Consider the following 72,089-nt stretch of genomic DNA (forward strand, 5'->3'; position numbering starts at 1 on the left):
AAAGCATCAGGAAACTCCAGCCAGACCAATGCAGCTAAAGAGCAGGTATCTTTCAAATCTCCAGTGTGAACAGAAGAAGAGCAATTTACCTCAAATCTCAAAAGTGTAAGGAAGCCTGAGATGTCAAAGCTAGTTCAGTGCCTATGGTTAAGGATTTCTTATACCTCAGTATGAGAACTTTTTCTGTCTGATGGTCCTGGAATCTGTAGTTCTTGGTGCTTCTAAAACTGGTAAATGGTAGACAGACAGACAATAGAAAAATGGAATAAATAGACATGACACATTGAATATGTCTATATAAACACAAACCAATAAGTATTTAAATTGTTTCCAAGGAATCATTTAAGAATTAAATATAGGCCTGTGAGACAGCTCCACTGGAAGTGGACGTCAGCGGACTTCCATGTCTTGGTTAGTCAGAACTTTTGGCTGCAGCTCTTATCTAACTTACTCTTCAGGTACAAAACTCATTAAAATGGACCCTGTTTACTTGATTAATAACGTTGTAAAAATCAATATGGTACATGGTAACCCTTCCTAAAAGTACTTGACTTTCTTTAGGTGATGATTTAGCTCTTAGGTTAAATTTTCTAAAATTCTGCATAATCTTTTATTCTGTGACTTTGGGCAAACACAACATATGAACCAGAAACACATGCCCTTAGGAAGAGTAACAACAGCAGTGACAAATCCCTTATGAGGGTGTTCTTTGATTGATGCTGTCCACAAGTAGTTGATCAGAAGATATGCAGGGGATATAAGCAATATTTTCTATTTTGGTTTCCTAGTCATGCATTTACGCTCATGGAGTAGGCCTTGAAACCAGAAAGAATGTAGCTGGTTATGTCCATGAGATAAATAATCTTGATTGTCAACTTGACACATCTGGGAAGAAGGAATCTCAATGGAGGATTGTCTTGGTCAGGTCTTCCTATTCTTATGGCTATGAGGCATGTTCTTTTATCTAACTATTTTTTACACTTTAATTACAATAATTATCCCTTCCTTTTTCTTCCCCCAGGCCCTCCTATATTACCCTCCGACTCTCTTTCAAATTCATTGCATTTTCTCTCATTGTTACTGCATGCATGTATATTCCTAAATATAACCTACTCAATCTGTATAATGCAACTTGTCTTGCACACACATAGTCAGGACTGGTGGTCTTGATTTAGATAACCAATCAGTGTGATCCTGTACTCTTCTATGGGGAAGACTATGTCTCATCTCAGCATTACTTAATTGCCTGTAGTTCTTTGTGTAGGGTTGAAGCCTTGTGGGTTTTTTCCCATCCACTTTGACATGTCTGTTTCTGTTGTCCTTGCTCAGCTCATATTTGGGGAGTCACGTTGGTGCAATTTTATGGCATTGTTAAGAAACACAATCTTAGAGCAAATGCTCCAATCTTCTGTTTCTTAAAATTGTTAATTTGTACAGGATGTTCTTAGTGATGCCATCCCCAGACAGATGGGTCTGGGTTGTGAGAAAGGTAACTGAATAGGAACCTGGAATCAAGCCAGTAATGTTGGATTTTGCTCCAAGATTCCTAACTTGGGCTCCTTCTTTGACTTCCTTCTTTGATGGATGTAGCATGAAGTTAAAATAAACTGTTTCTGTTCAAATTGATTTTATTTATGCTGTTATCATAGCGACTGAAAGGAAACTAAGAGAAGATATCTAGGCCCTGTGTTGAGTTACTAACTCAGGATATCTCAGGATGATCTGAGAGCTTTAATTTCTAGAATGTTCCTGAATGATAACCATGTTCTCTGAAACTGTTTTTCAAAAGTAAAATTTTGAATATCAGATTTCATACCCATAGTGTCTTTAAAAAATTGAATGAAAAATTATTTGTGGATATTATTTCTCAAATTCTCTCTTCCATCTCATTTTTTCATAATTGCTTTTACTTCAGTTGCAGAAATGGGGAAAATTTCCAGACTCCTCCACAGATGTGTCGCTCCAGGTTGTGGCCCACTGGGTTATGGCCTCACAAGAGTCCAACTACTGATGCTGAGAAACCGATGACCCTAATGTATTCCTAAATTACTTTTGTGAGTAAGAAATTTTCCAAACTTTGCCTTCGATAAAATGAAGGGCAATCTAATAAAAATTCATCTGGCATATTTCCAAAATTAATTTTGTTGTATAAATCACTCTGTGAATTCAGACAGAAGGAGTGCAAACTCATTTAGTGACATTGACATAAGAAATTTCCTTCCATTTTCCATCATTCCTTTGTCATTAAAATGTGTCAGTCTTATTATATTGCAGAAAGAATTATAATAATATGTCAGGTCCTGAACCCTGTGTCACTCCAACAAAAGGTAGCCATTCTCCGTAAACAAATGAAACAATCTTAGAAGGGGCAAATCATTCCACAGCTATTATTGTTCAATGTGCTTGAAATAGAGCTGTATTTATACTAGTAATACAAACATATTAAAATGCCTAGTGCATTTATACTGCTTTGAACAATGGTTAATGCAAATTGTTTTCAGAATGATGTTCCAAAGTAGAAGAAGTTTTGTTATTACTTAAATTCATTTAGTGGTAACAAAGTTTTAAAAAGTTATATAATCATTTACATATTTAAATTATTTATTGCTGTGGGATAACAGACCGGGAGGGACATAGGAAAACTTCAGCTACAATTTATTCAAAGAATGACCATCAAGCATAAAATGGTCTAATTAGGTTAGAAGACTGTGAAGTAATGGGAGGTCTGCAATACAAGTTCAGGAGAAAAAAGAACTGTGTAATTTTGGAACTTGTTCATTTGTTTTCAAATGGAGGAGAGTCAGTCACGTCCATGTTTGGGAATATAAAAATAAGTGACAATTTCATTGCTGCGTGTATTAAAGTATGTAGCGTCATGACATCACTTCTATTATAGTCCCTTACAGAACTCTGAGAACATTTCAATTGCAAGGAGCAATGGAATTAAAGGCATAATTTCTGCACCAGGAGTCCTTGATCCATCCACAATCACACCAAGAGGAAAAATAAATTTTGAAATATGCCAGAGCATTTGTTATTTTTTTTAACAAAACTTGTACTCAGCAGAAGCTACTTTGCCAGATTGTTCAGACCCAAATCAACCTCAGTACAGTGCAAGCTCAAGTGAAGTCAATTTACCCAAGTTAGGTCTAAGAGGCTGACCTTGGGCAGCACTCAGACCAGAGTCCATAGCTTACTACATGACTGAGACACTTAGTCATCTCATGGAATGCACAGCTTTTCTGTGTGTCTTACTTACAAAAAGTCTGTTTGCAGAAGTTCATTTTCAGCACTACTTTATTTTTGGTTATTCAGGGAAATCGGAAGGCAAATTAAATGGATAATATTACCATCATCACCATCACCACCACCACCATCATCAAATTCATCATCAACAACAACACATTCTTATGTAAAGAGTAAACATTAAAACCAGACTCAGATATAACAGGGTTGCTAACATTATTCCCAGAGGAATTATAACATTATAGTTAATGAGCTGAAAGATCCAGTCAATAAAGATAAAGTAACATGTTAGAAAAAAAACTGAGCATTTTTGTGGAATAATGGAAATTCTAAGAAAGGTAAAAGCAAGCAAACCAATAGTAGCAGCAACAAACTGAAGATCAAAAGCAGAGTAAAAGAAATGAAGAATGGCTTTGATGGGCTCACTAGGAGAACAGAACATAGAAGTAGAAGGAAGAGCTTCCCTTGAGTTTCCCTCAATAGAAGCTTCCAGATTTGAAACACAAAAGGAAAAAGAGAGCACGGGCAACACAGAACAGCCAAGAGCTGCAGGACATCTACTAAGTATGGCGTGTGTTCACTGGGAACACAGAAAGATAGGAAAGACAGGAAGACATGTTTGAAATAATAATATAAAAATTCCACAAGTTATTATTTGGTACTAACTCACCAATCCTGGAAGCTCAAAAAATACAAAATTTTGGGGGCTGAAGAGATGGCTCAATGGTTAAAAGCACTTGTTCTTACAGAGGACCTGTAGACGAATTTCTAAATGGTCTTATTAAATAAACACAGAGCCAAATACAGGGGTAATAGCTGAAGAGATCAGAGAATTATCGAAGATCCACTGACTACTCTTTAGCTTACCACCGAGCTGTAGTTTCCCACATATCCTGTGCTTTTATTACTTTCCTATTCTGCCTTCTCATTGGCTCTAAGCCCAGCCACATGACTTCCTGGTCACTGCCTGTCTATACAGACCTCCAGGTCTCTATGGTTGGTACTAGGATTAAAGGCTCGTGTCACTACGTTTGGCTGTGTTCTTGACCACACAGAGACTCTGCCTGCCATGTAATTGGATTAAGGGTGTGGGCTACCACTGCCTGACTTCTGTTTCTGGCTGGCTATGTCCCCTGATCTCCAGGCAAACTTTATTTATTAACATACACCACAAGGACCCAGTTTCAAATCTTAGAACCCACATGATGGCTCATGACTATCTACAAATCCAGTTCCAGGGCATCTATTGCCATCTTCTAAACTCAAGAGGAAGCAGGAACACATGTAATATATGTACATACATGCAGGCAAAACACTCACTCATACAAATAAAACAAATAAATATTTAAAAAATACTGAGTAAAACAAAACCCTAATATGCTAAGCATATTATATTCAAGCATGAGAATATCAGTAGTAAAAATAAAGGGCTGAGATGACAGTGGGAAAATAAGCTATTACTTCTAGGAGAGAAGGTAATCATTTAAGTTCTCCCTAGGAACTGCACAAGACAAATTGAGTGAAATATTTACTGTTCAGAGAAAAAGGAGTTAAATTTCTATATCCTGTGAAATAATTATTTAAAAGTAAAAGAGAAACATGAATATTCGGAATTAAACCAGAACAGTGAGGCTGTGGGCAGGTCTGTCCTGAAAGAAAATGCTATGAGAACTCCTTCAGAGGCAAACGTCAGAAAATGGGATCTACATAGAAAGATGTCAGAAATGTCAGAAAAGGAATAATAGAACCAGGCTGCAGTGGTGCACACCTTCAATCCCAGCACTCGGGAGGCAGAGCCAGGCAGATCTCGGTGAGTTCGAGGCCAGCCTAGTCTACAGAGTGAGATCCAGGACAGGCACTACACAGGGAAACCCTATCTTGAAAAACCAAAAAAAAAAAAAAATAGAAGAGGAATAAGAGAAAGTAAAATAAAATCATGTATTTTATAGTTCTCAACTGATATAACAATTTATTCAAAATAAAAATAGGCCTGAATTGGAAAGCATATATGTTTACGAATGTATTCTTTTCAGAAAATTATTTCCTTCAGTTTTTGAGATTGTAATATAATTATGTAATTTCTCCCTTTCCTTTCTTCCCTGAAAATGCTCCCATACACTGTCTTTGTTCTATTTCATGCCCATGGCCTCTTTTTTGTTAATTTGTATTGCATGCATATAAGTATACACACACACACACACACACACACACACACACACACACACACACACACATATATTCCTAATACAGAAATGCAACCTGCTCAGTCTGTATAATGTTACTGGCATCTGTGTCCTTGGGGCTGACCATCTGGTATTGGATAACCCATTGCTTTGCTCTTCCTTGGAGAAGACTATTTTCCTGTTATCATTCCTTTGTTGCCTGTAGGTCTTGGTGTAGGATGGAGACCTCCTAGGCTTCTTCTAGTCCTTTGCTCCTGTCAGCTTCATCTTGTTTATTGTTGCTGTCAGTGCATTCTCACCAATAATCAAAATGAATGGCAGTGATGATATAAGGAACAGAAGGCAGGAATTGGAAATATTTGCTGCTTATAAGAGTAGGGCTTGCCACAAGCCAATTTCTTTTCAAGAAGCAATGTGGTATTGATACACTTTGAAGGCGTGGTGTCACCAGGATCTCACTTGATATTTCCCCAAGGCACCAATCCTTGAGAGAGTTTGTCATACAATAAAGTAATGTACACTCTAGAGGTGAGAATGGAAAAATGGTCCAAGGGGGGGCCAATGTATCAATTTTAAGTCTCTAAAAGAAGTCGTTTTCCCCAAAGGCTTTTATTTTGTTTATGTAATTGACAAATCCATTTGGTTTACCTCTTAGAGGTTGGGAAATGGTGTGTTTATTTTATTTTGAACTTCTCAGAAAGAATCCTTCTAGGTAGAAAGCTTATAATGGATAGAACTCTAGAAGCCACATGTAGTTATCTGTTAATGAACTTGTAGAACACTCCTCCCAGGTCCAGATATATGACTCCAGTCCCATTTCTCTGATTAGTAAGTAAAATTCTATGGAAATTGTCTTCAGTTTTATAAATTGTTAACTGAAAGGGAGCAGTCCAGCCCCAGTATCCTCCAAGATTGCAAATATGTAAGTAGGTACCTAACAAAGAGGCATCGTTATTAGTCATATCAATAAAGTAGTAATGTTTATCTCAATAACAGGTTAAATTCATAATATATATACCACAAAATGATGTGGTATATCCTGTGGTATATTTTCTTAATTAATGATTGATGCAGGATGGTCATGCCCATTGTAAGTGGTGCCAGTCCTAGGACGTGGCCATGGGATACATAAGATACCAGGCAAAGCTTTTTCTCAATGGGAAAGTAGTTATCTGTAGATGATGGTAGAGCCTTGATCCAAAATCTCAGAGGTCTCCTCCATGCTTGTACAGCCTGGTTATGATAGTAGAAATTAAGTGATACTTGAATTATATCTCTGATCCTAAGAAGAAGGTTCATACTCCCAATTTACTAGAAGTTCCTTGATAAAAAATAGGAGAGAGAAAACTTTTCCTGATTAAATCTGTTGACAAAAAAAAGATGTGACACTGAATATTAAATCACCAGGAAAGTGTTGTTCAGATAGTGCAAATGCAACTTGCTTCTCTACCCAGCTTTCTACTCTATAATTGAAATTTGGAATAGTAGACTACTCTAAAATTTCCAACATCAATTTTCCTTTCCCTCTACTTCATTTTTTAAACAAAGAATTAACTCATATAACCATGAAAATAAATAATATTGAGACTAGAGGATGGTTTAGTGGAGAAATTTCTGGGTGAACAATTTGGAGGACATGAGTTTGAAACCCCAGAAGTCCTGTGATGTCAGGTGCGGTAGAGCCCATCTGTAATTCCAGCACTCCTATGGAGAGATGCGAGTTAGCAGCTGGGGAATCCCAGAGCTCATAAGCCAACCGTGACATATGCACCTGCAGAAACAGAGATCTTTTTTCAAACAAGGCGGAAAATGAAACATGATACCTGAGAATGTCCTCTGACCTCTACACGTGTGCTGTTTCCCACACGTGAACACCCACACTCATAGACAGGAATGCACACACACACACACACACACACTCACAAAACATACCCCTGCAGATGAATGACAAGTGATAGCTTCTCAAATATCATAGTATGACCACCTAGCATTATGCAGTCTCAAGAAACAAGCACTTTTATAGTTAGAAATTAACGTACTGAGAAATGTCAGTTCCTAAACTTGTGTCCTCCTTACTAGGTGGAAAAATAATCATTTCACTAACTTCACACTCTTATTTTTCATTATTCTCTTAACAAGTTCTTCAAATACCCAGGAAACTACTGTATTGTCTTATTCTGTAGCCGAAAGGTTTCTCTGGTCCTGCCAAGTCCCTGCAGTCCTGTGGCCCACTTATCAAAGAAATGACGCCTACAAGAAGAAAGATTTTGATGTGGCCTTAAACTCACATTGGTCTAGACAGATCCCTGCCTCCCAAATGATAGGATTAAAGATGTGTGCTAACATTGCATGACTTTTGTGTTTACTTATAATACCTGGCTTTTTCCTCTGATCTTCAGGCAAGCTTTATTTATTAGAGCACAAATAAAATATCACCACATTAATCTTTGACACCAATTTAAAAATCCTTTCCTTATACTAGGATTCAAACCCAAGCTAACTACAACGCTCCCCCCCCCCAAAAAAAAAAAACACAGTGTTTAAAAATGTTGCATTTACCTAATGTTCTTAGTACTCACCCATAGTTGACTAGTTCAAACTTTTTTCTTGATTAGCTACTCTGATTACCTTTTGTTTATTATTTTTACTTTTCTTTCTTTGGGTCTATCCTTCATTTATAGGTGTTTTTTTTTTTTATTCAGAGTGTTATCATTTTTATATGTCATTTAGCTATAAGCTACTACCTTTTTATACCAAAATTTTGAGACTTGCTCTTGTGCTGTAGCCCATAAACATCTGGTGATGGGATGGCCAAACACCCTAATAGTTGTGCCATAAACCCCATCTAAGGACTGAGTAATCTGAATGCAGACATCCACGGCTAGGCCCCGGGTGGAGCGCCGGGAGTCCAATTAGTGAGAAAGAGGAGGGTTTATATGAGCAAGAATTGATGAATCCAAGGTTGGATAAAGCACAGGGACAAATAACCAAACGAATGGAAACACATGAACTATGAACCAAAGGCTGAGGAGCCCCCAACTGGATCAGGCCCTCTGAATAGGTGAGACAGTTGATTGACTTGATCTGTTTGGGAGGCATCTAGGCAGTGGTACCAGGTCCTGGGCTCGTTGCATGAGTTAGCTGTTTGAAACTTGGGACTTATGCAGGGACGCTTGGCTCATTCTGGGAGGAGGGGACTGGACCTGCATGGACTGGGTCTATCAGGTCGATCCCAGTCCTCCGGGGAGACCTTGATCTGGAGGAGGTGGAAATGGGGGGTGTGCTGGGGGGAAGGGGAGGGGGCAGGAAGGGAGAGAACAAGGGAATCTGTGGCTATTATGTAGAACTGAATAGTATTGTAAAATAAAATTTTTGAAAAAAAAAAGAGAAAAAGGTCAAGTAACATATAAAGTCAGAAACATAATTACACCCAACTTTTCAATAAAGACTAAAATCCGTAAAGACCTGTACAAATATGTTGTAGACTCTAATGGACCACAGATGCCAGTCCAGACTACTATACCAAACAAAATATCAAATCACTGTAGATGGAGAAAACAAGATATTACAGGACAAATTCAAATTTAAACAGTATCTATCCACAAATAGAGCCCTACAGAAGGTACTAAAAGGGAATCTCTAACCCAAGAAAGTTAACTACACTCATGATAACACAGGCAATAAATAATCTCACACCAGTATAATGCAAAGAAGGAAAACACACACACACACACACACACACACACACACACACAACACCAGCAACAACTGAAACAAAATAACAGGTATGAACAATCATTGATCATTAATATTTCTCAATATCAATGGCCTCAATTCCACAATAATAAGACATAGGCTAACAGAATGGATCTGAAAATATCCATCCTGCTGTTGCATACAAAACACACATCTCAACATCAAATATAGACATTACCTCATAATAAAAGGTTTGAAAAAGATTTCCAAGCAAATGGCCCCAAGAAACAAGCTGGTGTCGCTATTCTAATATCTATCAAAATAGACTTCAAAACAAAATTAATCCAAAGAGATGTGGAAGGATACATCATAACTCATCAAAAGAAAAATCCACCAAGATGATGCCTCAGTTCTCAACATCTATGCTCCAAACACAAAGATACCCACATCTGTAAAGGAAACACTGCTAAACTTTAAATCACATATTGACACTCACATATCCTTCAATAACCTACTCTAATCAATGTACCGATCATCCAGAAAAAAACTAAAAAGAGAAATACTGGAGCTAACAGATGTTATGACTCAAATGGACCTTACAGGTATTTGCATTTTATTTTAGCCAAACACAAAAAAGGATCCACTTTCTTCTCATGGAACATTCTCCAAAATTGACCAGATAGTCACAAAGCAAGTCTTAAAAGATACAAGAAAATGGAAATAACCCTCTACCTCCTATCAGACCACCACGGATTAAAGCTGGATTTCAATGATGACAGAAACAACAAACAAGCCTACAAACTCATGGAAAATGAACAACTCTACACTGAATGATTACTAGGTCAAGGAAGGAATAAAGATAGAAATGAAAGACTTCCTAGAATTCAATGAAGACTAAAGTGCCACATACCCAAAGTGATGGTACATAATGAAAGCTATGGTAAGAGGAAAGTTCATAGCACTGTCTTTATACAGACTTTACAGACATCTAATACTAGCAATTTGACAGCACACCAAAAAGATCTAGCAAAAAAAAAGGGGGGGGAGCAAACACATCCAAGACAAATAGACAGCAGGAAATAATCAAACTGAGGGCTGAAATCAATAAAATAGAAACAAAGAGAACAATATAAAGAATCAATGAAACAAAGAGTTTGTTCTTTGAGAAAATCAACAAGATAGACAAGTCCTTGTCCAAACTAACTAACAGGTAGAGAGAGAATATCCAAAGTAACAAAATCAAAAAGAAAAGAATCTGAAATGGCCAAGAAATACTCAAAGAAATGTCCAACATCCTTAGCCATCAGGGAAATACAAATCAAAATGACACTGAGATTCCATTTTACACATGTCAGAAAGGCTAAGATCAAAAACCACAAGTGACAGCTCATGCTGGAGAGCTTGTGAACAAAGAACCATTGCTGGTGGGAGTGCAAATTTGCACAGCCACTTTGGAAATCAATATGGTGGTTTCTCAGAAAATTAGGAATCAATCTACCTCAAGACCTAGCTATACCACTCTTGTGCATATACCCAAAGGATGCTCCATCATACCACAAGGACACTTGCTAAATTATGTTCATAGCAGTTTTATTTGTAATAGCCAGAACCTGAAAACAATCTAGATATCCCTCAACTGAAGAATGGAAAATGGTACATTTACACAACAGAGAATTACTCCAGCTGTTAAAAGCAATATCATGAAATTTGAAGGCAAATCGATGAAACTAGAAAAAAAAATCATCTTAAGTGAGTTAACCCAGACTCAGAAAGACATACATGGTATGTACTTACTTATAGGTGAATATTAGCTATAAAGTAAATAATCATGCTACAATCCACAGACACAGAGAAGCTAAGTAATATGGAAGACTCAAACAGGGACACTTTGATCTCCCTAGAAAGAGGAAATAGAATATATTTTGTGGATGGACTGGGGATGTGTGGGGTTGGTAACAGGAGGGAACAGGTAGGGTGGTGGAGGAGAAGAGTACTGGAAGAAATGTCTGGAAAAGGGGGACATTTGAGGGTGAGGTAGAAACCTAGTACAATCAGAACTCCCAGGAGTGACTTCTACAAGGGTGACCCTAGCTAAGACTCCCAGCAATAGGGGATATATACCCTGAACTGACCATCTCCTGTAGCCAGGCAAAACTTCCAGTGGAGGGAGTGAGACACCAACCCAGGCACGTAACAACTTTCAACCTACAATTGGTCCTGCCTGCAAGATGTGCTGGGGTAAAAGTGGCACAGAGGTTGTGAGGGTAGCCAATCAATGGCTGGTCCAGCCTGAGACCCACACCATTATAGGTATCTCCACCCCTCATGCTGCCTGGATCAACAGGACCCAAAGGCTGGATAGTGTATAGACCTAAGATAGAAGCAAGCATGATTGGACATAAATAAATAAATAAATAAATAAATAAATAAATAAATAAATAAATAAATTGATGTAATAATGCCTCATGATATTCTGCTGTAGTCATAGATTGGTACATAGCCCAATTATCAGAGAGGCTTCATCAAAAACAGATGCAAAGACCCACAGCCAAACATGAAGTGGAGATAGGGAATTTTGTGGAAGGGGTAGAAGTAGTGTAAGAGCCAGAGGGATCGAGTATGCCATAGAAAACCTATAGGATCAAGTAGCTGAGGCTCAGAGGGGCAAACACAGACCGGACCAACAACTAGGAAGTCTGCATGGGACTGACCTAGGCCCTCTGCATATATGTGACAGTTGTGTAGTTTGGAATTCTTGTGGGGCTCCTAATAATAGGTACAGGAGCTATCTCAGTCGCGCCTGCTTTTGTGACCCTTTTCTTCATACTGTATTGCCTAGTTCAGCCTTCATAAGACGGGAGATGCCTTGGCTTACTACACCTTGACAGGCCACTTGGGGTTGTTACTAATGGGAGGCCTGCCCCTTTCTGAATAGAAACAGAAGAGGAATAGATACAGTGGGAGGGGAGAGGTGGAAGGGAGGCATTTGCGGTGGGGAGGAGGGAGGGAAAACTGCAGTCAGGATGTTAATAATAATGATAATAATAAGAACAACAATAATAAATAATTAACAAGACACCTTTGGAAGTTATGAGTCAAATTCTCAATGAGAAACTGGAGAACACAAGAATATCCCAAGGGCATTTTCCACAAAAGTATTAAAATGGTTCTGATAGAACCATGAATAACAAGAGATAATTCTGGTACCATAAAAGGGGCAGGCAGGTGCTACCACCTCAAGGCTCAGAAGCAATAAAAAGAAGCAGCTGCTAGAACTCTGAGGAGGGAGGACTGCCTGCATGGAGAGGACTCAGTCCTCAGACAGTCAGAGCTGGTTGGCAGAAAAGAGTTGTAATAACTCTCTGACCTCTTTTTCTCTGTCCCTCCAGGCTTGATCTGTGGTTCTCCTTTAGGAATCCAAATGGAAGGCAGAGGGCAGAAAAACTAGGTCTTCAGATGTAAACCAGGTCAGTCTCTTAGGGCAGAGGGCAGAGTGAAAAAGTATAAAAAGTAGATCAAAAAGAGAAGAAACAGTAGAATACAGCGTCTATTTTCAATAAGTGGGACCTCCACCTCCAGTCATCCATTAAAAAAGAGACTAGTGAATGGCTCTCATTCAGTCTAGCAGAGTGTGTGTGTGTGTGTGTGTGTGTGTGTGTGTGTGTGTGTAAAACTTAGGAATGTCTTAATTTACCATAAAGTCTGTGCAAATACATCCATAAATGGACACCCACAGCAGAAAAAAACCACCATTCTTCTCTAAGTGTGCAGCCTCCTAGTATGATTTGGTCTAGAGTCTCTAATGGCTTTTATTTACTGTTTACTTACAGCAAACAACAAAGACATCAATCCATCTACTATATTCTTCTCAAAATTTTCCTAGGAATTATTTAATAGAGAAACTTTCAATGGGTTTCAATGACCAAGTTTGAATGAGAGAATTTCATTTTATGGAATAACCTCCATCCAGAGTTGTCTATGTAGGCTAGAGGAAATACAAACTACACCAGCCCCTCTAAAATGAGTCCTTTAGTTTCTGTATTTGTACACACACACACACACACACACACACACACACACACACACACACACACACACCCAGAGTCTTTGACATGGAAATGTGTATTCCACATAATCATTACCTAGGTCACGTTTGACATCACAGGTTGCTCACATTTCCTACAGCCAGGGAAAGTTCTGATCATCTTCAACCCCAGGGAAAAAACAATCCCAACACAGCAGGCTTCTCCCTGTATGCTCCTATTGTTCTCACTAAGATATTTTACAAACCTTTAAAATTGTAACAAGAAAGAAAGTCCTATGGTATCATAAATGGTTTGGCCTATAAATATGCAAATGAACTCTGTCCAATGTAACCGATTCATTATTATCTGAGAGTATTGACCAATTTTGCATGTGTAAATACAGATCAGCACTTCCTAGTACCTAATGTATGAGTGGTTTTGTGAATTTTTAAAACCGTTTGCAGCATATTTATTTTGTCTCAGTAACTGATGAGTTAGATAATATTTTTAATGTGTATTTATGTGGGGCTTGTATGTCTGTTGTGGTTTTATTTTTTTATTAAATGCCCTACACTGATAGCATTACTAAAGGCAAGGGTCATGATTTACACTGGAGAAGGCATTAGCTTCTCAAGAGGCTTTGAAAGATGGTACCGATTCCCCAGAGGGTGAGAGAAGGATTGCTTGGAAGCAGTTTGAGTAAACATCAATTTAAGCTCCATGGGCTTTATACGTCAAGTTGATAAAAGAAACAACTTAAAAAGACAAATACATACAATGCTTCTTAACCCGATCTGTGATTTTTATGATCAAGTGCTGTACTTACAAAGCCTGCCATGTAGTACTTTGGAAATACTTCAGAGAATGACAGGGTATGATTTCCATGCTTTTTATTGTGGAGAAAAAGTAATTTTATTGTTGTTTGAATATTTTTATACACATCCTTCATGCACGAGCTCCCATCTCCTGAAAATTGTGGGTTTCCTACTGTTCCAGGCTGCTAGCAGGTTAAAGAGAAATGTTTACAATCTCATGCAAGATTAATTAGCTTTCTGCAAGTTTGAAAGAAAGCACCCACTTCCTGAAGGTACAGGGGGAGTTTGGCAGCAGCATCAATCACTCCTCAGCTTGCCAATCAACTAGTTTACACAAATAATCTAAGGCATACTTGCTTTATGCTTAGTTACAGGAAATAGTATTTTCCATGGAGAAACTAACCCACAAGTACTTTTGATAACAGTCCCAAAGTTCAAACTACATGAAGTGCCAACATTAAAATCAAATGTGCACACACACACACACACACACACACACACACACACATGTATACACATATATGCTTATGTATATTCCATATATATGGTATTTGAATTAGAGATTATATGATAACATACATTATACTTGTATGAGATGAACAATTAGAAATAAGATGGCAAATTTACTCAAAGATTTAGTTAATTGGCACTGTGGCTTAAGCAAACACATATAGTATGTGATTTGAATTCAGATTTGAACCCATTTGTATTGAAATGTGTAGGTATTAAGGAAAGTTACATCTATGCATGTTTATGGTTGTCTTAGTTTTTGGTTGTTTTAGTAAGAGTTTCTTTTTCTTTCTTTCTTCTTTTTTTCTTTTTTCTTTCTTTTTCTTTTTTTTTCTTTCTTTCTTTCTTTCTTTCTTTCTTTTTTTTTTTGGTATTTTGAGACAGGGTTCCCACCTTTGCACCTTTCCTGGAACTCATTCTGTAGCCCAGACTAGCCTTGAACTCACAAAGTTCCACCTGTCTGCCTCCCGAGTGCAGGAATTAAAGGTGTGTGCCACTACTGCCTGGCTTGAGTTTCTTTTTTCTGAGAAGAGATACCATGAACATAACAACTCTTACAAAGGAAAATATTTAATTAGGGGAGCTCACTTACAGTTCAAAGGTTCAGTCCATTATCAGCATGGAGGAACATGGAAGCAAGTAAGCAGACAAGGTGTTGGAAATGTAGCTGAGTGTTGTAAACCTTACAAGCAACAAGAAGTGGTCTATCTCACTGGGTGTGGCTTGAACATATATGAGACTTCAAAGCCAGCCTCCACAGTGACAAAGTTCCTCCACCAAGGCCACACCTGCTCTGACAAGGCCACACCTCCTAATAGTGCCACTGGCTTCAGAAGCCATTTTATTTCAAACCACCACATTGGTAAATCTTGGTAAGAGTTTCAAGTGATGTAGACTCTGTGCCTTTATTGCTGAAAACCAGGGTGAGAGTCATTTCTATTAGAAACTGAAGTTCTGGGTTTATACAATGTTAAAATAAACATAATCCCACACATCTCCCTCTTAAATACGTGGTAACTTGTTATATTCCATCAAAAAACAACATCAGCATCAAAATACCAGAGAGGTTGATCCAATTAGTAGTGATCTAGTGTAGGGTCATTCTTACTGTGGATTTCAGTGATTTCCATCTGACCTGTAATGTACAAAAGAATAAGGAGTTAAGAAAGTGATAAACTGAAGTTGAAGAAAAACTAGAGTTGTTGACTTTCAGGCTAGTTTTTCTGCCATTTATTTACATATGTCAGAGTCCTAGATTCTCTCTCCAAGTGAAAGATTATCATTCAAAATGATTCATAGATACAGGGCAGTCCAAACTCATGACTCATAATACTTTCAGGTCAACAGTATGACATTTGTGCATCAGCAGCTGACTGAACTCCAGGCAACAAAAGCTGCTTATATTTGTGATCAGACAGAAAAATTAGTACAAAGGCTAGGGACTGATTTGGTCAAAAGTAGGATTACTTAAAATAATAACAGAATGCTGCAAGTCTATTTTATATTGATATTTTTTCCATTATCTTTTCAGACAGATGACAAAGACTATTTGTTGATTTCTGCCTTCAGGGAAAGTGTATCTTCCTTTATAGATATTTAAGGTGTCTAATTCAAAGATTTGGAGTAAATGGCTGAATAAATTCCAAGCATCAACTATAGATACATTTTAAGTACCTTCTCTTATCATATATAATATCTTGAGTAACACACAAACACACATATACAGATACTAATGCACAAAATAAATTTTACATAGGTGTTCAAACTCCTAAAGTGACAATTCTATGTTTTTTTACTCTTATTTATTTTTCTTTTAAAAAATCACACCCCCTACACACACATACACACACACACACACACACACACACACACACACACACACATTCCATTCTGAATACTGTTAGCCTCACATTGTTTTATTTCCTTCACACCATATTATCCCTTTCTCCCTACAAGTCCATTGCATACATTCATGTCTTTTCATTTTGTCATCCCCTGAATTTAGCTATGACTGTTTGTGTTGCTGTGGATTTGCCATTGTTTATTGGTGGTACACAGCCAAACACAATATCTGCCTATCCCACCCCCATGTGCTGCTGAGTCCATTACTAATCCATAGCTGCACGTGAAAGGATAGGGCAAAGGGAGCCACTCTCTGATCATTGATTGACAGTTGATAGTTCTAGTCTTTGATAGGCCAATTGCTAGAAGCGATTGCTGCTACAAAATCATGATCACATTGACTTTGTCATATCTACAAGGTAGATTTTCACAGATTTTCTCTATGTCTCAGCTCTTACATCGTTCCTACTGCTTCTTTCTCTTTAGTCACTGAGCCTCAGGAGTTCAGTGTCCTGTTTAATGGTGAGCACATAACTATCACTTATTCTCAGTATCATGAGAAGCTATTTGTCTTCTGTGTTGACCATTTTCCATTAAAAAAGAAGTTTTGATGACAAAGACTGAGAAGAACATTTATCCATCTGTATAAACATGTCTTTAGATGTCAGCCTGGCATTCTGTCAATTTAGCTAAAACAACAATAGTTATTTTTTAATGTATTTGATTTTAGTTGCAGTTGTTTAGTTTTTTTTGACATAATATAATTGCATTGTCTGCCCCGGACTTCCCTTCTGGACAAAAGGTGAGTACCTGGGCTCAGCCTAGACCCCATCCCTGGGCACTAGCCACTCCCGGGAAGACCTGCCCAACTTGGCCCCCGGTTCTGGCAATCAGGCAGGATCCCTTCTACCCCCATCCCTACCAGGAAGGCTCCCCTTCTCCAAGACCCTGGCAGACCCTGCAATCTTTTTGCCCTGCCTCCATGCCCATCATCACCCGAGACCCCAGCCACTTACTGAGACTTAGGGACCAGCTCCCAGCACCCATCCTGTCCCAGACTTCCCAACTGGACAAGAGCTCCCATCCTGCCCCAGACTTCTCATCTGGACAAGAGAGCTCCCATCTGGACAAGAGAGAGAAACTTTCTGAATCTGTCAGCTCTGTCTGAACCAAGTGTTCTGATAAGACCAAGAACGAACCACAAGGAGATGGGCAGACGACAAGGTAGAAGTACATACAACAAAATGAAGAGCAATACAGCATCACCAGAAGCTAGCCCTCCTCCAACATCTAGACCTGGACATCAAAAATTGGAAGAAACAGAAGAAAACAGCCTTATGAATAACAGCATGGAGAAAGTAGAGACTTATATAGAGGAAAAGACAAACAAAAAATGGGAAGAATGCTACAAAAAAACTAGACGAAAGGACAAATAAAGTAGAAGAAAACAATAAAGCCCTGAAAGAAAATCATGAACAAGCAATGAAACAGATGAAGGAAACAGTCCAAGACACCATGAAAAGACCAAACCTACGAATAATAGAGATAGAAGAAAGAGAAGAATACCAACTTAAAGTCACAGAAAATATATTCAAGAAGATCATAGAAGAAAACTTTCCCAACTTAAAGAAGGAAATGCCTATGAAGATAAAAAAAAAAGCCTATAGAACACCAAACAGACTAGACCCCCCAAAAAAAAATTCCCCTTGCTACATAATAATTAAACAACAAAACATACAGAATAAAGAAAGAATATTAAGAGCAGCAAAGGAAAAAGGCCAAGTGACTTATAAAGGCAAACCCATCAGAATAATGCCCGATTTCTCAATGGAGACTTTGAGAGCCAGAAGGACCTGGACAGATGTAATGCAGACACTAAGAGACAATGGAAGCCAGCCTAGACCAATATACCCAGTAAAACTTTCAATCATCATAGACAGAGTGAACAAGACATTCCAAGACAAAGCCAGATATAAACAATACTTATCCACAAACCCAGCTCTACAGAAAGTACTAGAAGGAAATTCCAACCTGAGGAAGTCAGATACACCCTCAAAAACACAGGCAATAGATAAAACCACAGCAGTAAACCCCAAAGAAGAGAAGTACACACACACTATTACCAAAAAATAACAGGAATGAACTATCACTGGTCATTAATATCTCTTAATATCAATGAACTTAATTCACCTATAAAAAGACATAGGCTTACAGAATGGATATGAAAGCAGGACCCATCTTTCTGCTGCATACAAGAAACATACCTCAAATTCAAAGATAGACACTACATAAGAATAAAAGGCTGGGAAAAGACTTTCCAATCAAATGGTCTTAAGAAACAATTTGGTGTAGCCATCCTGATATCCAGCAAAATAGACTTCAAACTAAAATCAACCAAAAGAGATCAAGAAGGGCATTACATACTCATAACAGGAAAGATCCACCAAGATGAAGTTTCAATTCTGAACATTTATGCCCCAAGCACAAGTGCACCCACATATGTAAAAGAAACATTACTAAAGCTTAAAACACATATAAAACCCCACACATTAATAGTGGGAGACTTCAACACCCCACTTTCACCACTGGACATGTCTCCCAAATCAAAACTTAACAGAGAAATAAAGGACTTAATTGATGTTATGACTCAAGTGGACTTAATCGATATCTACAGAACATTCCATCCTAACAAAAAAGAATATACCTTCTTCTCAGCACCCCATAGAACCTTCTCTAAAATCAACCACATACGTGACCACAAAGCAAATCTCAACAGATACAATACAATTGGAATAACCTCCTGTGTTCTATCAAACTACCATGCTTTAAAGTTAGATTTCAACAACAACAAAAACTACAGAAAACCTACAATCTCATGGAAACTGAATAATGCTCAACTGAATCACCAATGGGTTAAGGAAGAAATAAAGAAAGAAATTAAAGACTTCCTAGAGATCAACAAAAATGAAGATACCACGTACCCAAACTTATGGGACACTATGAAAGCTATGCTAAGAGGGAAATTCATAGCACTAAATGCTCAGAAAAAAAAAGTTGGAGAAATCTCACACTAGTGACTTAACAGCACACCTGAAAGCTCTAGAACAAGAAGAAGCAAAGTATCCCAGGAAGAATAGACGCCAGGAAATTATCAAAGTGAGAGCTGAAATCAATAAAATAGAAACAAAGAGAACAATACAAAAAAATAATGAAATGAAGAGTTGGTTCTTTGAGAAAGTCAACAAGATAGACAAGAGCCCTTATCCAAACTAACCAAAAGACAGAGAGAGAGCTTCCAAATTAACAAAATCAGAAATGAAAAGGGGGACATAACAACAGACACTGAGGAAATCCAGAGAATCATCAGGTCATACTTCAAAAAACTCTACTCCACAAAGCTGAAAAATCTAAAAGAAATGGATAATTTTCTGGATAGATTCCACATACCTAAGTTAAATCAAGACCAGATAAACTATTTAAATAGTCCAATAACCCCTAAGGAAATAGAAACAGTCATTAAAAGTCTCCTAACTAAAAAAAGCCCAGGACCAGATGGTTACAGCACAGAATTCTACCAGATCTTCAAAGAAGAGTTAATACCAATACTCTCTAAATTGTTCCACACAATAGAAATAGAAGGAACATTACCAAACTCCTTCTATGAGGCTACAATTACCCTGATTCCTAAACCAGACAAGGATATAACAAAGAAAGAGAACTACAGACCAATCTCCCTCATGAACATTGATGCAAAAATACTCATAAAATACTGGCAAACAGACTCCAAGAACACATCAAAACTATTATCCACCATGATCAAGTAGGCTTCATCTCAGGGATGCAAGGGTGGTTCAACACACAAAAGTCTGTCAATGTAATCTACCATACAAACAAACTCAAAGAAAAAAACCACATGATCATCTCACTAGATGCAGAAAAGGCATTTGACAAAATCCAAAACCCTTTCATGATAAAGGTCTTGGAGTGATCAGGAATACAGGGAACATACCTAAACGTAATAAAGGCAATTTACAGCAAGTCAACAGCCAACATCAAATTAAATGGAGAGAAACTCAAGCGATTCCACTAAAATCAGGAACGAGGCAAGGCTATCCACTTTCCCCATACTTATTCAATATAGTACTTGAAGTTCTAGCCAGAACAATAAGACAGCATAAGGAGATTAAGGGGAAACAAATTGGAAAGGAAGAAGTCAAACTTTCCCTATTTGCAGATGACACGATAGTATACTTGGGTAACCCCAAAGATTCCACCAAGGAACAGATACAGCTTATAAACACCTTCAGCAACACAGCAGGATACAAGATCAAGTAAAAAAAATCAGTAGTCCTCCTATATACAATTGACAAAGAGGCTGAAAAGGAAATCAGAGATACATCACCCTTTACAACAGCCACAAATGATATAAAATACCTTGGGGTAACACTAATCAAGCAAGTGAAGGACCTATATGACCTTTAAGAACTTTAAGTCCCTGAAAAAAGAAATTGAAGATGTCAGAAAATGGAAAGATCTCCCATGCTCATGGATAGGCAGGACCAACATAGTAAAAATGTCACTTTTACCAAAGGCAATCTACAGATTCAATGCAATCCCCATCAACATACCAACACAATTCTTCACAGACCTGGAAAGAATAATACTCAACTACTCAACTTCATATGGAAAAACAACAAAAACAACAACAAAAAACCCAGGATAGCCAAAAAAATCCTGTACAATAAAAGAACCTCTGTCGGCATCACAATCCCTGACTTCAAGCTCTACTATAGAGCTACAGTAATAAAAACAGCTTAGTACTGGCATAAAAACCGACATGTGGACCAATGGAATCAAATTGAAGACCCTGGCATTAATCCGCACACCTATGAACATATAATTTTTGACAAAGAAGCCAAAAGTGTACAATGGAAAAAAGAAAGCATCTTCAACAAGTGGTGCTGGCATAACTGGATATCAACATGTAGAAGGATGCAAATAGATCCATATCTATCACGGTGCACAAAACTTAAGTCCAAGTGGATTAAACACCTCAACCTAAATCCAGCTACTCTGAACCTGCTAGAAGAGAAAGTAGGAAGTAGCTTGAACACACTGGCATAGGAGATCACTTCCTAAATATAACACCAGTAGCTCAGACACTCAGACACTGAGAGAAACAATCAATCAATGGGACTTCTTGAAACTGAGAAGCTTTTGTAGAGCAAAGGATATGGTCAACAAGACAAAGCAACAGCCTACAGAATGGGAAAAGGTCTTCAACAACTCCACATCTGACAGAGGACTGATATCCAGAATATATAAGGAACTCAAGAAATTAGACATCAAAACGACCAACAGTCAAATTAAGAAATGGGCTATAGAACTAAACAGAGAATTCTCAACAGGGGAAATTCAAATGGCTGAAAGATATTTAAGGAATTGCTCAACATCCCTAATTATCAGGGAAATGCAAATCAAAACAACTCTGAGATACCACCTTACAGCTGACAGAATGGCTAAGATCAAAAACACTGAAGATACCTTATGCTGGAGAGGATGTGGAGCTAGGGGAACTCTCCTCCACTGCTGGTGGGAATGCAAGCTTGTACAACCACTTTGGAAATCAATATGGCGCTTTCTTAGAAAATTGGGAATTAATCTCCCCCAAGATCCAGCTATACCACTCTTGGGCATATACCCAAGGAATGCTCAATCATACCACAAGGGCACTTGCTCAGCTATGCTCATATCAGCATTGTTTGTAATAGCCAAAACCTGGAAACAACCTAGATGCCCTTCAACTGAAGAATGGTTAAATAAAATGTGGTACATATACACAATGGAATACTACTCAGCAGAGAAAAACAATGACATCATGAGGTTTGCAGGCAAATGGATGGATCTAGAAAAAAATCATCCTGTGTGAGGTAACAAAGACTCAGACAAACATGGTATGTACTCACTCATAGGAGGATACTAGATGTGGAACAAGGATGGCTGGACTGCTACTCATAACACCAGGGAGGCTACCTGGAAATCAGGACCCCAAGAAAAACACGGGGATCACCCAATGACAGAGAAATGGATGAGATCTACATGAACAGCCTGGACGTGAGTGGGGATAGTGAAGGGTGAGGGTCGATGGAAAGAGAACCTGTGGGAGCAGGAGATCCCAGCTGGATCAAGAACAGAGAGGGAGAACGAGGAATAGGAGACCATGGTAAATGAAGACTACATGAGAAAAGGAAGAAGCAAAGTGCTAGAGAGGCCCACAGAAATCCACAAAGATGCCCCCACAATAGACTGCTGGTAATGATTGAGAGACAGCCCGAACTGACCTACTCTGGTGATAGGATGGCCAAACACCCTAATTGTCGTGCTAGAAACCCCATCCAATGACTGAGGGAACTGGATGCATAGATCCACGGCTAGGCCTTGGGTGGAGCTCTGGGAGTCCAGTTGGGGAGAAAGAGTAGGGTTTATATGAGTGAGAATTTTTGAGACCAAGGTTGGATAAAGCACAGGGACAAATAGCCAAACGAATGGAAACACATGAACTATGAACCAATGGCTGAGGGGCCCCAACTGCATCAGGCCCTCTGGATAGTGAGACAGTTGATTAACTTGATCCGTTTGGGAGGCATCCAGGCAGTGGGACCGGGTCCTGTGCTCATTGCATGAGTTGGCTGTTTGAAACTTGGGGCTTATGCAGGGACACTTGGCTCAGTCTGGGAGGAGCAGACTGGATCTGCCTAGACTGAGTCTACCAGGTTGATAGTAATCCTCAGGGGAGTCTTTGTCCTGGAGGAGATGGGAATGGGGGGGGTGCTGGGGGGAAGGGTAGGGGGTGGGAGAGGGGAGAACAAGGGAATCTGTGGCTGATATGTAGAATTAAATTATATTGTAAAATAAAATTAAAAAAGAAAGCAGGCTTGGCAAGCCATGATGAGCAAGCCAGTAAACAGCACCCCTCCGTGGTCTCTGCATCAGCTCCTGCCTCCAGGTTCCTGGCCTGTTTGAGTCTCTGTCCTGACTTCCTTCAGTGATGAACAGTGATGTGGAAGTGTAAGTCAAATAAACCCTTACCTCTCCCTACCCTCCCAAATATATATATAATTGCATCTTTTCCCATTCCCATTCCTCCTTTCAAATCTCCCCACGATTCTCCACATTGCTTTTTTTCTCAAATACATGGTCTCTTTTTCTTTAATTTTTGCTGCATTGTGTGTGTGTGTGTGTGTGTGTGTGTGTGTGTACATTCTTGCATACATAAATACAAAATAATCTCAAGGAATTCTGATGAATAGAGGGAAGAAGAATGTAGGAACCAGAGGGTTCAAGACATCATAAGAAAACCCACAGAACCAACTAATCTGGGCTCATAGAAGCTTATAGAGATGGAATCAACAACCAAGGTGCCTGCATGGGACTGTGGAGGCCCTCTGCATTTATGGGATAGTTAGGTAGAATGGTCTTCTTATGGAACTCCTAACACTGGGGGCAGGGGCTATCTCTGACTCTTTTGGTGGCTTTTTGGACCCTGTTTCTCATACTGAGTTTTCTTGTCCAGCCTTAATAAACTACAACTTGATATGCCACGTTTTGTTGATATTCATAGAAGGCCTGCCCTTACTGCATAGAAATGGAGGAGTGGATAGGGGGCAGGGGGCAGGGAGGTATGGGAAACTACAGTCAGAATGTGAAATGAATAACTAAAAAAATGTATATAATACTTTTATGTATATTTTCAGGGTTGACCATTTGCCATGGGTTAGCCAATTGGTGTGCTCTTTTCTGGGGATGACTTTTTCTTCCCTGCTCCCAACATTCCTAAACTAGTAGTTCTTTTGTGAAGCCTTGTCAGCTTACTCCCATTCGTGATACACAAGTGAGTCCTATTAACCAAAGTTCTTATTTTTTCTTGTGTCAGACTCATTTCTGATTAGGTAGTGGTGTAAGAGATTAATTCCTGGTATTAATATATAAAGCCCCAAATACACTAAGTCTACTGGATTGAATGTAATAAAAAGGTGTTTGTTAGGGAGTTATTAATGTTCAGGTAGACTACTTTCTAAGATGCTTTCCTTTTTGTTCATGAGTTTATCCTCAATGTTCTTCATTATCTTCACACCTGCTAATCATTATAAATACTGTTGTCTCCCGAGCAAATGTGTAACAAAGTAAAAAAAAAAAAAAAGGTTTCATGGATCCCTGCCCACTTACTTTCTCATTCTACCATGTAACTTTTTTGTACCTACAATAGTCTTCTACATTCCTTAGGTAGTTGAGTAATCACTGAAACAGTTAAAGCAAACTGGGGGCCATATTATAACTTCCTACATTTTTATCTCTACTTACTTACTTGATTCTGTTTACACATGCTATTTCTTTCTTTCTTTCTTTCTTTCTTTCTTTCTTTCTTTCTTTCTTTCTTTCTTTCTTTCTTTCTTCTCTTCTTTCTTTCTTTTCTTCTTCTTCTGCTACTTCTTTTTCTCTTCCACCTCCTCTTCCTCTCTTCCTTCTCTTGCTCTTCCTTTTCTTTCTCCTTCTTTTTTCTTGAGACAGAGCTGTGGTTGTCCAGGAATTCACTCCACAGACCAGGCTGGCCTTAAACTCATAGAGATCTGCCTAACTTAGCTTTCTGAGTGCTGGAATTAAAGGCATGAGCCACCACCTCCTGGAACTATATAACTTCTTAATAATATCATTGTCTATTTGAAAGGACACACATATTAGGCCATTTCTCCCAAATCCTCATTTCTCCCACTTTGATACACTGCTTTCAGTCTATTGTATTTTTTTTGTAGCATTAATTTTTCCTCTTCACTGGCTTAGTAAAATGAAGAGGTACTTTGAAGCAGAACTGAATTGTCTCTTGCATTATGCATGAATTAATGGACTATAGAGATGGCTTAGTGGATAAAGTGTATGCCATCCAAGACTGAAGACTTGAGTTCAGATCTGCAAAACCAGGCTTAGTAACACAAAAGTCTGTCTATCATATCAGCAAATACCTACTGGGAGATAGGAGGCAGGAGATTCATGAGATGATGATAGGTCAGCTGGGCTGGGAACTCAGTAGAGAAATGAGAAGGCCTGTCTCACACAAGGTAGAAAGTGAAGACTCCGCCCTGAGTTTGTATACCTGAGGTTATTATCTGATTACCACACTTGTGCAGTAAAAACCAAATGTAAGTCCCTTCTCATGCACATACACACACACACACACACACACACACACACACACACACACACACACACACACACACACACACCAGTAAATGAATGAATAAACTTCTCTAAATCCTACATGTGCCTGGTCATTTCACCTCATGCTTCTACTTCTCCAGATCCTATCTTCACTGTAGCTATTCAGTTATCTCTGATATCCACAGCTCTTCAAACTACACCCTTGATATCTCAGTGAATTTTTTCCCCAGAGTCCCAAATAACTCATTTCTAAATGAAGGTCATCTTACCAAGTTTTATGACTTTCTGTTCTGCACTTGGCTCACTGAGGTGGCCTTTAGAAATTCTTTCTTTTCTATGTTTCTGGGAGAATCATGCCATAATGGATAAACATGTCTGCAAATTCCTTAGAGATAAATTAGGATTTGACACATTAATATTGATTTACTCACTATGTATTTGTGCATGGATACAAAAGCCAGTATATATGTGTGTTGAGGTCCAAGGAATGCTTGCAAGAGACAATGTGCTCTTCCAACCCATGTGGGACCTGGGGTTTGAACTCACTTCATCAGGCTTGGCTGAAAGCACCTTATACACAATCCATCTTGTCAGTAGAGTTTTAAATGTAGAGTAGATTTGAGAAGGAAGATTAAGAAGAGAGAGAAAGGAGGGAGTATTTTGAGAGAGGCAAGGTAGGGAAGGCAACTGTTTTCCCATGAAATGCAATTACTAGGCACGTCTCTCCTCTTACAGCCTGACATTCCTATTTGCTACAAGCATTTTTGGATCCAGTATATGCAGGCATTATGCACTAATAGATATAGTGCATCTCTTGGATTGTCTGTTTCCTAAAATGCACTTAAGAAACTTTTTCAATTTCATTTTGGAACTGTCATTATAAATTATCAAATTTGGAAGATGTTGGTGGCCACATGCTTTTGAGATTCTTTAATGCACTCTTTGGTCTCAGCAAGAGCAGGAAACTAAGAGGCATCAAAAATGAGAGAAAAGAGCTCCCTGGGGAGGTTTTTGTCCATGTTCCAGTTGCTCCTCCATTTCCTGGGGCTTGTTTGACAACATTGTGGAAAGCTTTTATCTTAATTCAGTGATGTTATCTCTGAGACATTTATATACATAGATTGCAGGTGCATGCTCAGAAATCACAGGACAGAGGTAGGGCATTGTGTGTTTTACATTTTGGGGGGAAGAACTACAGAGACTGAATAAATGCTCAAAATTTGTACAAAAATAAATAAACTGTGAATGCTACATTTAGTTAGTATTTAGTTAGTTAGGATTTAATAAATCCCTGTCTTCTTATAAATATTTACTCTTAATTAAGATGAATTACTTTATGTAAATGTCTAATGTATATCAAAAAGAAATCATGTAATTTTCATATAAAATAGTGATATTAAGACCCAGAGAGTATGCCCATATGCCTAGCAGATAATAAGATTAACTGAAAATTGACCATTAAATATAAGTAGATATCCATGTGCTCTTTTATGTTTATTTGTGTGTGTGTTTGTGGGTGTTCAACATGAAAATTTTATATTTTGATGCTCAACTCTGAAATCTTTCATCACAACAATTTAACTCCATTTGTTTTCTCTCTCTCTTTTTTTTTTTTTTTTTTTTTTGGTTTTTCAAGACAGGGTTTCTCTGTGTAGCTTTGCGCCTTTCCTGGAACTCGATTTGGAGACCAGGCTGGCCTTGAACTCACAGAGATCCGCCTGCCTCTGCCTCCCGAGTGCTGGGATTAAAGGCATGCACCACCACCACCCAGCTCCTTTTTTCTATTAAGCCTAATAGACACACACACACACACACACACACACATATATATATATATATATATATATATATATGCCTTTATGCATCTTTTGTTCACTACTGTATTTCTAGATGCTAACATCTATTCCATATACAGACTACATATCATTAATGAAGAACTCATGAAGTCATAAGATTCTATCACTGAACATAGAATTCAATAATATTAAAAGGCACTTCTCTAGAAGCAGAGGGATACATGAAGCTGGGTTGTTTGAAAATTATCCAAGTTTCCTCATAATTGGATTGCCATGGTTTAATTCTTCAAGAAACAATTAGATAAAGAAGAGGGAATTCCTATAGTGGGGGGAATCATAAGAACAATATAAGGTTTATTGTCTCAAAAATATTATGTAAGATTTTCTTGAATAAGCCAAATACTCAAATTTTATTTCCATCTTAGTATTCACTTATTCTGACCAATCTGTTGTCATGGTCAGAAGACAAAGAAAACTCAAATAAACAGCTAAATAATGAAAAAGTATCACCACCCTGGACCACCACTATGGGCTGAGGCAATTATATAAGTTTTGAGTGATATGCTGTTGCTTGCAAGTTTAGGCACAAGAAAAAGGTTTGTGTTTAATACCTTTTCAGTGTTTCTTACTAAAATATGTGATTTTCTAAAATAGTGGACAAGTAAAGAGAGAAAAAAAGTTTCCAACAAGTATTCACTGGTCCAAGACCTAGGAAAAATATTACATTAGAGCAAATGAAGAAGCTGAGAAGCTGGGGGGTGGGGTTGCACCTGTACTCCAGTTCTTGGGAGACTGGAGCTGGAGGCTTGCACAGTTAAAGTCTGCCTTGGTTACAGGGAAGAGAGGGGGTGGAGAGACAATCAAACAATGAGGGAGCCTATCTGTACCTATGAGTAGATGGCTGGCAATGTTTGCCAAGACTTGCATAAGACAATGGAGTTTGTTTTGGAAATGAAATTCTCGCTCTGGTCAAATACATGTAAATCTGTGCACCTGTGTAACATACTCTCTCTATATATATCGTGCCTATTTCAAAAAGATTGATGCAATGTGGAACCAATTTATGAAAATCACCAGAGAAACACAATTTTTTTGAAGGTATTCAACTCTTTCCATCAAATCATTGGGTACTTTCCCGATTCTTTCTGTTCTTGGGATAAGCGTCATGACCAAAAGCAACTTGGGGAGGAAAAGTTTAACTTCACCTCACAGTCCATCACTGATCACACCAGGGGAGGCATGGTAGCAGCAGGCCACACAGTCAGGAAGCAGGCAATGAACAGAAGGTGCAGGCAGGCTATAAAGCCCTTAGGCCCGCCACCATGACTCCAGCAAGGCAAAAACTCCTCCTCCTGAAGACCCATCATCCACCCCAAAAACAGGAGCGCCAGTTAGGAGCCAAGTATTCAAACACACAGGCCAGTGGAAGGAAATTTCATATTTAAACCATAAAAATCCCATTTTGATTACAGCATTAGTTCAAAAGCTTAGATTCCCATCATCTAAAATTAGGAACCAGTATAAATAGGTATAGATCCAGCTACGCAGTTCCCAGAATATAGTTAGTTCTTCATCTTTAGATCTGGGAAACTAGAAACAAGAAATTTGTTTCTCATGTTCCAATAAAAGGTTGAATAAGCATAGAATCCTTATTGCAGACATCCCTGTGGGAATTATAAGTGTTCATGGTAATGCATATGCTAATTGCTTGATTTGATCCTTGCACAATGAACATATGAATCAAAACACCACATCATACTCTATAAATATTGTGAAAGAAATGTGAAAAGTTGTAGAAATCAAAATGGAGTCATTTGTGCCAATCTTACTTAAAACATGTAAATCAGGATGTGAATTATGAAGGAAGGGCTTTTACATGTGTTTGCCTTATAGAAATGATCACAAATTTGCATAGAGCTCAGCACACTCACATTCAGATAATACTTCTACAAGGACACTTGCCTATAAATTGTATTTTCAAATTTGAGTTGAAACCACCCTTGTTATTAACGACTATAGTCAATGATTATTGTTTTATCATGATTTATTTGATTTTATAAACATCTCATTGCCTCATATATTTGAATGTGTGTATAGTTTACAGTAGCATAGAGCTTCCCTTTGCCAGGCATTGATATTTCTAAGTTTGCCATTCTTTGGAGAATCTACTTTTGATTGATTTTTGTTAAACTGAAAATTTCTAAAATTAATAGTACCCATCAAAAAAATTAAAAAAGGAAGTTATCTGAGTCACAAACAGTTAGTTAGCTTCTAGCAGTTCTGAGGTCCAGGCTGAAAGCACAGGAAGTCCCTTAGTTAGGTTCTAAGTGTGGCAGGAGTCTCCCTGTCCCAGGGTTCTGCACATTGGCTCTGATTTTTGCTTTCTGGAGCATTCTGCCTGTGCCAAGTATCCTTTTATAAGAATGGGTTTGTGGGTAAGCTGTGTTGTCAGCCTATATCCTGTCTGTTAAATTTTAGGGTTCAGTGAACTTGTCTTCTTTTGTATTGTCTCTTTTCCTTTCCCTCAAAGGCATCACAGTTTTGTATAGACTAGTTACTTTTCCCTGTTTCTGATAGAATTCCTGATAGCAGTAGCATAATTGTGGAAAGATCTGCTTTGTCTTACCATATAAAAAGATACAGTGTATTATATTGTAGAAGGCATTGTGGCTAGGGTCCACACAAGCCTGCAGAATCTTGTGGCAGAACTTGTTACAACTCCATTTTTTTCAGAAAACCAAAAAGCTCCCCATGACCTACCTCCTGAAGGTTATATAACCTTTCAAAAACAGTGGTACTACCTGGGATCCAAGAGTTGGAATACTGAGTGGGATATTTCACATCCAAACCGTGACACTGTGTACAGAACTCTTTCAAAAGCATCATGGCCCTTCTACAATTCTTCACGGGGATTCTTCAGTTGCATTTCAAAACCACAGACATACATCTCTGTGAGAATTCTTTCTCTTCCTTGGGTTTCTAATGAGGCACTTTAGGGATAACAACTTGAAGCTTCCAAGGAGACCAGTAGTTCTTGAGAGAACACCTGTAATCTCCTTAAAGAACCTTTGTTTGGCTACCTTTTGACTTTTTTACATCATAACAAAGCATTTCCAGTCACACACTTGGCTTCATCCCCAGGCCATGTTTTCTTGGCAATGTTGTTTTCAAAATTGTTCAGAAGCCAATTCCCAATTTAGTATCCTAAAATCAAGTCTACATCCTTTCTGTTTACAAGATTTACTCCAATTTATTTTTCAGTTTCACAGTTTACAATAAATAGTGTAAATATGTGATATATTAAAAAATTCCTGTAAAAAATATCTTTACCTAGACTACTAAGGAAATTAAAGCATGCTTTCTGCTTAGAACTTCAGTGTACATGATGACATTACAAATCTATCTGATGTCATATGAGGCAGATTTTTCTTCCAGCAGTCTACTAACATAGTCTTATCTTCATTGTAACCTAAATGTCCAAAATTTGAAGAACAGTCTGATGAAGACAATCCAGATTTGCTCTAAAACAGTCGTTGAAGCTGTCTACCTACAAAGCCATGCAGTAGTATCTTATCTTCAGTAATATGTTACATTCTCTATATACATATAGATATGTATCTATCTATATAGAAGTATGTTATATTCTTCAAAAACTCCTTGGGGTCTCCTGAAAACAGATACAACTAAATCCTATGTACAATGTTTCCACCCAAGCATATATATCCAACATAAATTTAATTTATTTTTAAATGTTTTTAATTCATTTAATTTTAAAATTAATTCAATTTTAAGTTTATTTATTAATTTTTACTTAATTTATTTATTAATTATGTATACTAAAATATAACAGCAGTAATTAATAAGAAATGAAACAGGTCATGCAGGCCCGGCGGCGGCAGCCCGCAGAGGTAGACAGGCCCAGCAGCTGTGGCCAACAGGGTCATACAGGCCCAGCGGCAGCTGGGAGAGACATACAGGCCCGGCGGCAGACCGCAGAGGTAGACGAGCCTGGCAACGGCAACAAGCAGAGGCAGGGACGCCTCTAACCCCAACACCTGGGGAAGAAGCTATCTCCGTGGGATGGAACCAGAACGAATCTGAACACTCCGTCTGAGGACAACCCAGGGCCCAGCTGCTGATCCTGCAAAACCCAACAACTTGGAGGTGTTGGTGAGACTACCCCGCTCAGCTGAAATCCACCCGGGAGAGGATTCAGATGCCTACAGTTGGAAGTGTGAAGAAACAAGATCAGCTGAGGAGTTGACGATAAACAAAACGTGACCTGGGAACACAGAAGAAGGCGCTGCCCAGCCACCAAACCAGATCACCAGAATAATAAGTATATACTTCACCAACAGAGATCAGCTGCCCCTGAAGAAACAGCCCAATAGCACCAATTTAACCAAGAACTCCTACTGAACCAAGACTAAAAATTAGAACAAGGGGAGGCACTCTCGACACAGACACCACCTGCACTGAGCAGAGGAAGAAATGAGTAGACGCCAGTGCAAAAATACAGGCAACAACATAAAGACCTATATGGCAACATCAGAACCTAGTGATTCTACACCTGCAAGACCTGAACATAACAAGACAGAAGAAACAGAAGAAATCAACCCTAAAAACGACTTTAAGAAGATGATAGATGCCCTTAAAGAAGAAATAAAAAAATTCCCTTAAAGAGGTAATGAAAAACTCCATTAAAGAGGAAATAAAAAACTCCCTTAAAGAAATGGAAGAAAAAACGAACAAAAAATGGGAAGAAATCAAAGAAAGCCAAGAAAAAGCAATTAAACACATGAAAGAAACATTCCAAGATCTGAAAAATGAATTTGAGAAAATAAAGAAAACACATGCTGAGGGAATGCTGGAAATAGAAATCCTAACTAAACGAACAGGAACTACAGAAACAAGCATAACCAACCGATTGCAAGAGATGGAACAGAGAATCTCTGACACTGAAGACACGATAGAGAAAATAGATTCGTCAGTCAAAGAAAACACTAAAGACAAAAAAGTAGTAACACAAAACGTCAAGGAATTTGGGACACCATGAAAAGACCAAACCTAAGAATAATAGTGATAGAAGAAGGAGAAGGATACCAACTCAAAGGCACAGAAAATATATTCAACAAAATCATAGAAGAAAACTTTCCTATCCTAAAGAAAGAAATACCTATGAAGATACAAGAAGCTTACAGAACACCGAATAGGCTGCATCCAAAAAAAAAAGTCCCCTCGCCACATAATAATCAAAACACTAAACACACAGAACAAAGAAAAAATATTAAGAGCCACAAAGGAAAAAGACCAAGTAACATATAAAGGCAAACCCATCAGAATAACACCAGACTTCTCAATAGAAACTATGAAAGCTAGAAGATCATGGACAAATCTTATGCAGACACTGAGACCAGACTATTATACCCAGCAAAACTCTCAATCACCATAGGCAGAGTAAACAAAATATTCCAGGATAAAACCAGATTAAATCAATACCTGTCCACAAAGCCAGCCCTACAGAAAGCACTAGAAGGGAAAATACAACCCAAAGAAGGTAAACACATCCATGAAAAATCAAGCAATAGATAATCCCACACCAACATGCACCAAAGAAGGACAACACAACACAACCACAAAAAATAACAGGAATTAACAATCACTGGTAATTAATATCCATCAATATCAATGATCTCAACTCACCTATAAAAAGACACAGGTGTAGCTTGAGTTTTCCTGCCTTGCCCACAGTCAGGACAAATCTTTGTCACCCGCCAGTCCCACAGCAGCTCAGACCCAACCAAGTAAACACAGAGACTTACATTGCTTACAAACTGTATGGCAGTGGCAGGCTTCTTGCTAACTGTTCTTATATCTTAAATTAATCCATTCCATTAATCTGTACCTTGCCACGAGGCTGGTGGCTTACTGGCATCTTCACATGCTGCTGGTCATGGCGGCGGCTGCAGTGTCTCTCTGCCTCAGCCTTCTGCTTCCCAGTATTCTCCTCTCTCCTTGTCCACCTACTTCCTGCCTGCCCACTGACCAATCAGTGTTTTATTTACTGACCAATCAGAGCAACAGATTTGACATACAGACCATCCCACAGCACACAGGCTAACAGAATGGATAAGAAAACAGGACCCATCTATCTGCTGCATACAAGAAACACACCTTAACTTCAAAGACAGACACTACCTCCGAGTAAAGGACTAGGAAAAGGCTTTCCAAGCAAATGGACCTAAGAAACAAGCTGGTGTAGCTATCCTAATATCTAATAAAATAGACTTCAAACTAAAATCAATCAAAAGAGATCAGGATGGACATTACATATTTATCACGGGAAAAATCCACCAAGATGAAGTCTCGATTCTAAACATTTATGCTCCAAATACAAAAGCACCCACATTCATAAAAGAAACACTACTAAAGTTTAAAACGCACATCAAACCCCACACATTAGTAGTGGGAGATTTTAACACACCACTCTCACCAAAAGACAGATCTACCAGACTGAAACTTAACAAAGAAATAAAGGACCTAACAGATGTTATGACTCAAATGGACTTAATAGATATCTACAGAACATTCCATCCTAACACAGAAGAATATACCTTCTTCTCAGCACCCCATGGAACCTTCTCAAAAACTGACCACATACTTGGCCACAAAACAAATCTCAACAGATACAAAAAAATTGGAATAACCTCCTGTATCTTATCAGACCACCATGCCTTAAAGTTAGACCTCAACAACAACAAAAATTATAGGAAACCCACAAACTCATGGAAATTGAATAATGCCCACCTGAAACATCAATGGGTCAAGGAAGAAATAAAGAAAGAAATTAAAGATTTCTTAGAATTCAAAGAAAATGAAAGTACAACATACCCAAACTTATGGTACACTATGAAAGCAGTGCTAAGAGGAAAATTCATAGCTCTAAATGCACACATAAAGAAGATAGAGCAATCCCATACCAATGAATTAACAGCACAACTGAAAGCTCTAGAACAAAAAGAAACAAACTCACCCAGGAGAAATAGACGCCAGGAAATAATCAAACTGAGGGCTGAAATCAATGAAATAGAAAACAAGAGAACAATACAAAAAATCAATGAAACAAAGAGTTGGTTCTTTGAAAAAATCAACAAGATAGACAAACCCCTAGCCAAATTAACCAAAAGGCAAAGAGAGAGCACCCAAATTCACAAAATCAGAAATGAAAAGGGAGACATAACAACAGACAACGAGGAAATCCAGAGAATTATCAGATCATACTTCAAAAACCTGTACTCCACAAAAATGGAAAACCAGGAAGAAATGGACAATTTTCTGGATAAATACCACATATCAAAATTAAATCAAGACCAGATAAACCATTTAAATAGACCAATAACCCCTAAAGAAATAGAAACAGTCATCAAAAGTCTCCCAACCAAAAAAAGCCCAGGACCAGATGATTTCAGTGCAGAATTCTACCAGACTTTCAAAGAAGAATTAATACCAATCCTCTTCAAAGTGTTCCACATAATAGAAACAGAAGGAACACTACCAAACTCTTTTTATGAGGCTATAATTACCCTGATACTCAAACCACACAAAGATGCAACAAAGAAAGAGAACTACAGACCAATCTCCCTCATGAACATTGATGCAAAAATACTCAACAAAATATTGGCAAACCAAATCCAAGAATACATCAAAAAAATTATCCATCATGACCAAGTAGGATTCATCCCAGGGATGCAAGGATGGTTCAACATATGAAAATCAGTCAATGCAATACACCATATAAACAAACTGAAAGAAAAAAACCACATGATCATCTCCTTAGCTGCTGAAAAAGCCTTTGACAAAATCCAACACCCCTTCATGATAAAGGTCTTAGAAAGATCAGGAATACAAGGAACATTTCTAAACATAAGAAAAGAAATTTATAGCAAGCCAACAGCAAACATCAAATTAAACGGAGAGAAACTCAAATCGATACCACTAAATTCAGGAACAAGACAAGCCTGTCCACTCTCCCCATATTTAATCAATATAGTAGTAGAAGTTCTAGCTAGAGAATTAAGACAACAAAAGGAGATAAAAGGGATACAAATTGGCAAGGAAGAAGTCAAACTTTCACTATTTGCAGATGATATGATAGTATACATAAGTGACCCCAAAAACTCTACCAGGGAACTCCTACAGCTGAAAAACTCCTTCAGTAAAGTGGCAGGATACAAGATCAACTCAAAAAAATCAGTAGCCCTCCTACACACAAATGATAAAAGGGCTGAGAATGAAGTCAGAGAAACATCACCCTGTATAATAGCCACAAATAATATAAAATACCTTGGGATAACACTAACTAAACAAGTGAAGGACCTTTTTGACAAGAACTTTAAATCTCTAAAGAAAGAAATTGAAGAAGATATCAGAAAATGGAAGGATCTCCCATGCTCATGGATAGGTAGGATTAACATAGTAAAAATGGCAATCTTACCAAAAGCAATCTACAGATTCAATGCAATCCCCATCAAAATCCCAACACAATTCTTCACAGACTTGGAAAGAAAAATACTCAACTTCATATGGAAAAACAAAAGACCCAGGATAGCTAAAAGAATCCTATACAATAAAGCAACCTTTGGAGGCATCACCATCCCTGACCTCAAACTCTACTATAGAGCTATAGTAATAAAAACAGCTTGGTATTGGTATAAAAACTGACATATAGACGAATGGAATCGAATTGAAGACCCTGACATTAATCCATGCACATATGAACACCTGGTTTTTGACAAAGGAGCCAAAACTATACAATGGAAAAAAGAAAGCATCTTCAACAAATGGTACTGGCATAACTGGATCTGAATACGTAAAAGATTACAAATAGATCCATATCTGTCACCATGCACAAAACTCAAGTCCAAGTGGATCAAAGACCTGAACATAAAACCAGTTACACTAAACTTAATAGAAAAGAAAGTAGGGAGCACTCTTGAATGCATTGGCACCGGAGACCATTTCCTAAACAAAACACCAACAGCACAGACCCTGAGCACAGCAATTAATAAAAGGGACCTCTCAAAACTGAGAAGCTTTTGCAGGGCAAAAGACACAGTCAATAAGACAAAAAGACAGCCAACAGAATGGGAAAAGATCTTCACCAACCCCACATCTGACAGAGGATTTATCTCCACAGTATATAAAGAACTCAAGAAACTAGACATCAAAATACTGAACAGTCCAATTAAAAAATGGGCTAAAGAGCTAAAAAGAGAATTCACAAAACAAGAACTACAAATGGTTCTTGAATGGTATTTAAAATAAATAAAAAAAAAAAAAAAAAAGAAATGAAACAGAATGTCTGAAAGACATTTAAAGAAATGCTTAACATCCTTAATCATCAGAGAAATGCAAATCAAAACGACTCTGAGATACCACCTTACACCTGTCAGAATGGCTACAATCAAAAACACCAATGACAGTCAATGTTGGAGAGGATGTGGAGCAAAGGGAACACTCCTCCATTGTTGGTGGGAATGTAAACTTGTACAACCACTGTGGAAATCAGTATGGCGGTTCCTCAGAAAATTAGGAATCGAACTACCTCAAGACCCAGCCATCCCACTCTTGGGCATATACCCAAGGAATGCTGATTCATACCATAAAGATACATGCTCAGCTATGTTCATAGCAGCACTATTTGTAATAGCCAGAACCTGGAAACAACCTAGATGCCGTCAATGGAAGAATGGATGAAAAAAAATGTGGTACATATACACAATGGAGTACTACTCAGCAGAGAAAAACAATGAAATTTGCAGGCAAATGGATGGAACTAGAAAAAAAACATCCTGAGTGAGGCAACCCAAACCCAGAAAGACAGTCATGGTATGTACTCACTCATAAGTGGATTCTAGATATAAAATAAAGAACAATCAGACCACAACACATAGAACCATGGAGGCTATATATATATATAGCAATGGAGGTCCCTAGGACGACTGTTACTATAATAAATTGCAGGTTTTACTCAATTATTGAAAAAAATATAGCCAAATGAATGGAAACACATGAACTATGAACCAAAGGCTGAGGCGCCCCCATATGGATCAGGCCCTCTGAATAGGTGTGATAGTTGATTGGCTTGATCAGTTTGAGAGGCAACTAGGCAGTGAGACCAAGTCCTGTGCTCATTGCATGAGTTGGCTGTTTGAAACCTGGAGCTTATGCAGGGACACTTGGCTCAGCTGGGAGGAAGGGACTGGACCTTCCTGGACTGTGTCTACCAGGTTGATCGCAGTCCTTGGGGAGGATTTGCCCTGGAGGAGGTGGGAATGGGGGGTGAGCTGGGGGGAGAGGGGGGGGGAGGGGGAGAATAGGGGAACCCGTGGCTCATATGTAGAACTGAATGGTATTGTAAAATAAAATAAAGAAAATTAAAAAAAAAAAGAAATGAAACAGCTTAACAATATACTCAACATTATAGGGATGCAGTCTATTGTTTCTGAACCTATCTTAGTGAACTGAACTCGTTCTCTTTCTTCTTATCATAATGCAAGATGATGCAATACTTTTGTTATGAAAGGGAGGATGAAGAAGGATATAAATATTGTCATTTAGCATTAGCTTAACAGCAACCTTACTCTAACATGTACATTTAGTCTCATCTTGCTTAATATGAAGATGAAAGCTGACGTTAATTGTGAAAATATAAATATTCTGGTCACTGTCATTGTTTTGAGACAGTTATCCTCCATCTCTGATTAAGGAAACATGTGACTTCAATCAACTTCCTTAAAACTGGGGCAGGATAATGTGCTAATGTCTAAGTAATGTTTCAGCTTTGACCTGGAAGTACTACCCACATTGAGTCTTCCTGTAACTGTCATGCCTAGGATGCAGGGCTAAGACAGGAGCCCTTAAGACCTGAGATCTGGATGTGCCAGCTCTCTTGGTTCCTGGATCCTGGACACTGGAGGTAGACCAAGCAGAGTTCTCCAGAGAACACTGCTGGACTCCACTACACCTTTTCCGGACCCTGTAACCTATCCCTTTACTTGTGAGTTACCCCACAAAATAAACCTCCCTTTTAGCTACGTAGAGTTGCCTTAATACTTCCACCAATAAAGTAAAATACATTCTTTTTTAATATTTTGATCACTGATTTAGCAAAATGTGTGATATAATATAAACATTAATATTAACAAATAATATCTTACTGTTCAGCTGCACAATTGTTTGGTATCATTGGTTACCCTGATTTTTTTTTTTTTTTTGCTTGTGTGTTTTTTGAGACATAATCCAACTATGTAGGCCAGTCTTATTTGGAAATCATGGCTCTGCCTCTGCTTCCTGTATGCTAGCCTTACAGTGGCATACCAATACAGCCAGTTGGATAACCAACTTGTAAGGATCTATTCTTTCGATAGATGATATCCGATTTTAGTTGCTCTAAATTTCCCTGACCTAGAAACAATTAAAACTGTTCCCACTCATTTTAGTCTATTTATGTCATTGAATACAGACAAAAACTAGAGCCTCCCATAATTACCATTCCAGAAAATGTTCTATTCACATTAATAGTATTTTTTATTCTGGTGTTAACTTTCAACAGAGCACAACAAAATTCAATTAATTATGTGAAGATATTTTCTATAGATTTTTAAGAGCTCTTTATGTTTTCTCCTGGAACATGGACGAATGCCATTATTCATTCTATTTTCCAACATGTCAGTCTAAAGGAAGGAACACCTGTTTATCCTGGAGCATAGCCGAAGTCGTTGCAATATTCCATGCACCAGAATGAGAAACACCTGCATCCACAGTCACGCAGTCAGTGACCTTATGCCAAAGGCAAGAGAGCATAGCAGAGAATTTCCTACTGTGTAGCATAATCTCAGTAAATGTTTACATAAAATGATTACATAGTCAGTTATAGGAAGATTTGAAGACAGTGTCCTGCTCGTTCAGCTCTGCATTTACTTGTGAGATTTATCATTTCATTGGTAGGGTTCAGTTATAAAACTAGAGAATCCTCTAGGCTTTCTGAGAAAAAAGGTATAGGCAAGTTAATAGGCTTGCAAAGACCCTAGTAAGGTGGAAAGAAAGTATAGAGAAGTTTTCCTAATTTTTCTCATTGCAGTTGACAGAAAAAACATTACCAATGCATGTAGCGTACAACCCCCACGACTGTACCTGCAGACCTTATAAGGCCTCCAAATACCCAGTCTGTCATCAGCAGCCTGATGTTATTACCCTCTTCTGTCACCTAAATTTTACTTAAGAAAGTATTATAACTGAAACAAGACACCATCTGATTCTTAATAACTGAGTTTCTGATTTCATAAAGTACAAGGGATAACATATGAGGGTGGGAACCCATGGAGTGCATTTTTTTCAAGTTGGTACCTAAGACATTCTAACACTATAAAAAGACACAGAACACCAAAGACCATAGGTTGAAATTATGATCAGATGATTTTGTTTCCTAGTATGTTTTCCTCTCACTAAGATTGTATTCACTATATAATTCATGGCAGTGTTTTAGAGTGCTCATCCTCCAAGCTCATAAAGCACTGTACCTTCCTACTCAATTTATATTTGAAAAATCCATTCCCCTATTATATAAGGCAAAATTTAGGGTTCATTGGCAAAGATAAAAAGATTTTTAAATAATTTTTTTGCCATTTCTTCATGATTTTCACTGTGATGTAATTTAATTGTTCACTATAAATTAGGTGTGGGGTCTTACATTAATAATGCAGATGTTATTCAAAAAATTAGTTTGTGAGTGAGTCTGTAAATAGAATATGAGCCCAGTTTGTATTAATTTAATTGGATACAAATTACTTCCCTTTGCTTTCTGGAAGAGACCTGGAATAACTTTACTTATAATGGGCATTAAGCTAAGCTTCCTGGAGTATGACTATACTGAGGAACTAAGGAATTCAGAAGAGAACAAGCCAGACTTCATAAAGTAAATTCTTTATTATTGAGGTTTTGTATATTTCCAATTCCTACAAGTAACTACTTTATTCCTAGGATCAAACATTCCACAAGAAACTTAGAAAAGTATGTTGGATGAAATATTTGGAAAGTTCTCTAGGTAAACTGTCAGGAACTTTATCTGAGGTAGAGTCCTTCATTGTCTAAAAGCTCTTTGGTGAGCACTACTTTAGGAAAGACGTATTACATTGGCTTATTTTGAAAGATCAGTCCACTAGAGTTTTCTAATTGTCAGTTACAAGCCTTCTTATTTGTTTTTCTAAGTCGTGTTTATCAGAAAAATTATTGGTTCTTTATGTCCGTGCATTTTCATTTCTAAAGCAGAAAATATAGAACTTAAATTTAAAATATTTTTATTACTTTTATTATTTGTCACTATGTCACACATTTGGAGTTCAGAGGAAAACTTGACAGGGTCTCTTCTCTCCTTCCAGCTTGACATGGGTCTCAAGTGTTGAACTCAAGCCATCAGATATGGTGGCAATCACCATTAGCTACTGAGTCATCTTGCTGGTCTGGAACTACATTTTTTTTTTTGAACATGGAACATTTATCACCGCTAAAGTCTTAAACAGATCCCCACATGTGGTTTTATGATTAAGATAATAGTTGGCAATTTTAAATTGAAACAAGCATATCTTGAAGTACTGTCAGTAAGAGGACCTCATTTCTCACTACATCAATGACAAAACTCTTTCAAAGTCTATGCATATATTGAGACAAACTGTCTACCATATCCATAACTGGGCTATGGGGCTGTAATGATATAACAACTGTGAAAGTTACTTTTGTCTTGAAAGACTGTTCAAGCTAGATATCACATAAGCAAACTCCATTTGATTATGGAATGCTTAACCCATAGCCAACATCATCCTACATGTGCATTTCTGATTCTGTGTACAGGAATTATGGTGCCAACTATTCCATGTCAGGAAGTTATAGTTACAAGGTAAAAATAGTGCCCACAAGTTCCATAATAACCATGTATCAGGTTCTGGAAAATATACCATGCAACAACTCCAGAAGAGTTACCTTCAGATTGTAATGGTTTGTGCATTACTTGTGATTTCTCATCACAGGTAGTCATCACCACTATTTAGTGTCTCAAGTGACCAGAGGTACTTCAAGCATCATAACACACTGCAACATAAAGGTTAATTGGAATTGTTTTATTCTGCAGAGTTGATACCAGATGTGTAACCACTTGTTCATTTACAACCCTGTGAATGTTGAGAACTTTAATCAATAGTAAAATTAGGTCAAAGCAGAATCCCCAAACCATTGAAGGTATTCAAAGGAAAAGCCATGCTAATTAATTAGAGAGATAATTATACTGACAAAGTTAGAAGGAAGACGAAGAAAAGGTTCAGGAAGTTATTTTGTTAGCCCAAGCAGGAAATGTTAAGATCAGTAATAAAGTTAATGACAATAGTTCTTAAGAAACAAAGTCAAGTGGGGGATAGCTAACACGAAGAATAGCTAGACATCATGACATTAATTATGAGAAGAAAAGGAGATTCTGTAGATAGCACCTGTACTTTGAACTTCAATCAGTTATCAACCATTTCCTTAGAAAAAAGAGGAAACAGTGTAAAGAGAGTTCCTAAAATAAAGGTAAAATAGAAATGCACTCATTATTTATTTACTTAATGTGCTTCATTTGGGGCCTTATGATAGTACTTCGTCATCGTGAGGCTAAAGTGAAGGGCAAAATTTGAGTAGAATAGAGTACCACTCATCCTTTTTTAATTGTTCCTGTTTGAGTCCAACGTAGTTAAAACACAGAGTATGCAGAGCTAGTAACTACTGACATGAATGTTATTGAAAATTTAACAGCTTTGTTTTTCAGTTTTTAGCAGTTAATTAATTAAAGGCTTGAAATCAAAAGCCTTTGAATGTGCTTAAGAGTTTTATGCAGCAGATATTCAGTAAGAGCTCCTGTGAGCGCTTCTCACTGGAGATCTGTAGAAGTTTCCTACATCTGTTGGCTAGAGCATCAGTCATTTAAAAGTCATAAAAGTTCAAAGATAGCTAGCATGGCTGGTGGCCAGAAGCTCTACTGCGCAGGGTGCCTACTCATCACCCACTCTGTGATATAGTCTTGACAATATTGGGACAGATATTGAGGTAGGCAGAATTCTTACACAATTACAAAGACTCTCAGCCTGGTTAAGGCCACACAAAACATAGTTCTGGTAATTTCTATTCCTTTGAGCCTGGCTTTATGAAGTGGCCTCTCCTTTGTATATTATTGCCTTAAATAAATAACAATTTTTAGCATAAATTTTAATGAATATTATAGAGAACTTTTTTTGTAATGTGAATAATACTGTGATAGTGTTCATTGTCAAATTTATACGTTCTAGAATAACCTGGAAGGTGAACTTCTGAACAGGCTTGTAGGGAATTATCTTGGTTTTTCATGAGGAAGACCTCCCTAATATGGGGGCACCATTCCTTGGCTGGGATTCTGAATTGCTTAAATGGAAAAGGGACTGAACAGCAGCATGTACTCATTGCTCTTGTCTGATTGTGCATGGGATGCTACCAGCTGCTTTAGTCTCTTGCAGTTTGGAGTAACCTGTCATGATTGATAGTTGCCTTGAACTGTGTTAGGATAAATTATTTATCCTTAGCTTGCTATCATCACAACAGGAAAATGAAACCAAGACAAAAATCAACTGTTTGTAAATGTCTTTAAAGTTGGTGAGTTTGTTTGTGAAAAAGGATTCCTCCTGGCTGTTTTATATTTATTTCATGTTTCTGATTTAACAAGTAGTCATAGCCTTAGCAGCCTATAATACTACATTTATTCTTTTACTGTAGAAGTCAGAAGCCTAAAAAATCATATGGAGTCTTATCAAAATTTGTGTTTGCTCTGGAGGATTTGGGATTTAATTAATCTCTTTCCTTTTCTGGCATCTAGAGGCAATCTGAAGTCTTTGGTTCTTAATACCATCACTCTGACATCTGTATTGTGATTCCATGTCATTCTGTGACTTTGACCCTTCTGGCATTCCCACATACAAGAGTCCTTGTAGTAATGTTAGCTTGCTAGATCACCCAGGAAAACATTTCTAAATTCATAAGCCTTTCTAATGCCTCTTTTATTGTACAAGGTAACAAATGTGTAAGTTCAGTGGTTCAGTATATGGGCATCCCTTGGGGTTAGAAACACTTACTTATCACATCCATTGATAAGAACTTAGTATATTTAGACAAAATGGATTGTATATAAGCAGACTTGATTTCTCAATTATGATTTTCTGGGAGTATCCATATATTTATACCTTTTATTTAAAACAGCATTTAAGTATATATATAAGCATACTTAAGACAGTTTTGCTCAAATTCATACTTTTTAAAGTTATGGTGATAAATAGGACATATACTTTGTACCCTAAATACAGCAGAAACATGCCTAGTCCATAAACTGACTGATCTGTACCTGAGTTTCCTTTCCCTGCACCACTTTGCTCATGGATTTTGGAGAAAGTCAGTAGTTTCACATCGTCTAAGAGAAGCAGGAAAATCATTTGAACTCAATGTCTTCTTATGCTCAATGCTATAGGATAAAAGACTGTTATAAAGACAATATCCATGATCACTGCCCCAATGCTTACTTCTTACCATGGGGCTAAATTATACACAACATCATATTTTGTATTCATTCTCCCCCTGTGGACTTGTTTATTTTCAGTCTTTAGCCTTCTATATACATAATCTTATTTTCCATTTGGACTAAATTTAAGTGTTCTGTGCTTAGAATAAATGGATACATCTTTTACTTTCCATCTGTGCTTATTCCTAAAAGAGGAATACATTAGTTAAAGATGCAGACTACAATACAAAATATTTTCAAGTTAGTATACTGACTAAAGATGCAATTTTATATATTCTTTTTAAAAGTCCTTCTTCCATGCATCTGTATTTGTATTAATTCAAGTTATTTTTTGTCTCTATATAGAAGAAATTAATAAAAAGTGATGGACTTGAGCTTCAATTTATTAACTCACAGAGAACACCAAGGATAGGTCCTTAATTTCATAAAGGTGCTTTTGGCATCATTTCACTATATGTTTGGAAAACCAGTTTGTAAACTGAATAATGATTTACAGATAGTAATTACTAAAGAAAATGCTAACTTCTTTTCAGTTTTTTTTCATGCTGTTATCTTTCTTGTTTAATAAATAAAACTTTTTATTTATAATTATGAATCCACCTTCAGAAAGACATGAAAGCCTGATACTGAAACCTCAACACACACTGCACACACACACACACACACACACACACACACACACAGGAGAAAGAGAGAGAGAAAGAGAAAGAGAGAGAGAGAGAGAAGAGAGAGAGAGAGAGAGAGAGAGAGAGAGAGGAGAGGAGAGAACTAAAACAGAGTTGTTCTATAATAAGGCAACACTGTCCCTACTAGATACTGTTACAGAGAACTCAGACACAGTTTATAGACAATTGAAAGTCATTATTCTGGCTGGTTGTGACTACACTCAGGAATTTGGACCCAAGTGTAGCACTGGGTGTTTAGAGTAAGGGGTTTCTAAAGGCAAAAATCATATCCTGGTATCTTGATTGGCAGCTGCACAGGGAGGTTTTATGCAAGCAAGAATTTTAACAGAAGCTAGGATAAGTGGTTAGCTGGTTGGAGAGTTTTGCTCATGCAGGAAATTTAATAGAAGCCAAATTAGCTTGGGAACTTGACCTATGGTTCTTAGAATACAATTGGTTAATTTTATATGGGATTCTCTATCAAGGAGGTAAAATTCTATTTAAACCCGAAGTGGCCTCCCTTGGCAAAAATACAAGCTGGAAGGACCTTGCACTGTCTTGCTCCATCATGTGCTAAAATATAGAAAACCTACTTACAGGTTTGGGTTACTTCTTTTGGAGCTGTTGGCCTCTGAAGCTTCATAGAATTCTAGACATTGTGGGTTATTGTCCTTGCAGTTACACTCCAGAACTTAACAGCAGGACTCTATTGCTGAAGTCACCACATGTTTGGGTCATAGGACATGATAGAATCATGATGCTATAGATCTGGAAACTTTATCTCTGTTGTCTAGCTTTCATAGTTCCAAAAGGTCAGCTATTAGAAAAGAAAAGTAAGCATTAATCACACCCAGCTATCAATCCTTTGTGCTGAAATAATAACTGACCTGGAAAGATACGCTCCCTGATGCAATAAAGGCATGAGCATCGTGGGAGTAACCAACCACTTCCTGATTGGCTCTAAGTTCTCTTCAGTAGGTTGAAAGCCATAAATGACACAATTATCAGGCTAAGCTACTATGTCTACAAAGGCTCTAGAGGAGAACTTATTACTATTATGCTGTTAAATGGATATCATATTAAAATGACTTCTAATGGTACATTGTTGTACTCATAAATCAATGCATATCTCACCCTTATCAGTGAAACTTTCATTTGTGGTAGGTGGTCATGAACATAGTGACCTACAACTAGACAACATGAAGAAAATAAGACTGCTAAGCACTTAGTCTTAAAGTGAGTGTATATACTACAATTTCCATCCCAAAGCTCAAGAATCATTGTAGAAGGGGGTGTGGAAAAGTATAAAAGCCAGAATAGGTAAATGACTACAGAAAAATTATGGTCTTCTGAACACCAGGTCAGGTGTACATGCAAATCACAATGGTTAACACATAATGTATAAAATTGAGGCAAGCCCAGTGCAGAACAAATCCCAGTTAGGAGAGAGGAGTTGAGCCCACTCCAACCTATGAAGCCATTGGCAGTTGTTAGGCACTGGTATAGAGGGGGAGAAAGCTTTATTTAAGAGTTTAACCTCTGGTAAAGTCAACAGCTCTATAGCAGAAGACCACATAGTAAAGAAGATTTTAGCAGCTAACATTGATCTTCAAGAAATAAAAACAGAACAAAACAGTCAAGAATTGAGTAGGTAGGAAAGGGGAGTGAATTGGAGAAGAATTGGTGAAGGATGGTGAAGATAATCCAAAGACATAAAATTCTCAAAGAACTGAAAAATGTAGATTTAAAGGAGAAACAAATGTTTGCCCATACTTTTAAGGCAGAAGCACAGAGGATCAAATTACAGAAATAAGATGTGGCTCATAAAATGGTATTATCCATTTGGGCAGGGTGTTTTTGAAGGGCAACACAGAACAGTGATTCCATCAGAATTGGAGCCTATTTTCACCTATAAGAGAGAGGCATCTTTTGCATAGCTTTGACTTAATTGTCTTCAGTACTTCCTCCCATAGGGACCTGAACTGTTTTTATCCCTAGAGAATGCTGCTAACTTGTAAATAATCCAGACTTCTGTATCCCACTCCTGGAAATTGGGATAGAGATGTTTTTGTTAGGGGACAACAACAACAAAATCTCCCAGGTGATTTTGATGAAGCTGGATGATGTACCAGAAAGCAGGATCCCATTATAGTTATCTTAAAATCTACTCAGTATGATTATAAAAATAGGCATTGACTTTATTTACAACTCAATTTATGGATTCCGGTCAGTTATAGGACCTAGTTATCTCATGCAATCTCTACATCACTCTGTAAAATTTGCTTAAGTGCTTTGGCTCCCAAAGGAACCTGGCTCAGACAATATTATATTGGAAGTCTTTTTTCTTCAACTTTTTCTCCTCCATTGATCTCAGATTCATTATAAATAAAGCTGTTATTGAGGATGTTTCCATTGTATCACATTAAATAGGAGCTGACTTTAAGAAAACATTATCTTCTCAAGAATCTGATTTTTTTTCCCATATAGCTAATGTATTGATAGAAGTTCCTTAGCTATGGAATAGAACTGTAGTCAGTGCTTACCAAGTGTGTGTGTGTGTGTGTGTGTGTGTGTACATGTGTGTTACTTCATTAACTATTTGGGAGGATTATATAATTTACTTAAATTTTAGTTCCTTCTACAGAATCCATATGTTTAATCTAACATTGCCTTAGCAAAAAGTGAAACAATATAGCTTGAAAAGTGTTTCTGATGTAATATGTCACAATCCTTCAATGAAGGAGATATTATTGCAGGTCCCATGTTACAAAAGGATATTTCATTAAAATTTATTATACTGATAAATTTTACATAAGAATCCCAATCTCTTAATCTATAATAACCCCAATCTATTACTCTTTCTTACTGAATGTGGCCTCAGTGAATCAATACCTGATTTAGAGTCTGGTATTGGAAGCAACAGGTCTCTTTCCTTTTACTTCCTTCCTTCCTTTCTTATTTCCTTCCTGTCTTTCTCTCTTTGTTTTCTTGAGGCATGCAACTCATTTGCAATTTCATGTAATTACACAGATCCCAGAAGAAAAATAATCATATAAATGAGTTACAGTAACTTAAAGGATAGGTTCTTCTTTCTAAATTCTCTTAAATATTTTTCTGGGAACAAACACCTACCTGTGTTTTTCTTTAGTTTTAATACTTAGTGGAGCAAAAGTCCATCATCTAGAGCAAGCTTAATGTCTTTGCAATTGTCAAGGTAACAAAATGATGGAAGAAGGGATTTTAATTCTCTTTAGAAGAGCTATCTTGCCTCTATAAATGCTAAAAGTTCTAGAGTGAAAACTAATGGAAGGAGAAAGCACCAGTGTCATTGGATAAAAAATTAGAAATGGTATAAAGCAAATAGCTTAAAGAACATTCAAGGTCCTGAACTACAAAAGAATGAGAAAGATACGTGAAATTTGATACAGCTGGGTGGAGTCACAATTTGAATTCCACTCAGAACTATCAAAGGGTTGGTTTGTAGTTTAAGTCTGTTATGCAAGTCCTCCCAAAACTTACGAATAAAACCCAAAGATTTACATTTCCTAGAATAAGAGATATTTAAATATTCAACTGACAAATCTTTTTCAGTAACTACAAAAAATGAAAAGTACCATTTGTGTACTGGTAAGGTAGCACAATTGAAGATCTGCTTAGCATGCAATCCTGCAAGATTCCTAGGGCTAGAGCTTCAGTTCCACAAAAGGAAATGAAAAAAACAAAACAGTATTGGTAATCTCTGTATACTAAATATTCAACAGTTCTTAAAATAGTGAGCTGTATCTGAATTAAACTAAAACCTAGTATGTATTGTGACCTTTCCTATCACATTTTATCATGCGACTATCCTTAGCGAGATTTCTCTGATGTGCCTACACCTTTCAAACTGCAGAGAGAGGGGGAAAAAAAAAAACCTCACAGAAAAGGTCAGAGCACTGCATAGTATGCAGCCTCAATTTCAAGGGAATATGAAATTCAGGCACTGAGTGGCTCTGGACGGCTTCCATGAAACTGTCAGTAGAAAGCAGGGACTTTAATGATCACAGGCCTCTCTGTTCAATTGAGTGTGACTAGATGAAGCAAGAATTCAAACTGAGTCTCTGTGGTGAATTGTCTACTGATTGAGATGTAGCTCAGTGAGAGGAAAGTGGTCCCCAGGGATCACACATCTATTGAGCAGGCAAAACCTGCTCAGGCTTGGCACCAAATTTCAGGCTGGTGCAGTGCAGAATGCCAACACAGTCGGTAAGCAAGGAGAGGACTGATGTTCAGGGACCTTCCTGTCTGTCAATGGACCTCATAAGTATGCCTTAGGAAATAACTTTTACTTCCCCAAGTCTCAATAAGATAATCTTACATGAGTTAATCATATAATCTTTAGAATAGCATTTTCTTTCTACTTCGATTTCTATTAATATAAAAATTATTAATATTAATTTCTATTAATGTTAACTTTGGTCAACACAAATCAGTTTCATTTGAAATTGATACATGGTAAAAACAGGCTAGAAAAATGACTCTGTGAGAAAGGACCCTTGCCACTGGTGCTGATAACCTGAACTTGAGCCCTGGGGCCCACTTGGTGAAAGGAGAAACTCAATTCTTGCTAGTTGTCTTCTGGTTTCCATGTGTACACCAAGCATGCTCCCTCAAACAAATAAACCACAGTAATAAAAATAAAAAAACTGAAGGGAACAATAATTTCCTTCTCACTTTTGTGCATATTATTATTTATATGAAACTAAAGTATATTTTACTATGTGACCTGAAATTTTGGTTACACAATGGTGCCAGGAATGCTTGAGCAAAAGGGGTCCTTTCTTCTAATCTTCATACTTCATAGTGAAGGAAGCTGAGATCTTGAAAGACATTGTAAGTAACAGGCACATTGACAATCACTACCATAGTGTCTTTCTCGTGAGTCTAAGGATTTTTTAGCCACTGTGTCATGTGAAAATAATTGGTTATTTTAAATGTAAGTTCACACATCCATTATTTCTTTTGAAAATGTAGCATATCTTACCAGTGCACCAGGGTTCCAAGGAACTTAATAGAAACATAAATTCTGGGAACCTTCTTCATGAGGATGTCTCCTAGAGTTAAGGGCTCAGACCACAGTCTCCCTACCTGTGATGATCAAGACTCACACTGGGAAGCACATTAGCAAAAGCGGTGTTGAGAAAAAGGGTTGAAAGCCGCTGGCGAATGTAAGAAACCCACACATGCTTTAGCTGTGTATTCTTTGCATACAGAATTAAAATCATCCCTAAAACCTCTAAAAGGAAGTCCTTAAGAGATTACAAACTTATATTACACCAAGCCTACACACCAATTAGACAAAAGAGACCTTTTGACATGGGCCTTCTTACCCATGAACAAGTGATGGCTTCTATTCACTTAAATATCACTTGTGTCTTTACACCAAGTTATATAATTCCTCCCATAGTATCTGTGCTCACTTTGACATAGTTGTGTCTATATAATGTGTTCTTTTTTTGTTTATCATTAAAATTATATTATTATCTCAATTTTGCTGATCTACTTAAAAGCAGGGATTTATACATACTGTGTTTAGATTCAGAACTCTTTCCTAAATATCTAATTGCTCAAATATTTCTCTAGCATCTTGGCTAATAGCTATAGTGCTATGTTTCATTAGAAATGACGAGAATGAAAATGGTATTCTAATCCTGTCTTCAAGAGAAATATTGAACTGTTGTTGTAAGTGTAAGGGAAATACAATTTGTCAGCTAAACCTAGTTCCCGTTATCATCTAATACATTTAAAGTCTGTATTGTCAATGGTTCTATAGCCTGCCTTTGTTGCCTTTAAAATGCCTCAGCTGGATTGATTTGTTGCTTAAAGGGAACTTAATAAAGCCATTTGATTTCAGTTCGAGTTTAAACCTTACTAATCTGGGAAGTCACACAGCAGGACAATATATTATCAGTGTTCTTCTGCCTTTGCTGTAGATGACATGTAATCAGAGTCAACTAATGGTTTAAAAATCTTTCTTCACTCATTGTTCTTTCTCCCTGTTCTCCAGGGGAAAGATTCTTTTCTCTGTATTTCCCTACTCTCCAGGGGAAATACATTTTCCAATGCTAAACACTAACTATGAAGTTTATTTCTATGACAAGAAGTGAAAAGGCGTGGCCTGTAATAATTTCTAATTGGTAAAATTTCTTTAGATTTGTAGAATGTGGAAAAGTTAGTGAGCTAAGGTAGTAGCAGTGTGTGTGTCAGCAGAGGAGGTAGCTGACGTCTGTCATTACCCTGGAATCTACAACTACTTTGGTGCTCACCTATCTGGTGTCTCCCCACATTTACTTGTGTAGTCATGTTCTAGTGACCCCTAAACAAAGTAGTCCATATCTTCAAGCTTGTTAGCATCCAAAAATCATCCTTGTCCCAAACCTTTTCCTTGATTTATTGGAATTCTTGAACAATAAATAATGAAGTTTGGTTCATCATTACAATATTACTAAAACAAAACAAAACAGAAGCAAACAACAAACAGACAAAAAACCCATCGTCTTCTGACAACTGTGGAGCCTAGGATACCAAGACATAGCTGCCATTGTATTTGCATCTGATGATGTCTCAGTTCCCAGATCGCCCTATCTCTTTGGGTCTTCACATTACTTATTCTCGATATGCAGAAAGATAGTGTGCCAGATGGAGAGATAATAGGAGGAAAGAAAGAATACTTTTTATACTTTCCCTTTATTCTTTCAGATACAAATCCTACTGGATTAGGCACCTTCTCTTGTAATTTCATTTAACCCAACTTGCCATGAAGACTTTACCTCCAAATGCAATAACATTGGGAATTAGGATTTGAACATACAGATTTTAGGAAGACACAAGTCAGCTCATAAACATCTACCCTCATATTTATCCAATACCCATGTTACTCTTAAAATATAGGTTTATTGTATGCAACTACTTCTAGAACCTTAACTTATTTCAGCACCAGTTCTATAAACCACATCACATAGAAATCAAACACATGTGTTATATGTTTCTCTAAAATAATAGCAATAGAGGAATAGGCTAAGTATTTCTACTCCAAAAGGGTGGCAATGAAAATAGTGCAGGGCAGTTTCCTGCATGTCCAAATCATATCAAAAAGGTTCCATTTGACTTTCCATTTATTTTGATTATAGTCTCTTCAATATATCCTTTCTCAGACATTGAATATTTTCTCCTCTCCTATGGGTTCTATTCTAACTTTTTTCACTCATATTTTTGCCCTTCCTCACATCCTTAGGCTACTTAGCATCATTGTGTGTTCATTACAGAAAAAATATGGTAATAATTTCAAAATCTGCATGTATCGTGCCTCTAATTTGTTTGTTTAAATGATTTGGCTATTCTGGCTCCCTTCAAACCATCCATGTTAAATTCATGACCAATTTTAGTTTTGCCAGCAAATGAACTGAAAATTTGTTAAAATATGAATTGGTTTGGCTAGTCAATTTCAGGAGGTCTGTAGTTTCATCAGAAGTAAGCCTCTGATCCATGAATAAGAGATACATTTTATTTTTTAAAGTTTTAATTTCATTATACAATATTCTATAATAATCTTGTAGTTGAAATTTATTCATACAGATTTTAATGCTGTTTTATAAAATCATTTTCAACATGTTTATTAAAATGCAGTTTAGTTTTCTCTGCATTGATCTTATGATCCATAACTTGACTAGACCTATGGGTGATAGTAAATATTAATGTTTTCATGCATTTCTTAGATTAGATTTCCCATACATAAAAAAGAAATTTTATGTCTTCCTTTCCAAGGAAAGCTTGAATGTCACCTTGGGGTGGTGGTGGTAGTTTGAATGAACATGGTCCTCAAAAGGGAGTGGCACTGTTAGGAGGTGTGACTTTGTTGGAGTAGGTGTGGCCTTATTGGAGAAAGAGTGTCACTATGGGGGGTGGACTTTGAGGTCTCCTTTGCTCAAACTTTGCTCAGTGTATGACAATCAATTCACTTCCTGTTGCCTATGGATCAAGATGTAGAACTCTAAAGCACCATGTCTGCCTGTACACCACTATGCTCCTCACCGTGGTGACAATGGACTAAGTAAACCTCTGGAAGCTACTACCTCAATTAAATGTTTCCCTTTGTAAGAGTTGCTGTGGTCATGGTGTCTCTTCACAGCAATAGAAACCCTAACTAAGACAGAAGTTGGTACCAGGGACTGGGGTATTGCTGTGATAGGACTGACCATGATTTTGTTTGAAGGAACATGGACCTTGGGACTGTGGATTAAATAAGCAGTTGAATGCTTTAAGTGTTGCTTAATGGGCCAGACTAGTAGGAGCATGGAAGACAGTGGTGCTGAGGGGGATTTGATGAACTGTGGGGGCCTCACACAAGAGGTTAGAGAAGAATATTAATATGTGACCTAGAGATCATTCATTCTTGTGGTATTTTGGTGAAGAATGTGGCTGATTTTTGTCCTTGTCCAGAGTCTTCCTGAGGCAAAAGTGAAGAGTTTCCAATTAATTCCATTGGCAGAGGAAATCTCAAAACAGCCTAGTATAGACATTGTCATGTGACTATTAGTGGTAGCTCTAATGAAGATTTATAGTGAAATGGAGCAAGCTGAGTAGCATGATTTGCAAAATGTAAAATGGGAGGAGAAAAGGAGCACCAGGAAGTGGAATGCTGTGTTCAAGGAGATAAACAGATGGAGAAATGAAATAAAAGGAGTGGTGACCTCAGGGCAAGATCCCACCTGGCTAAGTTTCCACCTTGTGAAAAGGAATTAAAGAGAAGCTTAGAGCTGGGTGTGGTGGTGCAAACCTCTAATCCTGGAACTCAAAAGGCAGAGGCTGGCAGATCCCTGAGTTGAGTCTGGTCTACAGAGCAAATAGCCAAGCTTAGGCAATGAAGGAAACTATGGAAAACAGAAAGCTGGTGAAGATGTGATTGAATGAGAGGGCCATGTCCCAGCCCCAGCAAGCAGCAGAACTTGGTAGCTTCAGCCACAAGGTTCTTATCTTAGAGTCAAGGATAGAAGAAAGGAGAGATGGGATCTCCCTCCTCTGAGAAAGGAAGCCTTGAAGCCAGGCATGTGCCTGGGGGTGTTGCCGCATGGAGGACCAGAGAGGCCATTGTGTGACGCTGTGAAGCTGAATCCTGGAGTTCCTCGGAGAACTCAAGATGTTGGAGATGCCAGAGCTGTGAGATACCTGCCAATGAAAGCTGCTGAAAGAGAGTGAAAGCAGCCCAAGAGAAATAGCTGCATTGTAGTCAACAAAGCTGAAAAGAGTTGGAGGTGTGAAAAGTGCTTTGACATCAGATATGGAGATGCGGAGTTTGGAGTTTGCCCAGCTAGTTTTCAGTCTTGCTTTGTTCTAGTATTTCCCCACTATTCTCCTTCCTTTATATTTTGAAATTGTAACTTGAATTCTAAACAGTCTTTTAATAAGAAAAGAAAAGGAAAAAAAAATCCCAGAACCAACCAGATATTGAGGTATATGCTTGAAGATCAGAGAGACAAAGGAACAAGCCACTGCCACATCTTACCTCTAGGACTCCTCAGCCTAAAAGAGGCTTAGCCGAAAGGGCTCTAGTTCATGTCTCCTCACACCTTATATACCTTTCTCTGCCCAGCCATCACTTCCTTCTTAGTGCTGGGATTAAAGGTGTGTGTGCTTCTCAAACAAAGGCATGAGATCTTAAGTGCTGGGATTAAAGGTGTGTGCTACCACTGCCCAGCTCTGTTTTTCCCCTAGACTGAGTCAATCTCATTCCAGGGTGGCTTTGAACTCACAGAGATCCAGACAGATCTCTGACTCCCAAGTGCTAGGATTAAATGTGTGTGCCATCACTGCCTGTCTTCTATGTTCAATCTAATGGCTTGTTCTGTTCTCTGATCTTCAGACAAATTTTATTAGGGTACACAATATATAATCACATGGAATGGTAAAGTTTATTTTGTGCCATTATATGTTGGAAGTATGTGATCTGTTTTTTGATTATGATTTTTCAGGAGATTACAGTTAAAGAGATTGCATGAATCTCAGAAGAGACTTTGAACTTTAGACTTTTAAATAAGTTTGAGACTGTTATAGACTACAGGGACCTTTGGAGTTGGAACGAATGCATTTTTGCATTATGATATGTCTAGAAGCCTTTGGGGGCCAGGGACTGGAATGGGGTGATTTGAAGTAAAATGGCCCCCAAACGGAGTGGCACTATTAGGAGGTGTGGCTTTGTTAGAGAGGGTATGGCTTTGTTGGACAAAGTGTGTCTCTGTGAGGGCTGCCTTTGTGGGTCCCTTTGTTCAAGCTTCTCTCAGTGTGTGACATGTGACACTCAGTCTACTTCCTGTTGGCTTTAGATCAATATGTAGAATTCTCCAGGCCCATGTCTGCTGCACACCACTGTGCTTCCTACTATGATGATAATGGACTAAACCTCTGAAACTCTTAAGTTGCCACCTCATTTAGAAGTTCTCCTTTTTAAGATTTGTCTGTTGTGTTAATGGCATCTCTTCACAGCAATAGAAACCCTATTAGTGATTTTGGCTTAATTGACTATGTTAAAATGTACATGACGGTGTTCAACTGTGTGAATATCTCTGTACTATTGTTTGGAAGTCAGAATTTGGCCTTTCACTCATTAAATCAGGAATGCAACACATAATAATTAGTGTAGTGACAGATTAGATATGCAACTATGATCCCACAGATTCTAGTAGAACTGAAATTTATTGCTATTGATGACATAACCATTTTAAAATTGTAGCTCAACATATTGTTTATATAACCAAGCTACTGTGTCGCTAGTCATAAGAAAGTGTGGAAAAAGAAGATTAGAAAGGAAGAGATTATAATTCTCTATTTCACATGCATAAAACATTCTAAAAATACACATAAACATTGATTTTTTTTTACATTTTATAAACAAGTTCAGTCTGGTTACAGGATGTAAGATGATGTAAAAAGAGCTCACTTTTACCCCATAGAAAATTCATCTAATAATTTGTCATAAAATAATTTATATTGGTAATACATTAGCAGTGAATTTTGGGTTGATACCCATTTTCATGTTAAGGTGGTATCTGTTATTTTCAGTTTGTTGAAAACCAGAAATATGGAGGGATGTTTTGATTCTGAGAATATTAAGATGAGTATGTAGCTGAATCTTTCATCCTTCAAGTAGAGAACATTGTATTGCTTTGCTTTCATAGGTTGAAATATGCTTGCATTTGTACGTTAATTACCACTTAGCCTTGTGTATAAGCCATTGGATTGGCTTCTATTTAATTTCATAGGATTTGCTAAAGAAGGATATTCTGATCTTCACTGATGGCGAGATATTATCCAGTTGTATGTTACTAAGCCATTTTTGGTGTTGATATTGGATTACTGGCTTAAATAGGATGAATGCAGTTATTCACTGAAATGTATTTTGGGCTACATGTTTTTAAGTATTAGTATGAATCCTCTTTTCCTATTGGACTTTTTTTTTTTTTTCGTTCGAAGTATTTTTTTCTTGGTTCATAATTACTTGATCATGAATTCCATTTCTTTACTCGTTCTCATTTCCCAGCTCTTCCTTTCCTTCTGTCTCAGCTGTCTAAGTCTCCTGGGAGTTTGCCCATCTTGCCCAACACATCTAGTGTTAGAGCCATATAGATATTTAAAGAGTTACCATAGCATCCTTCCTGTTTATGTGAGGTTGGTGATAATGTTCCCTCTTCAATCTTGATTTAAATCAGGATTTTATTTAAATGAGTTTCTTCTCATTTTACAATTGGCCAGTTATTAAAGATATTCTCCAGCCTTATGGTTTAATGTGCTATCCTTGATCTTTCTGGTTCCTCCAGCTTCATTAGTTTAATCATTCTTTTAATATTTCAGACTTTTGAAGAATGCTTTATCATCCTGTATGACATGCCATAGACTTTCAAAGTGTCCTAAAAGCTGCAGTAGCTCCTTTTTATATTTTATATGGTGAATTTCTCTCTAGGTTTTCTGTCTCCATGGATAAAAATTTAATGAGAAACTATATCTAGGTTGTAATTTATTTACAATAATAAATTTTTCATTAATTTTCTACTAATAAGTATGTGATCACTTTATTATTAATTATTTTTTCTTTTTCTTGCTAGACAACATTATGACTATCATAATTTCTTTTCCTTAAAGTTCACTATGGAAAGAACATACACACAGGATAGCTCCTAGGTTTTTATGTGTTCCGTATAAAGTTCAAGACCAAATGATCAATAAAAAACCTTTGTTATGCCAGCCAGACTCAATGACCCCTTTTTTTATCTACTCATCTTTGAAGTCTGCACTATGTATTTTCCAAAACTACTTCTAGGATTTCAAAACCTAAGCCTGATAAAAGCAATGCTATGCTATTATGATTCAAAATGTACATGAAAAGGTGAGCACAGACTCCACATTTTTCAGTCAAATTTTCTGTGAAGGAAGTTATTGAAAATACACTATGGTGTTCTGTTCCATGCAGACATAGCAGAAGTGTGTATACCTGCACACTATCAGTTTTCTGAATAGAGTTCCATAACAGATATTAGTATTAAGAACTGCATGTGAACAGTCCAATTTAAAAAATGGGCTAAAGAGCTAAAAATAGAATTCACAAAACAAGAAATACAAATGACTGAAAGACATTTAAAGAAATACTCAATATCCTTAATCATCAGAGAAATGCAAATCAAAACGACTCTGAGATACCACCTTACACCTGTCAGAATGGCTACGATCAAAAACACCAATGACAGTCAATGTTGGAGAGAATGTGGAGCAAAGGGAACACTCCTCCACTGTTGGTGGGAATGCAAACTTGTACAACCACTGTGGAAATCAGTATGGCGGTTTCTCAGAAAATTAGGAATCGAACTACCTCAAGACCCAGCCATCCCACTCTTGGGCATATACCTAAGGAATGCTGATTCATACCATAAAGATACATGCTCAGCTATGTTCATAGCAGCACTATTTGTAATAGCCAGAACCTGGAAAGAACCTAGATGCCCGTCAATGGAAGAATGGATGAAAAAAATGTGGTACATATACACAATGGAGTACTACTCAGCAGAAAAAAACAATGAAAGCATGAAATTTGCAGTCAAATGGATGGAACTAGAAAAAAACATCCCGAGTGAGGTAACCCAAACCCAGAAAGACAGTCATGGTATGTACTCAATCATAAGTGGATTCTAGATATAAAATAAAGAACAATTAGACCACAACCCATAGAACCATGGAGGCTATATATATAGCATGGAGGTCCCTAGTACAACTGTTACTTATAATAAATTTCAGTTTTACTCAATTATTGAAAAAAAATAGCCAAATGAATGGAAACACATGAACTATGAACCAAAGACTGAGGCGCCCCCATCTGGATCAGGCCCTCTGAATAGGTGAGACAGTTGATTGGCTTGATCAGTTTGGGAGGCAACTAGGTAGTGAGACCAAGTCCTGTGCTCATTGCATGAGTTGGCTGTTTGAAACCTGGAGCTTATGCAGGGACACTTGGCTCAGTCTGGGAGGAAGGGACTGGACCTGCCTGGACTGAGTCTACCAGGTTGATCACAGTCCTCGGTGGACGATTTGCCCTGGAGGAGGAGGTGGAAATGAGGGATGGGCTGGGGTAAGGGGAGAGTGTGGGAGGGGGGAGAATAGGGGAACCCGTGGCTGATATCTAGAACTGAATGGTATTGTAAAATAAAATATGTAAAATTAAAAAAAAAGAACTGCATGTTACTTAGTCTCATGTCTCCATTAAGAATAAGATTATTATCATTAATAATGTATAAGTAGAAAATAAAGTTTTAAATATCTGTAAAATAAATATATAGGTATTTGTATGTAACTATAAAATTGGTATTGTGAATATATTCATACAATTAAAAATAAGTGTCTAAATGGCTTGTGTGCTAAAGATGATAGTAAAAATTCCAGCAGACTTGAAATGTATACATGTTTTTTATGTTTACAGGAAAGATAGCAAGCATGAAAATAGTGTCTTTAAACATACATACAGTCTGTCCCTTCTTCTGACTATTTCTGTTTTTTTTTTTTTTTTTGTTGTTGTTTAGTTTTGGTTTTATCTGTAATGTAACTTTTATCTGTAAGGATTGATATAGAAAGTGTTTCATATTTCAGATATTTTTGATTTTGCAGTATTTGCATATTCATTAATCTATCCTGGGAATGGAACCTAGGCTTGAACTCAAATTAATTTGATCAAAGTTCTATCTGATATATTTACTATAGCTAGGGATACGAGGAAATGAGGTCAAGTGCAGAATTTCCCAATTGTGATACCATGTTGTAATTCAAAAAACTACAGATCTTAGTGAATTTCATATTTGAGATATTTTGAATGAGATTTTACCTTTTGTTATTTCCCATATTTTCTATATTTTGATTTTATTTAAGGATAAATAAATTTAAGAGCTAATTTGAGAAATACCTTTTAATTTATGTAAGTTGTATTTTATAATTTATTCATGCCTCTGTATGCATCTTCTTTATGATATAAGCATGAATGTGGGTCCCTGTGGAAGGCAGAAGAGAACTTCAGATCCCCTGGAGCTTGAGTTACCAAGCATGGGCTCTAGGAATGAAATTTCAGTCTTCTAGAAGAGCAGCAAGTACTCCAGCACTAATAAATATTTGCAAATACTTAATGATTTATTAATCTTGCTCTGAGCACATCATCATTAATAAACTTCTACCCCAGATATTGTAAGGAATGTAATTCTTAGGTAACTAAAATTGGGGAAACAGAGTACCTGACTATTTTACTATGTCATTTCTTAATGATTTTTTTATTCTCTCATATGTTACATCCCAACCGCATTTTGTCTTTCCTCCACTCCTCCCAGACCCTCATCCACACTTCTCTCCCCAAGATCCATTTCTCTTCTGTTTTCCTTCAGAAAAGAGCAACTCTCCCAGAGATATTAAATGAACTAGGCATAACCAGTTACAATAAGACTAGGCATATACCCTCATATCAAGTCTAGGCCAGGCAACCCCATAGGAGGAAAAGGGTCCAAAGAGAAGGCAAAAGAATCAGGGATAACCCCCACTCCCACTGTTAGGAGTCTCACAAGATCATCAAGCTACACAACCATAACATATATGAAGAGGACCTAGTTTAAACCCATACAGGCTCCATAATTGTTGCTTCAATCTCTGTGAGCCCCTATGAACCCTGCTTAACTGATTCAATGGGTGTTCTTGACCCCTCTGGCTCCTACAGTCCTTCCTCCCCATCTACTGCAGGGGTCCTCAAGTTCCACCCAATATTTGACTCTGGGTCTCTGTATCTGCTCCCATTAGCTGCTGGACCAATTCTCTTTGATGATAGTTGGGCTAGATTCCAATCTATGAGTATAGCAGAATATCATTAGTAATAATTTCATTCACTTCTTTTTTTCTTGTCCAATCCCATTTGGTTCTATCCTAGGTCTCTGGGCTATCCAGCCTCTGATTCCTGGCCACCAGTCAGGGGCAAGTGTGGGCTCCTTCTTGTGGCATGGTCCTCAAATTGGACCAGTCATTAGCTGCCCAGTCCCAGGATTAAAATTTGGGCATAGAAAGATACTTAGAATGTCTCCAGAGAGTTTCCTCATTTACTTTACATTTAAAACCCACTTTCCTTAGCTTTGGGTAACTAGAATGCTAATTTGTATAATTTATTCATTAATTTCACTGTTTTCAATTGTTCTATAATTCACGCTTCTATCGTTTCTTCTCCTCTTTTGTTCTTTGTCCTTTCTTCCCTTCCTCTTTCCTCCCGTCCTTTACTTTCTCCTCTATTCTCCTCTTTCTGACTTCTCTTTTCCTGTTCCTCAGCCTCATTAACAAAATAGAGAATGATACAGGAGAGCGGGCATGGCACCTCATCTGGGCAGCACACTAGAACTGACCCTGTTGGCAGAGGGTGAAGGTGAGCCAGGCCTGTGGGCTTGAGAGCAGGAGAGCTGCCCTCGCCACTGCCTCCTATGCCATGGGGTGGTAAGGGTAAGGGAAATATCACCCCCGCCCCAACCCCTTCCTGCCTGCAACAGGCGAGAGAACTGACCTCAGGCACGTGAGAACAGAAGAGCTGACCCTGTGAGATTATCAGCTGAATTTCCCTTTGCTTCAAACAGAATCTCTAGGATAATCATGGACTAGTTTTTGTTTGTAGGGCTGGTTTTTCAAAAAAGACTGCGTAGCCCTCACCATCCTGGAACTAGCTCTATAGACCAGGCTGCCATTGAACTCAGAGATCCTTCTGCCTCTGCCTCCCAAGGACTGAGATTAAAGGTATATACCACCATGCCCAGCTTATCATCAACTTTTAATTTTTTCTTCCCTTAATCCCAAGTCCATTTAAATAAGCACGGAAGACTTTAGTTTACTTCTTCAAATGCTTTTGAGCCTACATAAACATGTCTAACTCTACTATGTTATCCTGTTCCAAGACAACCAGCATCTCCTCTTCGGACTGCTATAACTAGTAAGTGTGTCTCTAACTTTCTCCTCCTTTAATCTCTTCACAAAACTTCGAGACCAGTGAATGTTAAATATGCAAACGCTGTCAAATTATGGATCGCGTTCCCTTCCTGAATTTTGGATAAAGTTCACATTTTTAACCTAATTGCCAAAACTCTCTGTGATCCACTTCACTATTTATTAGTCTTTTTTGCATCATGTTGAACAAAATCTCACTCAAACTATACAGGTAATATAATGGGAACCAAGATTAAAAAAAAAAAAACTGCTGTGAAAATTTAAGATTATATAAAATTACGTGATATGTGAACTTCTCCCATCGTCATGGGCACACCCTAGATAGGTGCTGATTCTCCTGACTTCGGATTTGCTTGTTATGTACATGAAGGCACATACGACAGCCTAGCTGCTGGTTAATGATTTTTAATTTTACATTTTCTTTGTTTGGGGAATGTAAGGATGTAAACCTTGAAGTAGTTTACAGACTGAAGTTTTCATAAAACATTCTGACTGGTCCAGAATGTAGCAGAAGCCCAATTGCAGTCATTCAGTCACTGAACTTCCTTCACTATCACTGGATACTGGATGTACTGTTAAGAGGATGAAGCTGAGGATATTTTAGCTCGCTGTAGTTGTAGGAAGTATTGGAGAAAATAGCCAGTGTTTGAGTAGAGAGAAGTAAGACGTGGGCTATCTATTGTACTGCAGTATCTGGGCTTCTGTTCCTTGACTTTCTCTCTCTCTCTCTCTCTCTCTCTCTCTCTCTCTCTCTCTCTCTCTCTCTCTCTTTCTTTCTTCTTTCCTTCCTTCCTTCCTTTCTCTCTCTCTCTCTCTCTCTTCTCTCTCTCTCTCTCTCTCTCTCTGTCTCTCTCTTCTTTTTAGAGTGAGGAGCTGATGTGGGAAAAAAATAAGTTTATGATAAAACGGCTTAAGAAAGACCAAGGAGCTTGTTGCCTTGTAAGTAAACAGTTTGCCCAGGTAAGCCGACCATACCTTTGATAAATTGATCTGTTAGGATTTCATGAAGAGAACATTAAAGTTATTTACAGATTTTGTCCCACATTTCCCTGGTAAGGTTTTCCTGGAAGACACAACTAAATAACAGCGGAACAGATGGCCTATTATTGCTGTGTAACTCATGTTGACAGGTATGTTCTCAGTGCTTGGGCTCCTTGTTTTCATTCTCTAGACATGGTAAATAAAGAATTAAAATTCGGAAACATGATTGATCTTGTTTTTTTTTTTTCTCATTAATAGAAGAGTCATATTTGAATATCAGGACTTTGTGCCACTGTATTAATGCCACGTGTGTCAAGCACTCCTCAGATTCTGTGGGGATGATTGCTGTGAGAATAAACTTTGAATAGTGCAGTAAAACCACACACACACACACACACACACTCACATGCACATACACATATTCATACACACACAAATAAACACACACACACATATATATAAAAGAAGATTTTGTGTAGACTTTGTGTCTACTTTTAATTTAGCAGCTATCACAGTCAAGATCACACTTAGGGAACAAACTTTTCCCTGGTATGATAATTCCTCACAACCAGCCATGTAGTCGTTCATTCAAGTATTTAGTTTCACAAGTTCAGTGCTGTATTCTCATACTGTAGTAATATATTTGAAATGAAAAGAATATATTAGAAGAAAAATATGTTATTCTTCTTCCAAAATGACAGGTACTATTTCAAAAGACCAATATTTGATTTAGGGCTGCTCTTTATAAACCTCAAAATGAGTCCACACTTCAAAGTTTCAGAGGTCAATAAGTCTATGAGATAACTGAAAATAGGCCCAACTTTTGCCATTGTTACTTTCACTTTTTATGAATCTTTTAAAAGTATGTTATAAAGAAACATGACTACATTAATTGATATGATTAGGTAAAATCACCGTGGGTGGCACTGTTTCTTGGCTGAGGTCCTGGACTGTATAAAGAGAGAAGCAGTAATTAGCATTGATTGCTCTTTCCTTCCTGTTTATGGATGTGAGGTGACCAGCTACTTCTAGTTCCTGCCACAATCACTTCTCTGCCATGGTAGACAGTCCTCTTCAGTTGTCAACCAGAATAGACCCTCTCACCCACAAGTTTTTTTTTTAACCATTGTAGATTATCACAAGAAAAAGAAACTAAGAACAACTATACTCTATCAGTGGGTAGGATAATTATTATGAACATATATAATTTTGTCTCCATTTGTTGTGAAACAGAAATATTTCTCATCCTACTTTCTCATTATGATAGAACAAAATTGGCTGAACAAATTTATGCTTACATGTCACACACCTACAAGCTTGCATGAATAATATTAGCAAAAATATACAACTGATATATTAAACTGCAGTAAGAGCTACTATTTGGTTGAACTTAGAGTACTCGGAACAATTTGGTAAGTATTTTCACAACTGTGTATTAAGATCAATCTGTGCTGTGTCCTCGCCGGACTCCAGGGACTTGGACCTGACTAAGGTAGGTGAGAGAATAAAGACAGACATAAACAAACAGAAACATGGGAGTTGGGTGGTCTGTGATTTCAGGTGGAGAAATCACAGCACTCTAGAAGTTTAGTGTGTTTATTATATACAGTGGAACAGCGAGGCAGGGTTATTGCCCACAGCTCAACAAGGAGGCAGAGTTATATACAGATAAACAAGGAGATAGGGTTTATGGTATGCAGCTGGATCAAGGGGAAAGGTTCAGCTAATCTCAATAGGAGCAGTCTTTGTGGGGGAATGGTCTTCAGACAAAATTATCTGGGGAGAGAAAGGGATGGTGGTTATTTTCTGCACACACTACCAATAGCCACACATGGGCCCAAAGGAAGGCTTTGCCCTTTCTCTCTGAGTCTCACATCTGGAAGAAGGCTTTGCCATTTTTTTTTTTAATGGGTGTGAGGCTATAGCATCCTTGACTGTCCATGTCAACATCAGTAATCCACCCAGGACTTCATTCACTCAGGGCTTCCCATGTTCCCTACCGAGAGAGCTATCATTGGCAGCCAGGATATGAATAACATATTAAAACTATGTCATTTGTAAAGTTTTATAGCTGGATTCTCCAGAAGCAAGGGCTGAGATCAAGGTGATGCCAGGGGTAGCTTTAACTGTCAGCTTGACACAGGCTAGAGTCACCAGAGATGTTAGCCTCAAGCAATTAATTGCCTAGACTGGATTGGCCTCTAAGCATGCCTCTGGGGACTGTCTTGATTTTTTAATTAAAGGAGAAGGGCCTGGCCCACTGAAAGCAGCACCATCCCTAGGCATTCAGCCCTGAACTGTATAAGAAATCTAGCTGAGTATAAGCCAGTCTGTGAGCTGAAAAGAACTTAATAAGTTTTGTTTAACAAATTATTCTATGTTGTACTCAGAAGACTTTGGATTTTTATCTTCATCTTTTCAGATACAAGATTCAGGCTTCTTTGGGATGGGAACATGTTTCTAATTGAAGTAAATGCCAGCAGAACAGTCTATTGCTTTCTTTTTACAGAAGGTTGACAAGTGCTCTCTTCAAGGGGAATCAGAACAGAATCTCTATGTCTATTACAAATGTACTTTATGTGCTTCCTTCCTTCTTTATATACTCCTGGGCTGTTAACTAACTGGAAGAAGGATTTTATTAATTTTCAAAGGAGGGACCTCAAATAAATCCACTCAATTCAAATGCTACAAGGTACCTATCTTTGCTCGGATGGTTGTTGAATAAATTGTATTCATATAGGCATATGTGAACGTGTGTGTATGTGCCCATGCATTTGTGAATGTATTCAGATGTCACAAAAATACAGTACTGTGCCAGATAAAACCCTCGTAATCTCACTTGAGTGCCTTCCTTCTGACCCTTGGTCTCACTTCACCCTGGAAGTGTGTGAGTAGAAATATGAATGACTCCCCCTGCTACATGCTTAAGACCATGTGTCCTACTTCAGGTTAGTATTGCTGTGATGATACTAAAAGCAGCTTGGGGGAGGGGGTGGAAGGTTTCATTTCCTCTTGTATTTGCAAGTAACTGTCTATCACTAAGGGAAGTCAGGGCAAGAAGCTGACCAGGGCAGGAACCTGAAGGCAGGAGCTGGTGAGGGGGCCATCGAAACGAGCTGTTTATTGGCTTGATCCTCATGGCTTGTTCAGCCTGCTTCTTATAGAACCCAGGACTACCAGTCCAGGAATGGCACCACCCAGAATGGTCTGGGCTCTCCCTCATACAAGTTATTAATTAAGAAAATTTCTGGCCTAGGGAGATGGCTCCGTGGTTTAGAGCACTGGCTGCTCTTCCAGAGGACCCGGGTTCAATTCCCAGTGCCTACATGACAGCTTACAGCTGTCTGTAATTCCAGTTCCAGGGGATCTGACATCTTCACACCAATGCACATAAAATAAAGTTAAAAGAATTCTTATTTAAAAAAGAAAAGAAAATTTCTTACAGGCTTGCCCACAGGCTGATCTCATAGAGAAATTTTCTTAGTTGAGGTTTCCTCCTCTCAGATGACTTCAGGTTGTACGAAGCTGTCATAAAATTAGCCACAACAACTAACTCCTTGTCAACCTGACACACAAACACAGCACTGTGAAGCCACAACCTTCCCTTTCTTGTTCATCCCAAGATCACACATTAATAAAGACATCACAGCATAAAACATTTTACAAACTTAAAAAGTCCCCAAAACTTTAAGACCCAAACACTTAAAAATTTAGTCCCTTTAAAATATCCACTCTTTTAAAATCCAAAGTCTTATAAAATATAATGTCTTTCAAATGTAGTCTACTATAAAATAAAAATAAACATTTTCTTATTTCAAGAGAGAAGGAGCAGGGCACAGTCAGAGTCAGATCATGTTTTCACAGACAGAAGATGGTCACAAGTGACGGACATTAACCCACTCAGGCATGTGGCTATGACAGGCCTGGCTCTTTCCCCAACCCCTCTGTTTTGCTATAAACCCTTAGATTACCTGAAGCTAGCCCCCGAGGTCTATTCTGTTATTTGGCCAGTCCCTCTTCCCTAGGCTGACTACCAAGGTCCAGCTATCAAAGTATTGACGTCCACCAATCAGAAGCCCCCTTTGGCTCACCTAGTTAACATGCCCAATTAAAATTTAACATCTCGTCCTAACATGAGGTTTCCCATTTTGCCTTTATAAAACTCCATTGTCCTATGTGGCACATCTGTCTCCTCTCTCTCCAGAGAAAGTCCTTTTTCACTCCATGACAAATCACCCTGCTCTCTCTCTCTGACTCACTTCCACTTCTCCCTTTCTTCTGTCTCCTGTCTTTTCTTTCTTTTTTCCTCCCTTATCCTTTCCTCTGTTCCTCAGGGCAAAGGAATGTCCTTTGTATTAAGTACTTGGTCCTAGGGGTCCTGAGACGATACTTTTCCTTTCAACATGTCACTTAGTTCTAGTGTAAGATTTAAATAATTAACTTGGTAGTACTCTGTACCTTTCATTTTAAGGACATCGTGAGATAATAAATTTAATATGGTTAGACAGAGCTTTGGTTTTACACCTATAGTCTGGGCCCTTGGGAGGCCACAGAATACTGTTTTAAGTTGAGGCTAGTTTGGTATACTAAGCCAGACTCTGTCTTAATCAGAATTCTATCACTTTGACAAGACACTGTGACCACAATAACTCTTAAAGAGGAAAACATTTAACTGGGGCCTGCTTACAGTTTCAGAAGTTTTGTTCATTATCATCATGGTGGAGAGCACAGCAGCATGCAGGCAGACATGGTGCTGGAGCGGTAGCTGAGAGTTCTACAACCATATCTGCAGGCAGCAGGAAGAGACAGACCCTGGGCCTCCCTTGGACTTTTGAAACCCAAAGCCCACCCCCTAGTGACACACTTCTTCCAAGGCCATGTCTCCAAACCTTTTCAAATAGTGACACTCACTGGTGACAACGTATTCAAATCTACAAGCTTAGGAAAGATAATTCTCATTCAAACCACCACAGACCTTATCTTAAAAAGTAATAATTTTGTTAAATGAGAGGAACCCAGGTTATAGATTTGGTATAATTTAGATAAAGAAAAGAAGATATTAGAAGGAGTTTAAGTGACCCAGGGAACAAATGGTCATGTTGTGACTTGATAAACAGCTAGTAATAAGTAAAACAAATACAGGAAACCATGTGGGTAAAGAATATTCTAAAAATATTGGTATTTTGAAAAAAAATGGTAACTAATATAAAACTGATAACAGAAAATGATTTTTAGTTTTCAGTAGCTGTTACTGTTAAAAACATTGAAAGGCCAAAAATATAATTTCTTGATATGTGAAATGTAGAAATGTCTCTGATTTGGGGCTAACTCGATGATCATGCAAAGAGAGTAGAAATCGATAGAGATTAGGTGAAGGCAGGTGGGAGATACAAAGTGCAGGTCCCCAGGCTGAATGCCACGAAAGCAGTGGGTGAGGGGAAGCACAGAAGCAGCCATGGCATTTCCAATTAGCCCATGTTAGTGATGGGAGGAAGAGCTTAAGCAAGAGTTGAGAGGGATCCAAGAAAGCAGTGAATAAACCACGTGGACCAAGGGCTGAAACACAGGCATTGGTTGTTAAACACAATGTGATTACTGGGAAACAGTGAGTGAGCATCCAGGGATTCTGGTATTACTTAAAGTGTGGCTGTCTTTCTGTTAATACAAAGTCACTGTAGAATTTTGAATACAAACATGAGAATAACAGAGACTAGCGAAAGAGCTCTGAGATATGGGAAACTTTTCAAAACGCAATCAATGCAGAAAGAAGGAAACAGGCTTCTCTTCTTGTGGGACTTGGACAGGTTTTGTGTTAATCAGACTGTGTACACCATTGTAAAAATCATAGTAGAATGTGAACCCGTCAATTATGTGGGCCTTTTTGTCCTGTTTCCTATAAGGACACAATGTTTTTTATACTGTCTCCTTTGAAGTGTCCTTTGCATACTGTATTCAATCCAGGGGTATTTGTCCTAAATATATCAATTTCTGTATTTTAATAATAATAAAAAAGAACAGCATGGCATTAAAGGTTTGTAAATAACACAAAGATGAGTGAGTAGCAATTTTAAGAGTAAAAAAGGAATGAAGTATCTGTGGGTGTTTAGGAGAGGAAAAAAATCGTGGACATAGTTTTTGGTGTAAATGCGCTTTTCCTGGAAATGCACTGTAATTCAGTGTTTCACTTTTAGCATAAATCCCTGGAAATCTCCGATAATACTATGAACCTGTAAGCTTTTGACCTGACATCAGATAAATGCCAGGAACACAGTGTAAGACAAATGTCATTGTCTTAAAATTTGCAGGGTTTGGCTGGCAAGATACCTCAACAGATAAGGGCATTTGCTATCAAACCTGAAGACCTGAATTCAAGTGCTAGCACTCACAGCATGGGAAGAGCGAACTGATTCCTGTGAGCCGTCCTCTGACCTCAACATGTACACAATGGCGTGCATTCCCCCCCCCACACACACACACACACACACACACACACATTCATTCTGAATTCGGAATGTCTAGGAACACTTTTAAACACGTTTGCTTCTTCCGTATCAGCCTTTCAAGCAGAGTAAGTCTAGTTTCCTTTCCCCGGTGAATTTCGCATGGTCTTAAAGAGCTACTCCATTCTAACCAACCTTGTGAGGAGGAGCTGGTGCTGAACAACATCTGCTAGGTCCTAACAGGTTTCCTCCAGTTCCTTTTCTCTGAATGGAGCAGCCATAGTTGAACTACAGTCCCCATGCTGTGTGAAGGTCAGGAAGCCACAAAGAAAGTTGTTTTGTTATTACAGTGCCACCTCCAGCAGAGGATCCAGCTGACAAGCAGATGAACTCTGAGCCACAAAATCCAGGGAGCACAAAGATGATTTCAGCCTCCAGCCTTTACCCATCCCAGCTGATGTCAAGTGAGCTGTTGAGACACCAAGTCTTTCTTAAACTGCATATTCAAGAGCAAAAATAACTGACACAGTTCAAGCTATGGAGTTTTGGAGTGCTTTGTTGCTCAATGATGTCTGGTGGAATAGCCTTCCATGGGATGACACAATTAGGTTTACAAGAGGCAACTTTACACAAAGTTATTTGTATTATTCCTTTTCTAGAAGCATATCACAAGACTGTGATACTTTTCAGGGAATATTTAATATTCTTTAAAACATCTGAAGTCAATACTGTGTTTTTTTACTTGTCAAATGTTCTATATGTTATACATGTTAATTTGTCAGGCATTTCTTCATGATTTATACATATTAGACTATCAAAATGTTGCTTTCCTCCAATAGATCTCTACTTCCATTCTACTGGACACACTCCCACAACCCATACCTCTCACACTAACAATCCAAAAGAATTACATGAACACCCTTTTTGGTAAGTCAGAATCAGTTGTGAACTATAAGTTTTCCTAATTTATGATTTCTTTAAAAAAAGAAGTTTTGATGGGGCAGCGGTAGTACATGGCTTAAATTCCAGCACTCTAGAGGCAGAGGTAGGCAGATCTTTAAGTTTCGAGTCCAGCCTGGTCTTTAGAGGGAGTTTCAGAACAGCCAGGGCTATTCAGAGAAACCCTGTCTCAGAAAAAACAAACAAACAAAACCACCAAAGGTTTAAAAAAGAAAGAAAGAAAAAGAAATTGTGACAAAGAATTCAAAAATTGCTAAATCACAATCTGGAGAAATGATTCTGTGGTTAACAGCACTTATTAGTTTTCCAAAGAACTTGAGTTCTACTTCTGTCTTGGGAAGCTCAAAAACACCTCAACTCCAGGTCCTGGTGATACAATAGCCTCCTCTGGCCATTGAGAGAACCCACACTCGGCTGTATATCCTCCCACAAAAACATACATATTCATACATAATTAAATGAAATAAATTCTTTAAAAATAATTTCTAAATCCAGTGATCACTGGTACTAGTTTGTTTACTCATTTGCTGGCGTATTGTGTCTGCAGGCAGGGGTGGGTATGTGCACCATGCTTCGTGTACAGAGGTCAGAAAACAACAGCTGATTCAGTTCTCTCTTTCCATCATGTGGGTCCTAGGGAACTGAACTCAGGTCTTTAGGTTTAGCAAGCACCCTTACCCACTAACCAACTTGTTAGTCTCCTGGACACTTTATTTTATATGAACTTTATTTTATATAAAATGAATAGTTTAATAGAATTTCTTCTTGAAACTTCCAGGAAAATATTGTATTCTATCAAAACAACTTTTTTTTTCATGTGTATAAAAGAACACAGCATACTTCCTTAATGGTACCATTTCAGTCTTATTCTCTTTTGACTGTCAGCAAGTTTCCTGTTTCAGTTTTATAGATTTTCATGAAAATACATGCTTTCATGGATTATATTTCCTCATGCCTTTCTGCCTAAGGGGTGTATTTCTTTAGTCTTTGGAATGCCAACAGCACATTGCCATTTTCCAATCTTGATTTCCACTTCACAAAGTCACAGTGATAATAATAAGATTATAGTTGCTGTCTTGTTTGAGAATCTCAATTTAAGTTTAGTTATTACCCATCCTCAGTATGTTGGTTTATAGATACTGAATCCATAAATATACAGAAATGATAGAACCTTAAGCCATAGTCCTGAAATCCAATTTCAACACACAGATGGCATTTTCAAACACAGATGCACTCTTATAAATTTTATTTTCTTCCCTATAGTCCCAAAGCTCTAGGATAATCTGTTATAAAGTTGATATAACACAAGGTTTCATTGCACCTATTGCATTTTTATATTTAAGATTCTGAATAATGAAAAAATTCTACTTGTTTGTTTTCACATCATTTATTCATTTTGCTATCATTAGTGAAATGTTTCCATTGTATTTCAGCATGTTTTTATTTATGAAATTCTTTAACACAAACATATGTAATTTTTTAAAAGTCATAGATTTAGAACAAAGGAACCCTATACAAATATCAGGAACATTCTTAACTCCCTATTCTGATCTGTAAGATAGCCACAAATGAAACAGGAACATGTCACAGGTCAGGGAGGAACACAGAAGTCATTCTGCAAAAAATAGAACACTATATTATATTTGATATAACACAATAAGTGGTTGGCTAAATAGATAAATGACAGGGCAGCTAAGATTATAATAAAACATGGACAACAACAACCACAAAAACATACACATTATACCAAAGTAACGATCCTACATAATCTTTCTTCTAGACCCCAAAGTAACCAAAACATTTTTCTGGAAGTTGTTTGAGTTGTAAGTCATCTATTTTTATTTGCCAAAATATCTATATTAGACATTTTGCAATATTTGAGACAGAAGAAATAAAGAGGAATAGGAAAAAAAAGATCTTATAGTCTTTAAAATATATACTACTAAGAGACACATAGGGAAAACATATAAATAAAGGGACAAAATAATTTCAGGAAATACTGGGTACTGAGAGAAAGAAAAGGCTACCAGTGAATGAGCAGTCAGAGGAGCCTACCTTACCTGTTCTGAATGAATGCAGAGCAGACATTGCCTATATATAGGCTAAATGGATGAGTAACAGGACAGGGAAGATTATAGTTCAAACATGGACAACATAGGAAAGTAATAATCCTATATGATCCTTCTCCTAGATTCTAGGGTAACTAAAACATTTTTATAGAAGTTGTTTGGATTATAAGACATCTATTTAATTAATATAATAGGATTATATATGTTATATATCATAATATATATATATATACATAAGTATATGTATATAGTATGATGTATTAGTGTAGCTTACACACTGTGGTCAGAGTAGTCCAACAATGCTTGTCTACTGATGAAAAAGCCAAGGATATGGTAGATGCTCAGTTCACAAGACTGTTGTCTCAGCAGTCCCAATCTGGTGCTGGAGTTCTGAAAAGCTGCTAGTCTTCAGTGTTTAGTGGAATGGCAAAAAAGTGGGTCCTAAGAGCAATGAAGACATTCCTTAGCAACTGGACAGATGAACGTGCCATGGA

This window comes from Peromyscus leucopus, chromosome 17 (genome assembly GCF_004664715.2).
Source record: "Peromyscus leucopus breed LL Stock chromosome 17, UCI_PerLeu_2.1, whole genome shotgun sequence".
In the NCBI taxonomy this organism is placed as follows: domain Eukaryota; kingdom Metazoa; phylum Chordata; class Mammalia; order Rodentia; family Cricetidae; genus Peromyscus; species Peromyscus leucopus.